This window comes from Sus scrofa, chromosome 4, assembly GCF_000003025.6.
Source record: "Sus scrofa isolate TJ Tabasco breed Duroc chromosome 4, Sscrofa11.1, whole genome shotgun sequence".
NCBI classification, from domain to species: Eukaryota; Metazoa; Chordata; class Mammalia; order Artiodactyla; family Suidae; genus Sus; species Sus scrofa.
Window position 1 is genome coordinate 110,519,942 of NC_010446.5, and position 72,089 is coordinate 110,592,030.

The following is a 72,089-nucleotide window of genomic DNA, read 5'->3' on the forward strand; positions in this document are numbered from 1 at the left end:
GAGCCCCGGCTGAGTTACTCCTGCGTCTCCCCATTTCCTCTCCATTCCCATCTTACTGCCAACTGCCCCCATAGCGGCCACCTCTCTGGGGTACACACCAAGGGCATATGGGTCATACGTTGGGCGTACGTTTGAGAACAGCTGTTTCTTCTCTCAGGATGTTTGATGTGGGTGGGCAGAGATCAGAGAGAAAGAAGTGGATCCACTGCTTTGAGGGCGTCACCTGCATCATCTTCTGTGCAGCCCTCAGTGCCTACGATATGGTGCTGGTGGAAGACGACGAAGTGGTGAGTGGCCTTTGCACCAAGCAGCTTTGATAGCACGTTCCCCACAACCCAGCCACTAAGCTTTGTGTCACTACAGCGCCTCCACTTGGGGGCATTGGTTTCAGCTCATGTTAATAATCTAGCAGTCTTCTGGCAGACCAATCAGTGTTTCAGGCAAGTAATTCTTGAAAAATCTCCTCTTCTGTAGGTTCTAGGTTAGCACTTTAGAGCTCCAGATTTACTAAGAGCTTGGTCTCAGGTTAGATATCCAAGTATCATATCACAGAGCTCATAAGAGAAATTGAGTATTAAAGGGATAAGTAATCATTAACTTGGCCAAGCAAAGACGTTATACTTAGTCCTCTCCCAGGCTGCCAATGGGAGTAAAGGCTAAGAGATGAAAATGACAGAGCAGAAAAAAGTGTATGATGTCTATCTTTATGCAACGCGATAAGGGGGCGGAGCTACTAACATCATATGGAAACCTAAATATATACTCAGTGTCAACAGGACAAAGGGGAGACCAGCAAACCAGGTTTCTCACATGCCACTTAAATTGGCGGCTGGTGAACCACCTGAGGGTGGTCTCCTGAGTGTGTAGAGTTTTACAAGACAGGGGCTCAGCAGGACAAGTGTCAGCTCAGCCAGGTACCTTCCAAGTGAAGACAGAGGATGTCAAAGGTATGGAAAATGCCAATTTCACATAAGCATCGGCTCTATAAACAGAGGACCACAGCTTACTGATAAAAGACAAGGCTCCTATCCTCTTATCCCCTGCTCCAGTTCTCCCTTCTCCTTCAGGGTCAGGTTCAAGTTCACATTAGAGCATTCTGAATATCTTCTAACCAAAATGTCTTACAGGGCCATTCATTTTCCAAGATCTTTCATTTTTAACCTTGAAGTCTACAAGGTCTTAAAAGGTTTTTGCAGGAGTATTAGCTATTAGAAATGGCTCCAAATTAGTTTCCTTTTTTAGGTGAAAAGATTGAGCCCAGGTCAGCAAAGAGCACACTTAGAGAGCCTCAAGTCCTGCTCCTCAGCAACAGGCTGGCTTGGGGCACTGGGTAACCTCAGGACCCTGCAGATTATTGCATTACTGCTCACTCACTCAAAGTGGCAATCGGAGAAGGAAATGAGGCCGAAGTACTTGTGATGTGGCACTGGGAAATTCTTTAGCCCTTACCATGTGGCAGCAGTGCCGAAGAATCCATACCATGTTTCTGCCCAAACTGAAATCTGGGCCTCTAAACAAGAGGCTAGCAAAACCATCCTGGAGATGTACATGGACTGGGGTTAACTCAGGCGCAGTTTCAGCCCTCAATCAGCAGCCCTTATGGATAGCAAAGTCCTGAGTTGTGCCCTGGCCACCAAAGACCTGCATAACACTTACTGCATACCTATATGCCAGTTACTACCCTGGACATGATACATACATGATCTCATTTAACTTCATAATAATCCTGTGAGATAGGAAAACAGACTCAGAAAAGCTCAACACCTGCCCCCGAATCACACAGCTGTGAGATAAAAAAGCTTAGAAGGAAGTCAGAGCTCTTTGGCTCTACTCCACCACACGAAAAAGAGATAAGCTGTGCTCTACCTTTCCGTTTACATTTGGAACACTAGTCCCTGCAGGGGGAATGAAACAGCAAGTAGACATATATCCCATCAGCCCAACCTGATCTCTCTGATGGTATTTCCTCTTACTAGAATCGTATGCATGAGTCATTGCACCTGTTCAACAGCATTTGCAACCACAAGTTCTTTGCGGCTACTTCCATTGTCCTCTTTCTCAACAAGAAGGACCTCTTTGAGGAAAAAATCAAGAAAGTCCATCTCAGCATTTGTTTTCCTGAGTATGATGGTAAGTGCCAAGGGTTAGAGACAATTCTTTCATAGTAATGACAGGTGATTTCCTCATTTCCGGTACCAAGGAGTCATGAAGGAACTTGTCTTTAGGGAGTAGTGAAGTGTAATCTCCTTTGCTTTGCTGAGTTGATGATCCCTTATTCCTTCCTTTACTTTTATGTTTTTGCTTTTTTTTTTTTTTTTTTAGGGCCACACCCATGGCATATGTAAGTTCCCAGGCTAGGGGCTGAATCAGAGCTAAGCTGCCAGCCTACACCACAGCCACAGCCATTAGGATCTAAGCCGCATCTGTGACCTACACCACACCTCATGGCAATGCCAGATCCTTGACCCACTGATAGAGGCCAGGGATCAAACCCAAGTCCTCGTGGATACTAGTTAGGTTTGTTACTGCTGAGCCACAACAGGAACTCCCCCCTATTTCTTTAATAGTCAGTTCCATTTATAAGCTTTGTGATGTCCAAGTGATATTTGGATGTCTAAGTGAGAAACTTGGGCATTTAGTTAGAGATTTACATTCAGATGTCTCTGGAATAGAGCAGACATTAACTGCAGGAGAGCCACCGAGTGTTCAAATGATACCTGCCAGAAATCAAGAATGGAGAAAAAGAGACACCTCTTTCTTCAATTTCTTTGCTCAAGTGGGAAACACTAGAGTACAATAGAGAAGACCCTCCCTCCAAAAACAGGCCCCCAACCACAGCTGTCTCACACATTTTGAGGATCAAGTCAGTTACTTAAAAATTAAGTGAGCAACTAAGGGTTAATTTATCCCACTTCTTTACTGTTTTTCTGGAAAACCAGGGAACAACTCTTATGAGGATGCAGGGAATTATATCAAGAGTCAGTTCCTTGACCTCAACATGAGAAAAGACGTCAAAGAAATCTATAGTCACATGACCTGTGCTACAGATACACAGAATGTCAAATTTGTATTTGATGCAGTTACCGATATTATCATCAAAGAAAACCTCAAGGACTGTGGACTCTTCTAATGCTCGCCATTCCTCAAGTACACCTTCTATAAACAGGCTTGGAATCTGGGTAATTTCAAGCAGAAAAATTTAGGTCAATATATCATGACATGAAGAATGAATCCATTCTCCCTTGGAGATGGAGTATGTATGACTGCAATTGTGTCTCATATGTTCTTTTACAAGTGGGATGGCTAGTGCAGTTTTAAAGAACACAAGGCCCGGAGTCTGAAGACCCAAGTTCCAGTACTAGTTCTGCAACTTACTATAAAAATGTAAATATTTCATTTCTTTGAACCTTGAGTCCCTCATCTATAAAATGAAAATAACGTCTCCACTACTTCAGAACTTTTTATTATTCTAATAATTATTCTAATGATTTATCAATTATTCTAATGATCACAAACATAATAAAGTGAAGGCACATAAAACCTGTGTGGTTAGTCACAGAAAAAATCCTATATAAAAGCTCTAACTTAAGAAATTCAACACGAGGTTTTTAGATGAATTATCCTAAACAAAAGAGCAAACCTTCCCTGAAGCCTGCAAAAAGTAATTAAAAACAAAACCTCAATAAACCTACCACTTCTTTTTACTAACAGACCTTTATGTGCCTTAGCTCAGAGATCTGAATCACTAGATAGATGTGAGTTCGTTAGTTTTCTAAGGCACATCCAAAAATTGATTTTTATTAAGCATAGAGTATCTATCCCTTTGCTCCCAAACTGCCAAAAGACTCTGTTCCCTATATCTCTGTAAGCGCAGGGATACTTGCCACTGTAAGTAGCTTTCTTAGCTCTACAAGACACTTTCTGAATAAACTTAGAGGACGTAACATACTCCCACTTGGAGTATTAATGATTTTATTGTTGCCACTTCCATATCACAGAATTAAAAATAAGTGAGCGATCCTAAAATCCTCATCTCAATTGCTACATGTTTCAGAACTAAAAAAGGCAGTGATTTTGCTTTAGGCGCTGAAAATCTTTGCAGCTGGGTCCATGTGATGCCTGGCTGAAAACAACATCCCCCCAAACAGGCCAACAATTAAATTTATTCTTTAAGCTCCTGTGAGGGGAACAAAGCTTGTATTTATCTTGACAGGAGGTGGTGACGTCAAGTATAGATTTAGCATTTACAACTACTAGGAAAGAAAGCTCTTGGCATCCAAGATTTGGTATATAAAAGAAAGTGTCAATTAAAATGAAAATCTGCTCCTTGCCAGGAATACACATTCACACTTAGGCTACTACTAGCAATATTGATACTACAGAGCCATATGAGCTTGAAATACACCGAAGAATAAATTTGCAGCTGTTAAAATTGGATTCATTTAATAGTCTTCCTGATTACTTGAAAAGGAACCAACTTTGGAAAATTACCAGAGAAGAAAAAAACACAATTCTGCCTACTGACGATCAAAAAAAGTAAGCCAGGAGTTCCCACTATGTCTTAGTGGGTTAAAATTCCAACTGCAGCAGCTTGAGCCACTTGCAGAGATGCAGGTTCAATCCCAGCTCAGTGCAGTGGATTAAAGGATTCTGATGCTGCCACAGCAGCTGCAGTTCAATTCAATCCCTGGTCTAGAACTTCCATATGCTGTAAGTGGGGACATTAAAAAAAAAAAAAAAAGTGCTTGTTGAGGGACTATTCTAAAGGGCACACTCCAATGATCACTACCTTCTTGGCTTTAACTCAACTTGTAGGGATTCTGAGTCTTTTTGATATCATGGATCTCTCTGGCAGTCTGATGAAACCTATGGATCTCTTCTCAAAATAGTTAAAAGTGCATAAAATAGAATTCAGAATTACAAAGGAAGCAGACATACTGAATTCAGCTCTATCTTTGGTGTTCTGAAGCCCCAGGTTAACAATCTTTGCTACAGCCATGATCTTATCTATACAGGGCCCAAGCGTAATTGTTCCCATTTATTCCACTTTCAAGTAGGATAGCCCCACCCACCCCCAAATCATGCCAGATTGTTTATTTTTTTCTTTCTTTTTTTTTCCTTTTCTTTTTAGGGCTGCATCTGTGGCATATAGAGGTTCCCAAGCTAGGGGTTGAATCGGAGCTATGGCTACCAGACTATGCCACAGCCACAGCCACACAGGATCCGAGCTGCATCTGGGACCTATGCCACAGCTCCCGGCAACACCAGATCCTTAACCCACTGAGCAAGGCCAGGGATCAAACCCACAACCTCATAGTTCCTAGTTGGATTCATTTGCACTGCGCCACGACAGGAAATCCTGTTCCTTTAAGTTTTCCTTAATCTTTGGCTCTAGGCAGGAATTGGTTATGGGCCAAACTATAAAAGATTGACGTTCATACAGAACCTGTCCTATAGAACTAGTATGAAAACAGAGCCAGTGGGACAGGTCTTCTGGTAGAACGATCTCTAGCAGAATAAAACATGTTTTATTTCTTTTGCTTCGGCAGACATCCCAACACTTTTAACTAGTTTATAAACAAATTCACACAAGCCACCCTATATGCACTTTGCAATAGGTTTATTTTGGAGGCTGGATGAAGTACCAGTACTGAAAAGCAACACATTCTACAGCTGATTTACTGAAGTTAGGATCTGGCTAATCATTTCATGTTTTCAAACTAAAACTCTTCTAGTGAGTCTATAAAGAATAAAATTTGGGGCCTTGGTCATCCATTCACCTGTTTCTTAGAACAAAGTCAAAACAATCTTCTGAAGCTCTTAGCCAACACTGGGCTCTTCTCTGAAAAGGTAAGAGAATTTTACCTGTGAAATTTACTTTGAAATGTTCTGGATAGGCTTCCAAAAAAGGCATTAATCCTTACCCTAGCTCAACTGTCAGGCCCAGAGATGGTTCCCAAACCTTACACTACCAGAGACAACCACATCAGGACTTCTCCCACACAACTGGCTTATTTTATCTCATGGACATTTTGATTGTGTGCATGAAAAGGTCTTTTTGTATAAAATGGCTCTTAGAAAGCTTAAAATCAAAATTAAGCCATACACTCACTCTGGTCTCTACATGTCTTTTTTTTTTTGCTTCGCTTTACATTTACACTATACTACTGAATTGTATGTCATTACAAATTCCTTTTTGTAACAAGACAGGTTAGAAACTAATACCATCGTGGCTCAGCAGTTAACAAACCCGACTAGTATCCATGAGGACATGGGTTGGAGCTCTGGCCTCGCTTAGTGGGGTAAAGATCCGGCATTGCTGTGAGCTGTGGTGTAGGTCACAGAAGTGGCTTGGATCCTGAGTTGCTGTGGCTGTGGCATAGGCCAGCAGGTGCAGCTCCCATTTGACCCCTAGCCTCGGAACTTCCATATGCCACGGGTGTGTCCCTAAAAAAAAGGAAAGAAAAAAAAACAAGTAACTAATACTCAATTCTATATTAATATACTGCAATCTTAATTCTTAGAATGATAAAATCAGAAGAAACTTAAAATATTACAGGTCCATGTCTAGTAATTTATAGACAAGACACGGAGGCTAAGGGAAGTGTTCATCAAGATCACACTACTAGGAAGTAGCAGTACTAGAAAACTCAAGCAGGTCTTCTAAATCCAGAGTCAGTGGTCTTTCTCTATGTGCCATGCTACCAACAGCCCACCATACATTATGACATTAAAGTCATCTTCTCTTTTTCCTAAATTCCTGCTATTTCCAACCAAATCCTTGGTTATTTTAAAATTATGCCACCTCTAAATCATAGATACTTAAAAGCATCTCCAAACTAAATACAAAGTGGTCTCAAGATGGAATTCAAAATTAGCATAAAATTAGAAAAATATAAATATCTTTGTCAAAGGTATAATTTCCTGTTCTTATCCTTGGAGGGGAGAGACTGTAATACATTTCCCTTGCTTTGCATGGTTAGACACTGATGACGGCAAGCCGAATGTAAATTAGATTCCATTTCATGTAAATCTGATGACGGCTGTTTTTTCTTTACAAAAATATGACTGACATAAAGGGACAAATACAGTATGATTCCACTTATATGAGATACCTAAATTAGTCATGAAGTAAATATGGAAAGTAGAATGATGGTTACCAGGGGCCGGGAGAAGGAGATGGGGAGTTACTGTTTAACTGGCACGGAGTTCCAGTTTGGGAAGATGAAAAAATTTCTGGAGATGGATGTTGGTGATAATGTGAATGCACTTAATACTATGAACTATACACTTAAAAATGAGTAAAATGGCAAATTTCCACAATAAAAAAGTGGAAAAATATCATTGAAATGCTTTTATGTTTCTGTGGATTAATGGATAAAAGAAGCACAAAAATTCAGTCTAAAAATTCAGGCTAAAAGCAATATAAAAGACACATTTACTTCAAACAGTTCCTACTATGATTAAAAAATCCACTAACACATACCCCAAATAAGTCCAAATCAGTGTGGCCTATCCCCAAGGTGAAAAATTAACTGCACTCAAAACCCATTCTAGGAGTTCCCATTGTGGTGCAGTGGAAGTGAATCCGACTAGGAACCACGAGGTTGCGATCTCTGGCCTCGCTCAGTGGGTAGGATCCAGCGTTGCCATGAGCTGTGGTGTAAGTCGAAGACACAGCTCAGATCTGGTGTTGCTGTGGCTGTGGTGTAGGCAGGCAGCTATAGCTCCAATTGGACCCCTAGCCTAGGAACGTCCATATGCTTTGAGTGTGGCCCTAAAAAGACAAAACACACACACACACATAAAACCATTTTACCCTTGGAGATGTGCCATAGACCAAAGTGTCCCGGCCATGCTGGGTGGAGAAGGTGGTGAGGGGTGAAAAGCTCTTATCTCCCGTGGCCCTCTCTACCCGGCACAGCCCCTGGAGCTCGGATTCCAGCAGGACTTCAGTGTTGGGCCAGGGACTGCAAGGCAGAACTTCTGGTGACCCTGCTAGGTAAAAGCATGAAGACATCTCTCTGAGGTCACACAGATATACTGCAGATTACATAAGGGAACTTTTCTGCCCTTTGACCATGGAAAAGCAAGCACTAGTTTGAATGGAAAATAAAGAACTGGATTTAAATGCAAAACAAAGACCTTTTTGCCTTGCTTCACAAAATACAGACCAATCTAGCAGGTTTTAAAAATGAATGTGGCAAAAGTGATGCAGAGAAAAGACAACCAGCTACAATGAATACATTTGTTGGTATTGTCTTAGGAGGTAAACTTTTTTGCAGCAGAGTACAATCTTGAATATCCTAACGAATATTTACAAAATACTTTAAGATAGGTTATTTCTATGTGATCAGAATCATAGAACACCATAGCTGGACAGACTAACTGAGTCCATCTTTAGATGAGGGATGTAAAGAGTGAAAGATTTCACAGCCAGCTGAAAGCAGGGAAAAGACCAGGACCCAGCACACCAAACAACTCTTCAGCCTCTAAGACTGTGAGAGGTCTCAGGACCTTTATCTTACATGAACAAGGATGAACAGTTAGAAAAAAAACAGGTCATTTCTTATGACTTGTTACGTCTACTGGGAATCTCTCTTACTAACAAGCCTTTAGGTAAAAATGTTTGGATACCCAAAGGATGAGGGCAGGGAGCAGGGGGAGTGAGTAGAGGAGAGGAGACAAACCAGGGTGTAGAGAATTCAATACTCCCGCTGTCAAAGCCCTTACAGCTTAGTGAATGCTGATACACTGAGATGGTGTATCGCAGCAGTATATTTACTAGTATTTCATTATTTCTGCTACCATCTTGATTCCCATTAGATTTCAGGAAGGGAAAACATATATCACTAGGCATGTGAATCCTTTCATATTATATTTGACTCCTTAATTATTCCCCTTAGCTACTGCTTTCCAAGCCCTGCAAAAAGCCCTTCCCAACCCCAAGCCCAACAAAATCTACCACCAGTAAATGAATGTTCATGTTATTACACATGCAGTTACCTTTGTTATAGGATTTTATCTTACTTTACTGTGTGTATCTTTCAATTTTCACTGAATAAACAAATGGAATGAAATACATGAAATAAATGTTTGGAAACCCCAAATACCTTGTTTTGTCTTAATTCTGTATAAAAACAAAATACTCTGTGTCTAAAATGTAGGAACGGTGTTTGACCACACAGTCCTCATTCCAATTTTCCGAGTGAAAGGCACTTTTAAGTCAAGTACAAAAGGTGCTTTGTAACTACTGGCATATAAAAAAATAATTCAGTCATTCACTACTGATTTTGAAGTTGTTGACTATTTGTGTTGAACTTTAATATAAGGTCTGTTCAGTTGTCCCCAAATGTTAGCCCAGGTTAGCTGCATCAGAACCACCTGAGAAGTTTATTTAAAAAATACGTATTTCCAGGAAGTGGCTCAGACACTTTATTGAGTGGAGTTTTGCCAGAGAATTTGCATATGTTAATCTTGTACCTTGGGTAGCTATTGCTGCATAATATTCCACATTATCTCTTATTCCTGAGAAGACCTGGGTAAAGCCAGGTGTAACCCTGACATGGTATCAGAAAAAAACTGTCCTGCCCTGATTTGTTCTGAAATATGTTCTCCTCAGCAGAAATAACTCATAAAAGGTTATGAGAAAATTGGGGGGTAGGAGTGGAGGTTTAAAACCTAAACAAAGGTAAAGAAACGATACTGACCATCCTGGAAGTCAGTTCTCCAGTAGGCCTCACTTATATCTTTTACTTCGTGTTAGTTGACAGCAAGAGCAACTTTCAATTTCAAGCATCTAAGCACCCCGTTTTTTTCTTGTGCTTGGATGGCCATAAAGTTATATAGAGATCTGTGGCTGGTCCAAGTCAGGTATCTGATTTGTACTATGAAACAGAAATTTTGTTCTTTTGTTGTTTGCTTGCTATTTTTGACCAAGCCCAAGGGATGTGGAAGTTCCCGGGCCAGGGATCGAACCCAAGCCAAAGGAGTGACCTAACACAGCAGTGACAACACTAGATCTTTAACCTACTGAGCCACCAGTGTTTCTGAGACCGTTCTTAAAGATTTTCCCAGTAATACAGTAAAAGGAATTAATACTATTTTAGGTTTATATAAATGAGTAGAGGACTGTTGTTTTTTGAATATCTGGAAGGGGAAAAAAAAAATCAATCAGAGGCAGGTATTTAATTGGATGAGAGACTAACTTTACCTTATATGTAACTGCCAATGCAGCAAGGAGCTCTGCAAACAGGAAACTCCAGAACTATGCTACGCAAATGGATAAATATATGTCACATCAGGTAAGCAATGTCCCAAGAAAGTCATAGCTACAAATCAGAGAATACTGGCCAGGATATAAGAATATAAGGTGGACAAATACATTAGAAGAACCAGCAGTTATTTTTAAATACTCCAAAATGTGCATATAATAAAACACAAATAGAATACGTAAGAGAATAAAAAGATATACAAGGCAAGAAAACAGTTTCTGAAAATTTGGTCCATCTATTCTTAGAATGCAGCACCTTGTGAAAAATAACAATCCATCAGTATGATACACTGAACTAGAGGTATAGAAGTCAAACTATCCAAGATGAAAATGACATCTCAAGACCCACTCATGAATAACTGTAAAAGTTCTTGGAATCCTCATGCCAAGAGGTGAAATCTGTTGCAAAGCTGAAATTATAAGGTTAGGGAAGACTGGCCATGAAGGAGCAGAATATCTCCTCTTTACAGAGAGCCTAATGGATGGCAATTCTACAGCCCAGGATTTAAACAGGTAGAGAAGATGTGACTGTCAAAAAAATAAAGCTGTTGTTATAGTCCTTCCTGCTAGGATCTATTTACCGTTCTTTATTTGTTAAATTTTTTTAGATGTGTTGATTTCTCAGATGGTCCAAAGCCTGGCCGCCTGAATTTTGAAACACGATCCATCACAATCTCCAGTATTTTCCACCAAAAAGACACAAGGCAACTTTTCATTTCTTTGATTACAAATATCAATCCTTTTTCTCCAGGCTGGTAGATATGATGTTTCACCCCCACATTCTGGCCCTGCTGATAAGAAAAGATCTTTTATTTCAATACACAATAGCGATCTGTATGGCTGAGGATCAAAATCACCGTTCTAAAATTACAGAATGCCAGCCCACCAACCAAGAGTCTATCTCTGAGATAGATCTAGGTGATTTTTGACTTAAGGCATATTTGAAAACCACTGACTGAAACTGTGTCCCTATGTCCTCAAGCATTGTGCATTGAGATAAATTATTTGGGATGGTGGGGTAAGAGGTGATCTTCACATAAACATAATGACAAATGTAAATGGTGTAGAGGAGAACTACTATTTTTCATTAACAGAGGGCTAAAAAAATTAACATATCAGGCAGACGTATCCAAACTAAAATGCAAAATGCATTTCAAAGTAAAATTAAATTTCGGGATTATCTCTTATTTTGGGTCATCAACAGTACCATCCCATTAGCCTGGACTATAGAAAGACTACAGTTAAAACAACACTCCAGCAGTTCTCATTTTTCCAGATGATCCTGTATTAGAGAACATACTAAGGAAAACATATTCAAAATGAACAAGTATCAACCCTATTTACATTGTGGACATAAGTCAGTTACCAAATGAAGCTGATCATTTTCCTTCTTTCAGTTTTTTTTTAGACAATACCATCTGCAGAGTTATACTTTTCCCAAAAAAGAAAGAAAGAAAGAAAAGAAAAGAAAAAAGAAAACTACCAATAAAGGCACTGAAGTGCTGTGGCTAACTTTCTGATTTGATGACCACCAACCTTAAAAAAAAAAAAAAAAAAAAAGTGGAAGGTCACATCAAAAGATGAAATAGAATCCAATCCAAAAAGACTGGACCCCAAAAGGCACTGCTCAAACTATTGATTTGGAATGCTCAAAATGCATTCTCTTCATTTGCCTTCCCCCAGTGGACCACTCAACACTTAAAGACATTTGCTGTACATTGTACACAAACGGCCTGCAGGCTGAGGTGAACAGAGCTCTCCACACAACCAAAATGTAAACCTTGAAAATGGGTTTTGACTGCATACCACTTACATGGATATGACATGGCCCTCAGTCAGGCCAAGACTCAACAATACTATTACACCAAAAGACTAGGACCTTCAGGGAACCCTCCTACCTAAACCCATTCTCAGACAAAAGCCAAAGCACACTCAGCCGGGGCAAAAAACAGAAGAAGATATTTCCGAAAAGGACTAGTTACAAACAGGAACAAACCTGGACTCTTTACTCACCATTTTAATACTGCTGCCAACTATAACAGATTAAAATCTGTACACACAACACAGTGGGGAAAAGTCCTAAAATCAATGGTTTCAGCAAAGGAAGGTACTGACTAAGGATTACTACAATTAACATTGCTACAACAAAAACAGTGGCAAACAGGGATTTGGCACCACATTTGCAAAGTAAAAGCATGCACTATTAATACACTTTAGATGTTTCTCAACAGAAAAAGGCCATGGTAGATGGAAAACAGGGGGCATCTTTTACAGAACTCCCTATGACTGAGACAAACAAGCAAGAATCAAAGTGGCCAATTTAGCAGATATGTAGCAGCAAAGTCACTGGTTCTGTTTGGAATTTAGCAATTTGCATTTCTAATTGGCAGCTGCCCTTGGTATGTCTGTATCCAAGAAGCTGACTTTATCATACCATATCAGCATTTATCTCGTAATTTGGTAATCAGCATAAACCATGTTAACCTTCAACCATAAGCTTAAAAAAAAAGAGAGAGCTAGAATCTTATTACAGAGCTCTTCAATGTTAATTACCGTTTAGAAACCATAATGGTACTCTGAACAGGACAGTAACATAAATTGCATCCAAAAAGCTATAATTACAGTCCCAATAACTACAAAGAATTAAAGAATTATGCAAATATTATATTCTGATCATACTGAGAGTTAAAAACAAAGAGTTCCTACTAAGAAGAGTATTTTCAAGATGATCTTGTCACATCATGTGCATAGTTAAGATTGTTTGTGTTTTAATAAAGATTCTTTTGCAAAGAACTAAAATTTAGTGAAGTTATTCTTCCTTTGATGGAAAAACAAAAACAAAACAAAAACACCTAAAACACTGAACTACTGATGGTTTGTCAAGAAGAAAAAAGAGTACGCTACATATTGAAGTTCTAGAATGCAGCACCTCAACTTCACATCTGCCCTAAACATTTGAGACTGTGAACTCCAAGTGATGTCTTGATGATCAAATCATACTTTACAGTTATTTCGATTCCAATATCTGACTTTAGCATCTGTGTCAATTAAGAGTTCCTTAATACAAAAGATTGTGCTAAAGAGTGCTAAGATTCTGCATGCCGCTGCCATTCCCTGGTCCCGTTCATGCTTGCAACTGCCCAATGAGACAGCAAAAGAAGTCTGGTCTCGAAACTCCACACCGTAATAACTAGAAAAGAAAAACACTGGTAATCAGATAAAGTTTACAAAGTCAACAGACATCATTACAGCACTATAAATAAATTATTCAAAGTTTTACCTTTTATTAACATCCACCCTCTTCAATAGAGTCCACATTCTTTTAAGTTGTTTTTAATGATGACATCTGTAACAGCATCAAAAACAAACTGCACGTTCTTGGTGTCTGTGGCACAGGTGAAGTGGGTATAGATCTCCTTGGTATCTTTTCTTCTGTTCAGATCTTCAAACTGGCACTGAATGTAAGCAGCTGCTTCTTCATATGTATTGGAACCTGAAGCAGACACCCAATACTCTCAGTTCAAATTATAAAGTTTCCCTTTCCCTTTCATTTAGATTTTTCAGCTAAAAAAACCTAGACAGTATAAAAGGAAACTAGGAAGTAGAAGGATGTACTTCTAGAAAAACAGTTGTTTAAAAGGTAAGAGAGTTTGTGCTCATTGGAGTGATGTTGAAATAAACCATTCAAAGGGGTAAGTGAGGCTTCTTTTCAAAATCATTTCAGTTTTCACACAGTTTAGCCTCAGAGCCTAATGGCAATAATTTAAATAAGCAAAGGTAAACTAGTTGATGCAAAAGGGAGAGGGGTCTAAATTGCACACTTTTAAATGGTGAATTTTATTATATGTGAACTATATCTCAATAAATCTGTTTTTTCAAAAAGGGGGAACTAAAAAGTAAACCCTACTTAAATGACATCTGTAATTAACAACCTTTTTTTCTGGTCACACCCATGCCATGAGGAAGTTCTCAGAAACCCATGCCACAGAGGTAACCTGAGCCACAGCAGTGACAACACTGAGTTCTTAACAGCTAGGCCACTGGGAATGCCAATCCTACTTTAGATTCTTGATTCCTTCTTTTCCCATCTGCTTACAAATCTGTTCCATCAATTATTTCTACTTTTTTTTATTTTTTAATTGAAATATAGGGAGTTCCCGCTGTGGCTCAGCAGTAATGAATCTGACTAGTATCCATGAAGATTCAGGTTTGATCCCTGGCCTGGCTCAGTGGGTTAAGAATCTGGTGTTGCTGTGAGCTGTGGCACAGGTCTCAGACGATACTTGGATCTGGCATGGCTGTGGCATAGGCTGGCAGGTGAAGCTCCAATTCGACCCTTAGCCTGGGAACTTCCATATGCCATGGGTGTGGCTCTAATAAAAAAATAAAAAATAAAAAAGTAAAACTGAAGTATAGCTAATTTACAGTGTTGTGTTACTTTCAAGTGTAAAGTGATTCAGTTACATATAAACACACATATCTATCTATCTATATATTCTTTTTCAGATTCTTTTCCATTATAGGTTATTACAAGATAATGAGGATTTCTCTTTTGCAGTTCAGCAGTAACAAACCCAACTATTCATGAGCACTTGGGTTGGATCCCTGGCCTCACTCAGTCGGCTGCGGATCCGGCATTGCCGTGAGCTGTGGTTTTGGTCACAGACATGGCTCAGATCCCATGTTGCTATAGCTGTGGCAGCTGCAGCTCCGATTAGACCCCCAGCCTGGGAACTTACAAATGTCGCAGGTGCGACCCTAAAAAGAAAAAGTAAGATAATGAATATAGTTCCCCGTGCTGTATCAGCATACAGCATATAGTAGGTTCTTGTGTTTATCTGTTTCATATATAGTAGTGTGTATATGTTGATCCCAAACTCCTAGTTTATGCCCCCTCAAATCCCCTTTGGTAACCATCAGTTTGTTATCTATGCCTGTGAATCTGTTTCTGTTTTGTAAAGAAGTTCATTTCTATCTTTTTTTTTCAGATTCCACATATAAGTGACAGCACATGACATTTGTCTTTCTGACTTACTTTACTCGGTATGATAATCTCTAGGTCCATCCATGTTGCTGCAATTGGCATTATTTCATTCTTTTTTATGGCTGAGTAATGGTCCATTTTGTGTGTGTTCGCACATTTTTCTAATAATTAGCATGTTGAGCATGTTTTCGTGTGCCATCTGAATGTTTTCTTTGGAGAAATGTCTACTTAGGTGTTCTGTCCATCTTTTGATGGGTTGTTTTGTTTTTTGATATTAAGCTATATGAGCTATTTATATATTTTGGAAATTAATCCCTTGTAGCATCGTTTGTAAGTATTTTGTATCATTTGTAATCCCAGCCCACAGGTTGTCTTTTCATTTTGTTTATGGTTTCCACTGCTGCACAAAAGCTTTTAAGCAGGAGTTCCCATCATGGCTCAGCAGTAACAAACCCAACTAGTATCCATGAGGACACAGGTTCAATCCCTGGTCTCGGTCAGTGAGTTAAAGACCTGGTGTTGCTGTGAGCCGTGGTGCAGATCGCAGACACAGGTCGGATCTGGCATCACTGTCTATGGTGTAGGCTGGCAGCTACAGCTCTGATTTGACACCCAGCCTGGGAACTTCCATATGCTGTGGGCACAGCCCTTAAAATACCAAGAAAAAGATAAGGATTTAAGCTTAATTAGGTTTCATTGCTATTACTCTAGGAGATAGACCCCCCCCCCCAAAATTGCTGTGACTTACGTCAAAGAGTGTTCTATGTTTCCCTCTAAAATGTTTATGGTATCCAGTCTTACATTTAGATCTTTAATCCATTTTGATTTTATTTTTGTATATGATGTTAGAGTAGGTTTTAATTTCATTCTTATATACGTAGCTGTCCAGTTTGCCCAGCATCATTTATTGAAAAGACTATCTATTCTGCATTGTATAGCCTTGCCTCTTTTGATTAATTGACCATAGGTGTGTGGGTTTATTTCTGGGTTTTCTATCCTGTTCCATTGATCTGTATGTCTGGTTTTGCACAGTGCCATACTGTTTTTTGGGGTTTTTTTTTTTTTTTTTTTTTTTTTGTCTTTTTGCCATTTTCTTGGGCCACTCTCATGGCACATGGAGGTTCCCAGGCTAGGGGTTGAATCAACAGCAACGCGGGATCCGAGCCGCGTCTGCGACCTACACCACAGCTCATGGCAATGCCGGATCCTTAACTCACTGAGCAAGGCCAGGGATTGAACCCGAAACCTCATGGTTCCTAGTCGGGTTCGTTAACCACTGTGCCACAATGGGAACTCCAGTGCCATACTGTTTTGATGACTGTAGCTTTGTAGTATACTCTGAAGACAGGGAGCCTGATCCCTCTACCTCTGTTTTCTTTCTCAGAATTGCTTTGGCTATTTTGTGTCATCTGTGTTTCCATACAAATTTTATAATATTTTTGGTTCTAATTTCTGAAAAATGCCATTGGTAATTTGAAAGGGATTACATTGAATCTGTAGACTGCCCTGTAGTGTGGTCATTTTGCCAATATTCATTCTTCCAATCCAAGAACATGGTGTATTTTTCTACCTATTTGTGTCATTTTCAATTTCTTTCATTAGCATCTTCTAGTTTTCTGAGTACAGGTCTTTTGCCTCCTTAAGTCAGGTTTATTCCTAGGTATTTTATTTTTTGATGCAATGATAAATGGGCTTATTTCATTATCTTTCTGATATTTTGTTGTTAGTGTATATAAACAAAACAGATTTCTGTATATTAAGTTTGTATCCAGCAACTTTACTGAAATCATTGATGAGCTCTAGTGGTTTTCTGGTATAACTTCTCATCTGCTTTAGGATCTCACCTCTAATCCTATAAACATCTCTCCTTCCTTTGTAATCTAAGCTGCTCAAGAGTAGGCTAAACTTGTCTTCTTCACTTAGCACTCAACTCAGTGGTCCTGACTCACTGTTAATGCTCACTGTTAACAGTCAATGATCTCCTGGATGCTATCTCCAGAGGCCATTTTCAAAAGGTATTCACTGTATTCATTTGCACATGACATTTTTAAGCATGCCACTTTTTAAACTCTCCTCTAGTTCTTGATACTTTGCCTTTCCATATTCTTCTCTATCTTCTCTTTGTGTCCTACACAAATCTTTCTCTCCTGCCAACAGAGGCTGGTATTCCCTCTCATTCTAATGTCTTCTCTCCTCATTCTATCATCATCTAGGCCATCTCATCTAATTCCATATTGTATTTACACATGGTCCCAAATCAGTATCTGTTATTAACCTGTAGCCTTGCCCCAAGCTGCAAAGCCACATAAACAATTACTTATTAGATATCTACACTGGGATGTTCAACAGATACTTCAAAACCAACATTCCTAAATATGAATTCAGACCACAGTAACAGGACCCAATCAAGACAAAATCCTGAGAGTACCTCTGACTCTTTCCACTTCCTCAGCCTAGATACACTCTTCACCTTATTATACAAAGCATTTACAGTGTCTGCTCAGCTAAAAAGAGTACCCCTTTCCTAGAAATAATAAACTCTGATCTAAAGGTCATAGTGGTACAGCCCTGGCACTCATGTTTGTGTCCTCAACCTTAGATTGAGCTAAGGGTTTTTGCCTGACTTAACCTTAGGAACATGAACCTTGGGCCAACCAATCTTGGCCTTTTAAATGGAGGAGACATAGAAATTGTGGCAGGACCATCTTTTGTCACATTAACTGAGTAGCAGAGAAAGTTGATAAGGAGAGAGAACAGAGAAGACACAGAGAGGAGAGAAAAGAGATGTGGAAAAAAGTGTTTCCAGGGTTTTTGACAGCGATTTTCTAATTCTCATGGAATTCTTAAGAACTGACGGCATTCTCATCTCTGACATCAATGATATATCCCCGTACTTCCACCAAAAGTTTTTTTGTAGAGTCCCTGCTGTGGCACAAGAAGACTGGCAGCATCTCTTGAGTGCTGGGTTGCAGGTTCGAGCCCAGGCCTGGCACAGCGGGTTAAGGATCTGGCATTGCTGTAGCTGTGGTATAGGTCACAACTGCAGCTCAGATCTGATCCCCACCCCAGGAATTTCATATGCCGGGGCAGCCAAAAAAGAAAAAAGTTAAGTTTCTTTTGCATCATGAGAGTCCTTACTATTTCAGCTCCCCTACTATCTGTTTTTATTGCCATCAATTGCATAATCTTTCTAAAGGACAGTTTCTACTACATCACGTACCCCCAATGAAAATCCTTCAATAGCTCCCCACTGTCTCAGCATGGGATCTAATGCCATCCACGAGCATCCCTGCCCATTTCTTCAGTCACTCCTCCTCACCACTTTAAGCTCCTGCAATACTGAACTCCTCCTAGGTTCTAGAGCAAATCTTTTTTGTTTTATTTCTGTGGCCACCCCTGCAGCATATGGAAGTTCCCGGGCTAGGGGTTGAAACCAAGCTGCAGCTGTGGCCTATGCCACAGCCATGTCAACACTGGATCCAAGCTGCCATCTGCAACCTATGCCACAGCTTGAAGCAACACCAGATCCTTAACCCACTAAGCAAAGTCAGGGATCAAACTCACATCCTCACAGAGAAAATGCTGGGTCCTTAACCAGGTGAGCCACAACGGGAACTCCATCAAGTCTTTTTATTTTCCTATTTAGGGCCATACCCTAAAAAAATTTTTTTTTTACTTTATTTTTTTTACTTTTTTTTTTTACTTTCTGTGGCCACCCCTGCAGCATATGGAAATTCCCAGGCTAGGGGTCAAATCAGAGCTACAGCTGCTAGCCTACACCACAGCCACAGCAACGCCAGATCCAAGCCACATCTGCGACCTACACCACAGCTCACGGCAACACCAGATCCTTAACCCACTGTGCGAGGCCAGGGATCTAACCCACATCCTCATGGATCCTAGCTGGGTTTGCTAACCCCTGAGCCATGAAGGAAACTCCCCATCAAGTCTTTTTTAACTCTATACATTCATATATGCTATTCCCTCTTCCTAAAATGTTTTTATTCCCCCATCAGCCTGATGATTTCTAGTTCATCTTTTTGCTATCTCACTCCAAGTGTCATTTCCTTTAGAAAAAGACTACATTGATCCCACTAATGTAATCACTTCTGCTTTTCTATTAATGACCATTTTACACTAAAATGAAATTCTTTATGTGTCTCCCTCTTTCTACAACTTATGTCAGTTTCTTGAGTGTAATAACTGCACCTTACCCTTATATTTTGTGAATATGTTTACACCAAATTTTGATTTTTATCTTTCTCTATTTGCCTCAAAAAATGAAGAGGACTGAAATAAAAAATAAACATGATTAACTCAATTATGTCTGGAATAGCACTTTAGACCAAAGGGGCCTTAATCACATGCTTAATGTTAATCCTACTCATCCCTCTCCATAAGGAGATACATACATTGTTCAAAACAAAAGACAACTGTAGGAAGGTCACTAAAGTATTGATCTAAGATGTGTCAGTGAGATTACTCCAACAAAATTTTTCATGATCCCTTACCTGTGTATTCTGGATAACAGATAGTTAATGGACTCCTCTTTATTTTCTCCTCAAAAAGATCTTTCTTGTTGAGGAACAGAATGATGGAAGTGTCTGTAAACCATTTATTGTTACAAATGCTGTCGAACAGTTTCATGCTTTCATGCATTCGGTTCTGAAAAAGAAACAAAGGATGATAGGTCAGTAGCAAAAAATAAAAGTGGATTAACTCTTCATGAAAAAACAGACCAGCAAGTCTGGGAAATCATGGACACAAATCAGACAATGACAACACAAAAGCTAAGTCAGTCCTCATTTTTCTAATTCTTGGAGGTTTAGAGGTGGCTAACAAGAGGACTTACTCCTGCCTATATACTCAACATGTTGTCTTATCAGTGAAGGGTTAAAAGGGCATGGATCAGTATTTGGAAAATCTAATCTCACTGACATAGAGAAAATTTAAAGACATTAAATTTTTGTCCTGTCTGCATTAGACAGGCCTTTTATTTACCAGAAGCTACAACATACCATCTCCTCATCCTCAGCCAGTACAAGGTCATAATCACTGAGGGCCACACAGAAGATAATTGCTGTAACTCCCTCAAAACAGTGAATCCACTTCTTTCGTTCTGATCTTTGGCCACCTACATCAAACATCCTGAGTAAAGGGAAAAAAGCACAATTTCAGCAAAGGTCACACACACATATCTCCCTAAACTGAAATAGTTACGGAACTTCTCACTACTGAATATTCAAAACTCCATTTATAATAAAAAGACAAAGAAAGCAGATAAAATGTAGTCAAAATCATTATCTGTGATTAAATGTAAAAGAGAACAATATGAGAATATAAAATTTAGGAATAATAAAAATTCTCATTTTAGGGAGTTCCCTTGTGGCTCAGCAGGTTAAGGATCCACCATTGTCACTGTTGTGGCTCAGGTCCCTGCTGCAGCACAGGTTCAATCCCTGGCCTGGGAACTTCCACAAGTCACAGGTGCAACCCAAATGAAAAAAAAAAAAAAATTCTCATTTTAGATAAACAGTTGAGCTTCCTCATTACCAAAAACTTGTATCATACATACCAAAAGTCAGTAGAGTAAGCACTGAAATGGATTAATGAAAGGAGGGAAAAAAGACCAGAAAAATAAAGAGATGAATGATAAAACTCGAGGTAGTAACCATAATAACTACTGTTTGAGTGTTTACTGGTGCCAGACACTATCCTAAACATCCTGAAGTACATTAACTCATTTAACCCTCATAACACTCCCGTTAGTACTGTTACTATCCCAGATGAAGAAACTGAGGCACAAAGATGTTAAATAATTTACCTAAGAGCACACTACTAACAAATGGGGACTGGAACTCTAACTCCAGTAACCAACTCTTACCCATCACACCACTCTGCCTTTCAAAATGGTTTATCTCTCTAATAAAAAAAAAGAACAATGAAAAAATATAAATCCCCAACTTGCTTTCTGCTTCCAGATTCAAAAGTTTGTTTTCCCTTTTTTTTTTAATTGAGATATAATTGAAATACATTTTTCTTACTTTAAGGAAAACGTTTTAGAGATTATGGAAAAAAGTAAATTATATTTTAGGATAAGACTCTAAGAACCTAATATCTAAACCCAAAACTTAAACCGTATTTTCTAACTCCAAGTTTTATTTTAACCTAATCAATAACAACAAAGCTTCAATTGTTCACGCACTTTATGTTCCACTCGAGGTTAGTGTTAGTCCACTATTCCCTTCAGGGTGGGGGGCGCTTACTTGCTATTAGGAATCAGCTGCTGAACTTCTGTCAGCAGTGTCCTCATCTACCATCTAGAGTAAGAGGAGGACCTGCACTGCTTTGTCTTTTAACTAGTACTAGGAGGTATGCATACAAATGATTAGCTACTCTTAAGACATATGTTTGATGACAATCATAAAATGTTTTAAGTGTAAACTCTGCCAAGCTGGTTCATTGTACCAGATCTATAGTGACTAGGAGTCTATTGCCAGAGAATTTTCTCCTTAGAGAGTGAGAGAAATAAGACACTGTTGAATAATTTCTCAATGTATGTTTGAAAAAGAATAGTCATCTCATCTCTCCATGACCCAACTTTTTCTTTTGGCTGATCTTACGCAGTTCTTTTCAACCTTTAGTCCTGACACCCGGAATGAGGCACTCATAAACTGGTTCTAATACAAGGTCATACCATATATAGGTTTTAGGAAAGCTAAGATTATATATTTCGCCACGGATCTTTCAAGGGGAGACACATACTGGTACACCATTAATTTCATTTTGCTTCTCCATTTTTTTCTATAAAGTCCATAAAACTGAACCCTGTGAAGTTCCCAAGGTGGGCTTTCCACACATATTAACATTTACAGTATCATTCACTAACAGATCAACATTTTATAAACATTACCTCATAACTGAGAGGCAAGTAAGCAATTACACAATGCCTTGCATATAGGAGATGCTCAATAAATGTTTGAATAAATGGATAGTGGTTTTGCCTAGAGAGAAGAGGAAAAGGAAGAAATGATAGTACTTCATAACAGATATCTATATGCCAGCAATAAAGTGGGTGCAGCACCTTAATTAGATCTGGCTATTTATCCTGACATAAAAAGACCAACAGGATTTACCTACCTAAAGATCAATCTATGACATCAACAAAAAAGTTTCCCACACTAAATAAATAAAAGTCACAACATATAATTATAAATGGATTACTAACCTTATAGCACACAAAGAGATATCTCATTCTTTCAGTTTCTTGGGTGATGATTTATGGAGCCTTTGCTACTTTTATTAAATAAATTCATCAGTATAAGCGGTTCCTCTATTCTAAAAATATTCAGCTGAACTGCTATTTTCCTGTATCAATTTTCAAATCTGTTTTGGTGTATTAAGATTTTAAGACCTCAACTAGTATTTAATAATACCTAAAGTCTGTGTGAATTTTGCAAATCCCACGAAGCAATTTTTTTCAAGAGAAAATAGAGAATCTGAGCTAGAAGTTACATTTGCATGCAACAGTGCTGAATATCGCATTCTACATACAAGCATAATGAAGCAGCTAAAAAGGACATCATACACTGAAGGGGAAAAGTTTACTCCTAACCTCAAAGGTCACAAAAGCAGAAGACAGGAACCATAAAGACAGTTCTATTATTTACATAAGACTGTTGACGCAGAGACAAGCTGAAGCTAGAATTACTAATGCTGATGAGAAAATCCACTGCATTAGAATACAAGAATTTTCTCTCTCTATAACAATAATTGTTTACATGTCATCATGCCTCTCCAAAATACCTCTAGCCCCAGATCAATATTCATTCTGCACTGTATTAGGAAGCTGGTTGTGCATAATACTTACTGTGTACAAACCAAAGGCCACGACAATATTAGCACCGTCCCATTAAACTTAAAGTGTGATCCAAGAAATGACTGACCCTGATAAAAAGCACTTCTACTTTAACATCAAAATGCCAGAACAAAGCCACATAATTAAACCAAAACACTGGTTTTCTATCTTTTTAGTATTGTTGTTACCCTTCTAAACAACAAACATTCAATACCTGTTTTGGTGATTCCAACAAAAAAGCAGCTGAAAAGAATAAAATTAAAAATAAAATAAATTGGTAACCATGTGATTACTTTTATTGACATGTAAGTTACAGTTTCATTTTGAATTTAAATTCCTGCAAATGGACAAAAATATTTGATGCTATTTAAAGAAAGAAGAAATGTTTACATTGACACTTAAAATAGTCAAATACTGGCTGATGAACATAAGTTTCTAAATCAAGGAATACTGCCTAGAAAAATGTTACCCTGATGAAGAGACTAACTAGAGCAAAGATACATCTAGGAAGAGGCTAAGGACTTACTTGAAGTACAGGTCTTTGAAAGTGAAGTGTGTCTCCACAATGCCTGTGGTCTTCACTCTTGTCCGCAGGACATCTTGCTGAGTTGGAATGTAGTTGGTTTGGGATATTCTATCCAAATCATTTAGGTAACTAAATAAGTAAAATACAAATTTATTTTATTTAGTAAAGCCAACCATACACACAGCAAGTCCATAGACTAAACTCATTCCTTGCCAAAAGTGAATTCCGAATCTGTCACTAAAGTGGCAGAACAAATCAGATCTTCAATATCATAGAAATAATGAGGAAAAAGTGAACCAAACATAGGACAATTAAAGTAGTTTTTATATACACTACAATAAAGTGGTTTTAATTTTACCAAAATTAAACTGTGAAAGCCAATTTAAAACAACATGGAAATGCTATTCTTATTAAAGATCCCTGAAATTTAATATTAAGTCAACTAGGCACAGCCTACTTATAAAACCCTAACCAAAACAAAAGCCTTCAGACATTTAAAGTTAATGGGTCATTCGTATGTTTAAACATTTGCTAGGACATTAGAAAATAGCTATCTGGATTACTAGAATTAAAAAGAACTAAGCTCAATAAGAATGAGTATCTCCTGTTTTCACTCAAGAAAAAAAAAAAGCTGTAGGTTTAATTTTTTAAAAACCTATGCCGGAGTTCCCGTCGTGGCGCAGTGGTTAACGAACCCGACTAGGAACCATGAGGTTGCGGGTTCGGTCCCTGCCCTTGCTCAGTGGGTTAATGATCCGGCGTTGCCGGGAGCTGTGGTGTAGGTTGCAGACGCGGCTCGGATCCTGCGTTGCTGTGGCTCTGGCGTAGGCCGGTGGCTACAGCTCCGATTCAATCCCTAGCCTGGGAACCTCCATATGCCGCGGGAGCGGCCCAAGAAATAGCAACAATAACAAAAGACAAAAAAAAAAAAAAAAAAAAAAAAAAAAAAAACCTATGCCAAAAACTAATTGTAAATACCTCCAAAGAAACTTCACTTGATCAGTAAAATAGTTTAAAAACTGCTTCAAAGCTAAACTAAATTTTTCACGATTTCAGGGTTCCTAAAGATTTTTTTTAAGAATAGGTGATAGCATTATAAGTGAATCATTAATGATCTTCTATAAAATTAAGAACAATCATTAATGTTAAGGAACTGATCAAGCTTAGATAAACAATTATAAAAAAAAAAAAAACCTCTATAAATCATGTGTCTTCAGGTGTAGTTAGAAGATTCGGAGCTTACTGAATGCATGATGTAAAAAATTACAATCTAGCTTTGATTACTACTGGGAGGATTGTTTAAACTGCCAATATCTTCAACTAAAAAAATATTATTAAGAGATGGGCAAGAATCTTGAAATATTTCTAAAGTCAAATTTTCATTTAAAGAATAAACTAGAGGAGTTCCTGTCATGGCACAGCAGAAACGAATCTGACTAGGAACCATGAGGTTGTGGGTTCGATCCCAGGCCTCGCTCCGTGGGTTAAGGATTCAGCGTTGCCATGACCTATGGTGTAGGTTGCCAACGTGGCTCAGATCCCACGTTGCTGTGGCTCTGGCATTGGCTGGCAGCTGTAGCTCCAATTCGACCCCTAACCTGGGAACATACATATGCTGCAGGTGCAGCCCCAAAAAGACAAAAGACAAAAGGAAAAAAACACACATTCTGAATATAGGTCTTAGAAATAAACATATTTTAAAAGTGCTCTACAAAATACATTTTTAAAAATGCACTTCGCTTCTTTAACAAAGAAGCAATATAGGACAGCATGTAAAAGCTTAACAGAAAAGAATTAACTACAAATTCTCTAAAACTATGTAACTAACACTCAAGATTTTGCATCAGCTTCATTCAAAGACTCAACATTCTCTTTCTACACAAAGTCTGCTACTGCAATTTGGTGAAAGATTTAGAAGTGGTGACTAGTACCATAGTGCAGTCCAGCCATAGAGAGTTGTGCACCTAACAAATCACAATTTTAATTTCCCTTACTAGACGGCAATCAACAGAAAGCTCTTATGCAGATGGAACTGAGGTGGAAGAGATCCAGGACTCAGCTGCAATAGATTTCTCTCCTCTTCCACCTGCTTGCTATAAATGACCATAGAGCTACTTTCATGATGCCAAGTCTCCCATTTACATTCCAAGAGGAAATATTTTTCTCCAAGTCATACAAAATGACAGAGGGCTCTATAACATTAAACTGAAACAATATTTATAAAGGGATCCTACAGACTTCTAAGGGTTCCTTAAACATTTCCTTAAGAATGGGCACTGAACTTTCTCTAGCAACAACAAATTATTTCCTGTTTTAGTTTCACAGAGAAAAATTACTTACTATGAAGCAGAATCATTGAGCTGATATTCCCTGGATCTGCTGAAGCAAGCTTGCACCCCACCATCTCGCCATAACCGTTTAATTACTCCTGCTAATTCTGGAGTCATAACCCCTTCTTCAGCACTGCCAGCCAAAACAAATAACTGCCGAGCATCGTCCTGAAGAAAGCAGTTAACAGAGAAAGAAAGCAGTTAACAGAGACAGATGATTCTCCATTTCTTAAAGACTTGACAAGAGTCTCTTTAACACACACACCACACTCATCACATGCATGCATGCACATTCTTGCACGTGCACGCACACACGCACGCGCACACACACACACACACTATATGATACATTGTTTCTTGGGGTTTTTTTTCTAGGGCCACTCCCACGGCATATGGAGGTTCTCCAGGCTAGGGGTCTAATTGGAGCTGTAACCACAGCAACGCCAGATCCAAGCCACGTCTGCAACCTACACCACAGCTCACGGCAACGCCAGATCGTTAACCCACTGAGCAAGGCCAGGGATAGAACCCACAACCTCATTGTTCCTAGTCGGATTCGTTAACCACCGCACGACGGGAAGTCCTGATACACTGTTTTAAAAGAGGTATTGAAGAGACCTTTCCTGGTAGCCAGTCTGAGAATTTACAATGAAGTGTGTCCCCCCTCTTACTCCACCACAGTTAGAAGTGCAGAGCTGAGCTCAGGAATGAATTCACTCCACTCCCACTTCACCACCACCATCCCCTGAAAAGATCTCTTATGACTGGCCTACAAATTTCAATCCTAGTTAGTCATGAGTTTTATGTGTTTTTTTTTTTTTTTTTTTTTGACTGAAAAAAACTGATCTGTGAGATAGATACTTCCCCATTCTGTTAAAGAAAGCCTACAATATGGAGTTCCCGTCGTGGCGCAGTGGTTAACGAATCCGACTAGAAACCATGAGGTTGCGGGTTCGGTCCCTGCCCTTGCTCAGTGGGTTAACGATCCGGCGCTGCGGTGAGCTGTGGTGTAGGTTGCAGATGCGGCTCGGATCCCGCGTTGCTGTGGCTCTGGCGTAGGCCGGTGGCTACAGCTCCGATTCAACCCCTAGCCTGGGAACCTCCATATGCCGCGGGAGTGGCCCAAGAAATAGCAACAACAACAACAAAAGACAAAAAAAAAAAAGAAAAAAAAAAAGAAAGCCTACAATAAAAACAGAAATGAAGAGGAGTTCCCGCTGTAGCAGAGTGGGTTAAGAACCTGAATGAAGTGGCTTGGGTTGCTGTGGAGGTGCCAGTTCAATCCCCTGCCCCCGTGCCCAGTATGGTGAGTTAAGGAGCTGGTGTTGCCGCACAGCTGTGGCTTGGATGCAATCCCTGACCTGGCAGGTGCAGCCATTTAAAAAAAAAAAAAAAAAAAAGGAAATGAAAAGACTAGCGCATAAAAGGTAAAGTCTAAACACGTCAAAGGGAGTAAAACATTAATCAGGTAAAGGAGACAACAGTAATCTCTTTTTTCCTCTTAAGCTCAGAGAGGAACGGGAGGATGAGACTAAAACATTTTAAAAAGTCTAGAAGTCCAGTGAAAGAAATATATCCCTCTGGGAAAAATCTGTGTCTCCAGGTTCCCCGAAGGAATAATACTCCTCTAAATAAGAGAGAGGAAGAAAGGCAGAAGGAGAAAAAAAGAAAGTTACAGAGATTGATCAAAACTTCCTGCTTCACAGTTACAGCTTCGTAGGTGGTTAAGAGTTTTTAAACTTAAAACACTTGAGAGGTAGAGAGGGCAGAAAGGGCTAAGAGAAACGTGACTGCTTTGCTTTCTTCTACCCAGCTGTTTGCCGGATACTTAAACCCACATACTGAGTAAAGAAAAAGGGGGAGGAGAGTAATCAGTCGTATTACAAGGAGTCACTAGGACAACGGACCAGCAAGCAAACAGCAGTTCTGACTGCAAGTGAAATCATAAGCAAAAACTTTGAAGACTTGTGTATTCCCAAACTTGGGTGTTCACAAAACCAAAGCCAACAATATTGCACTCCGACTAATTTTGCTGACCTCAGGATCTTCAGCCATAATGGCTTTTGCTAAGTAATACTCTTTCTTCGAGATCCTCTCCTCTAATCTTTCTTAGTGATACTTTTTTTCTTTTTTTCTTTTTATTTTTTGGCATGCCCATGGCATGTGAAAGTTCCCAAACCACGGCTTGAACCTGAGCCACAGCAGTGACCTGAGCTGCTTCCATGACAATGCCAGGTCCTAAACCCACAGTGTCACAAGGAAACTTCTCTTGTAATACTTTAGACCCAACACTCTCTAGGAAAGTGTACCTAAATTCCCTCTTCTCTTTACAGAGATAACAATTTTAAATAAAGAAACAAATGAGGAGTTCCCATTGTGGCACAGCAGAAACGAACCCAACTAGGAACCATGAGGTTCGGGTTCGATCCCTGACTTGCTCAGTGAGTTAAGGATCCGGTGTTGCCGTGAGCTGTGGAGTAGGTCGCAAATGCAGCTCAGATCCCATGTTGTTGTGGCTCTGGTGTAGGCCGGTGGCTACAACTCCGATTAGACCCCTAGCCTGGGAACCTCCATATGCCACAGGAGCAGCCCTAGAAAAGGCAAAAAGACAAAAAAAAAAAAAAAGAATACAGTATTACTGACCAGTTATTGCATAGAGCAAATAAGTGATACAAAGAAATGAAAAAATAAAGAAAGAACACAAGAGCAAGCTGATAGGGGCGGGGGGGGGGGGGGGCGAAGCAGGTGAGAGAAGGGAGAGAAGGTATAGAAAGAAATAAGATAGAAATAAAGACTGGAGTTCCCTCATGGCTCAGCAGTTAACAAATCCAACTAGAATCCATGAGGATGCAGGTTTGATCCCTGGCCTCGCTCAGTGGGTTAAGGATGTGATGTTGCCATGAGCTGTTGTGTAGGTTGCAGATGCAGGTCAGATCCTGCGTTGCTGTGGCTGTGGTATAGGCTGGAGCTGCAGCTCCGATTTGACCCCTAGCCTGGGAACTTCCACATGCCTTGGGTGCGGCCCTAAAAAAAAGAAAGGAAAAAAAAAGGCAGTTTATCCTCTTGCCTTAGCCATCACATATTCCCTGCTCAGAGGCTTAGAAAAATCAAGTCTCTAATTTTTGTGATACGGAATCTTTTTATAAAAACATAGAAGTCACGTCTCACACACCCCTCTTCTGTTCTTGTTTTGCTCCTCTTCGCTCCAACATTTCACATTCCTTACTCTAGCTCCCCTTCCTTACGGCACCTCTAGGCTTCCTGGTCTAATTCCATCCAATTATAACCCTCCTTTTATTCTTCTTCCCTCCAACAATTTCCTCACTTCTTTACTGAATATCTGAGAAGTTGAGAGTTGCTTAGCAGAGTTCCTAAGCTACTTCACAGACACATAGGCTTTGCCTTTCCAGGGAGTCTCCCAAGTCACTTCCTTTCACTGCCCATAGCACCTAAGTATGACACTGAACATAGCTGATGATTACTTTAGTTCTAGGAAAGCATTCTATACATTCTCAGACTTCTCTTGGAATTTAGCTTATGATGACATAAAAGATCCCCTGCCTTCATTCTGGCCCTCTCCCCACTGCATCAAACATCCTAATTAACTAACTAGACCTTCAGGGCCCACCAAGTATTATAATCCGTCAACACAACTTCTGGATACCTGACATGCGCAAGAATTATACTAGGACATGGTATAATCTAATTCCATAGTCTATAGTTCAATGTAGTACAGGGATATACTATTCTTGAATACTGGAAAATTGCCTCTAAAATCGAGACTTAGTGTTTATGTTCTTACCAAGTTTATCCTAGGAGAATGATACTGGCCTTTAATCTCTCTGCACCTCAGAAAGCAGAGCCACATATCATGTCAACCTCTTTTAGATTATTTCAATTTACTGTCATTTACTATTATAGAAGTCAACAGTGCTATAAAAGAAGCAAGTGAATCAAACAGCTATCACAAAAACCTACAGTATGTCCACAGAATCCCATTTCCTAGACTCATCTTGTGGTAGTAATCTAATATTTCCTAAAGCAGATTTGCTAACACGTCTCAAATGAGCAAGCAGTACTTTGCTGCACCTTACCTTGTTGCTTAACTTCATTTCCCTAAAGCATGAAGCAAATTTTGCTTAACTGCATCTACTGAAAAAGAGTAAGTAAAGAGGAAATGAGAAACACTTACTGCTCTGGCAGCTTCCCCAAAGTCGATCTTTAGCCGTCCCATGGCTCTAATGATTGCAATGATGGACTGTATAGTATTGCTGTAGACAACCACTTTATATTGTTTACATTCTTCCTCTGAATAGCCATCCTCATGAATGATTCTTTAAAAAGAAGAAAACCACAAATCATTACCCTGGACCTAAAATGAAAAAATATTATGGACTTTTATGCATTATGAGGAAATACAGTCTTACAAAAGGCCATGTTCCAACTTACTTCATCTGTTTCACGATGGTGCTTTTACCAGATTCTCCAGCACCTGAAAGAAAAGAAAACCAGACTTTGAACTCCTCTGTAATCCAACTCAAAAGTATGAAATCAACATGAGTGATAATTCTAGATCAATGGAAATCACAGGTCCTAGAGAAAACTTTAGTGAGGTTTTCTATCTATCAGGAAAAACTACAGTTTCTTCCTTAGAGATTTTACTTTCTTTACACAACTCAGCAACCAAATATAATTCACCGAAAGTGTCCCACCATGCATGATATAGATACTGAACACAGGCAGAAATGAAATGATTATTTTTTTGGCTTATTCACTTTTATTAATTCTTCTGTCAACATCCATGGACCTGAGGAAAGCTTAATCCTCTCAGCCATGACACTAGAGTTCTGAACAGAAGTAAAGAGGTCTTGCCCCTCCTACCACTTTTCCACTGTATACCCCCCTCAAGACCACACGTCCCTCCTCAGCCAGCTGGAATCACCTTCATAACCACAAACATCAGATGCGCCCTCTGAACCCCTTGACATTCCACCTGCATTTCCCTAGTCAACGCCTTCTCCCACCTACCAAGGTGCCTATGTGACATCACCTCCTCTCGCACTTTACATTCCCCTTCCCACTTCCGACGCTCAGCTAATGATCCCACCTCCCTTACCAGAAAAAGAAAAGCACTCTGAAAAAGTTATCTCATTTTCCCATAACCAAACCCACACATCTATCAGCACCTCCATTAATCTCCTCTACCTCCAACAACGGATAAACTATCTCTGCCAAAGTCTCAGACTAACCCCTCCAACTGCGCAGTTATGCACCTCATTTTATCTACTCAAGGTCTCAGCTGCTGCAATTATCCCATGTCACTCAAATATCATCAAGTTTTTCTCTTCCCACTGGGTCACTCTCATGAGTATACATACTACTATCTTCCACCTGAAAATCCACACACACGCCCCACTTCTAACCTTTCCTTGACTCCACAAATCTTCCTCTGGATACCACTCCATTTCCTCTCTCCTCTTCATAGCAAACCCCCCTGAGCTATCTACACACTTGTTCTCCAATTCTGTACCCCCAATTCTCTTCTTAACCCACTCTAATCAAGTGTTCACACTCACTACTCTACACTTGCTACTCTACTGAACCCACTTCTCAAGGTCCTCAACAACTTCCATCTTAACAAATTCAACGGTCAATTCTCAGTCCTCATCTTACTCAAACTCTCAAGCAGAATTTGTCCAAGCTGATGACTTACCTTGAAATATTTTCTTCATGAGGCAAGCTCCTAGATCCCACATCTACTGGTTTGACTCCTACCCTACTCCTTCTCAGTATCTTCCCTCCTGTCTCTGAATTCTAAAGCCTGTATTCCTTCAGGGCTCCTTTCCTGGACCCTGGCCTCACTCAGTGGGTTAAGAATCTGGCATTGCCGTGAGCTGTGGTATAGGTTGCAGGCGGCTCAAATCCTGCATTGCTGTGGCTGCAGCATAGGTCAAAGGCTGCAGCTCTGATTCCAGCCCTAGTCTAGGAACTTCCACATGCCGTGGGTATGGTCCTAATAAAAAACCAAAAAGTAACCTTTTCTCTATCTACATTCATTCTCTAGGTCATCTCATCTAACCTCACGGTTTTAAACACACATATAAACCCACAGCAACAATTAACGTCTAGCAAATACTACAAAGCCAGACACTGTTCTAAATACTTTGCTTGTGTTAACTCATTTAATCCTCTCAACAACCCAGTAAAGGAGATACTACTACCATCCCCATTTTATAGCGAGATCCAATTTCTCTACCCTTACACAGTTAGTAAGTGGCAGAGCTGAAATTTGCACTCACATAGTTTGGCTTCTAAGTTCTTGTACACTGCCTCTATGTCAATGATTCCTAAATTCAGATCTCTAATCTAAACCCTGGCTTCTAACCTTGGCTCCAGGCTCATAAAACTAAACTACTTACCTGATAAATCTCATTAGATTTCTAGCAGGCAGCTCAACCTTACAAGGCCCCAAACTGAGGTACTGCTTCCCCATCCTTACCCTCACACAAACCCTGCTCCACTATGTTTTCTCATCTCAGTAAATGACATCAGCATTCACCTTGTTGCTCAGGTCAAAACTGGTTAAGTGATATGTAGCTAACACACAGATGGAATGTGGGTGCCAGGACCAATGTGTATATTGAATATCAGTAAAGTTTAATTTTTTAAAATAAATACATAGTTCTAACAGTTTCTTCTTGCACCACAATGGATAATCAAGAGCACACTGAAAACCACAGGCCTAGATCACTGTAAAAGCTTCCTAAATGGTCCAATGATTCAGAACTCACCTTTCCTATGGTCAGTTTTCCAGTTGGTAGCTGGAATGGTCTTCGTAAATTGCAAATCGGACAGTGTCAGGACTCTGCCTGAAAAACTGCACTTGGGTGTCCAATTACACTCAAACTAAAATTCAGGGGCAATAAGGCCCAATATACCTTCACCCTCAACTCCTATTATTCTCCACTTGTTCTCTGCCCTTGGCAGACCAGCCTTCTTGCCTTTCCTCCAACTTACCAAACTGGTTCTCAATGAGCTAGATCCTGACTCACAGTCTTTGCATTTACTATTCCCTCTTGCCTGGGATAAGTTTTTGCAAGATCTTCTTCGCCTGGGTTTCTGCTTCCCTCAGAAGAGCCTTCCCTGACGGATCTATCTAAAGCCCCCATTCGGTCACATTCTTTCCCCTTACTCTACTTTTCAAAGCACATATCACTCCTTCACCTTACAGATTTGTTCATTTCCTCTCTTCTCCACAAAAATCCAAGCTCCATACATTTTTGCTTTTTTTTTTTTCCTTTTTAGGGCCGCACTCGCGGCATATGGAGGTTCCCAGGCTAGGGATCAAATCAGAGCTACAGCTGCCAGCCTACACCACAGCCACAGCAATGCAGGATCCGAGCCGCATCTGCAGCCTACGCAACAGCTCATGGCAACGCCGGATCCTTAACCCACTGAGCAAGGCCAGGGATCAAACCCACAACCTCATGGTTCCTAGTCGGATTCGTTAACCACTGAGCCACGATGGGAACTGCAATATTTATTCACCCTTGTGTTCCCAGGGCCTAGGACTGGGCCTGACATAAATTGGTTACATAGATAAACTGAAGAGATGAATGACCAGGATTTAATACCATGATCCTTTATTAATATTCCTCAACTCTATCAACCAAAAATGTTAAAGTTCAAATTAAAAAATTCCAGACTTCTACATTTTTACAGAATCAAGAGGGACATTTATATGTTATTTTATCTCTATTTTTATCACTTGATAATCAACAGTAGTACTAAAACAGCTAATACTCAAGTAGCACATAAAGAACTTCCTAATGACAGAAAGAAGTGATTTCGCCCATCATTCATAGCTATACAAATTTTTAAAAAAGCAAATGATTCAATTCTGAGGAAGAGAATACAAAAGCACACCAGTTATATTTTAAGTAGTTTACACAGAGAATTCACCGAATATGCCATGTTAGCAACATTTACAAAATTAATTATGAAAAGTAGAGATTAATGAAGTAATGTACACCATTCCTTTTTTTCTTTTTTCTTTTTTAATGGCCATGCCCAGAAGTTGAACAGTTCCTAGTTCCCGGCTAGGAGTTGAATCAGAGTTGCAGTGGCCAGCCTACAGCACAACCACAGCAATGCCAGATCCAGGCTGCATCTGCAACCTACACTGAAGCTTGCTGCAACACTGCATCTTTAACCCAACGAGTGAGGCGAAGGATCAAACTAGCATGGATACTAGTTAGGTCCTCAACCCACTGAGGTACAAAGGAAATTCCAACACCATTACCATTCTTTTATACGCTGAAAATAGCATTTCTGGAGAGGGACTGGAGAAAAGGAAACCCTCCTACACTGCTGGTGGGAATGTATTTTGGCGCAGTCACTATGGAAAACAGTATGGAGGTTCCTCAGAAAACTACGTACAGAACTACCAGGAGCTCCCATCGTGGCTCAGTGGTTAATGAATCCGACTAGGAACCCTGAGGCTGCGGGTTCAATCCCTGGCCTTGCTCAGTGGGTTAAGGATCTGCATTGCCGTGAGCTGTGGTGTAGGTTGCAGACTCGGCTCGGATCCCGCGTTGCTGTGGCTCTGGCGTAGGCCGGTGGCTACAACTCCGATCAGACCCCTAGCCTGGGAACCTCCATATGCCGCAGGAGTGGCTCTAGAAAAGGCAAAAAGACAAAAAAATAAAAAATAAAAAATAAAACAACTATCATATGATCCAGCAATCCCACTCCTGGGCATAAATCCAAACAAAACTACAATTCAAAAAGATACATGCGTCTCTATGTTCATAGCGGTGCTATTTACAATAGCCAAGACATGGAAACAACCTAAATGTCCATCAACAGATGAATGGATAAAGAAGATGTGGTACATACATACAACGGAATACTACCTAGACATAAAAAAGGATGAAATAATGCCATCTGCAACAACATGAATACAACTAGAGATTATCATACTAAGTGAAGAAAATCAGAAAGAGAAAGACAAATACCATATAATATCACTTACGTGTGGAATCTAAAATGACACAAATGAACCTATCTATGAAACAGAAACAGATTCAAGGACAGAGACTAGATTTGCAGTTGCCAAGGAGGGAGAGGTTGGAGGAAGGGATCGAGTGGGAGGTTGAGATTAACATATGGAAGCTATTATATGCAGAACAGAAAAACATCAAGGTCCTACTGTATAGCACAGAGAACTATATCAATATCTTATGATGGAAAAGAGTATTAAAAAAGAATGCGTATGTATATCCACATACACACATACAGATATGCATAAATGTACATAGATATACATAATCTTTTTACACATACATATATAACTGAATCACTGCTGTACAGTAGAAATTAACACATTATAAATCAACTATACCGCAATTAAAAAATAAATTTAAAAAATGCCACTAGCCAACTTAACGGCACGGACAAAAAAAGAAAACAGTGTTCTACCATTGATGTTGGATTAGTCTGAATGAAATAATGAATTTATCTCAAAATCATCTCATTAAGTTCTACCCTAAGAAGGTGTTGATTTTTTTTTTTTTTAATGTTACGTGCTGTCTCTCTCATGTTTTTTCCAAGGCTCCCTGATAAAAGGTCAGTTTGTCCTCTTTATTATCAACAGTCACCCACATTTTTACCAGGCATCTAGTTCCATCTATTAAAAGAAGGCACCTCTTACTGACCACAGAACCAAATACAGAATTTGTTTTAGTGGGTGTTCCATGGCATTTCATTTAAATAAAGAACAAACTGTTTTGTACCAAGCCTCTGACCAAACCATTCAGCTTCTAGATCATTATGAAAAGTGCCACCATCTTACCTTTCTTCCAAGTAAGAAATCTAAGAGTCATCTGGAACCCATTCACTCTTCTCACCTTACATCAAGCGGTAACAAAATCTTCTTATGCATTTCTCAAATTAATCCTTTCTACTCCTCACATGTCTGAGCCTCACCTTACACCTTACAGTCATGCTATAATTTTCTCAAACTTCTAGCTCACAGCCCCACTTCCTTCTCATCATCTCCAAATAGCACTATTAAAAATACCAATTTATCTAATAAGTCTCCAAATTCTTCTAACATTCTTTTAACCTGTTCTTATTAGGTCTGAACTCCATTTTTTTTTTTTAAACTCTTGTTTTTTAAATTTTTAGCTGCCCACAGCATATATAGTTCCCAGAACAGGGATCAGATCTGAGTCACAACTGAAATCGATGCCACAAATGCTGCAATGCCGGATCCTTTAACCCACTGCTCCGGGCAGGGATCAAACCTGCGTCCTGGTGCTGTAGAGAAGCAGCCAATCCCGATGCACCACAGCAGGAACTCCTGAGCTCTATTTTTACCTCAATCCTCTGTGTTCCATTGCTTCAGCAGTAAGCTCTCTCTCTAGTAACATCTCACACTTGGGTTTTCCCCAAACTGCTTCTCTCGTCTGACCTCTCTTCCCCAACACACACACGGTGTTTGAAACTTCCTAACTTTATCTACATCTTTTAACCCATCTTGCTTAAAGTTCGTCGCAAGTTTAAGGAGAGATTCATTTAGCCATCTCCAATATTCAATAGTAAGGATATAAAGAATGGGACAGATATAAAAGAAATTGCAGAGACAGAATCTACGGCTTGAAGAGAAAGGAAACGAAAATGACCATAAGCAGAAGGGATGGAAGTGGGCAGTGAACAGAAAATATAGGGGAGAAAAGTCTGAAAGGTTCCAGAGATAGGAGGGAATGGGATCAGTTCAACTTAAAAGATTTATCCTTAAAAACAATATATATCTAGGAGCTCCCATTGTGGCACAGTGGAAACAAATCCAACTAGGAACCATAAGGTTGCAGGTTCAATCCCTGGCCTCGCTCAGTGGGTTAAGGATCCAGCAGTGTAGGTTGTAAATGCGGCTCAGATCTGGTGTTGCTGTGGCTGTGGTGCAGGCCAGCAGCTGTAGCTCCGATTAGACCTCTAGCCTGGGAACCTCCATATGCCATGGGTGCAGCCCTAAAAAGCAAAAAAGATATGTATCTAAAGAATATCCTATATATAGAGGGAGAAAGGATGAAGACTGAAGCTATGGAGATTTTTGAGAGAAGAGGAAGACAAGTAGCTAAGGTAGATGATCTCGTGCCCAATAAAAGAAGGCACTCTGCAGGGAATAAAAAAATAGAATTAATTTAGAAAATCATGTTATAAACAATCAAAAAGAACGTGAAAGAAGTGTGTGTACAGGTTAGCACACATAATCAGCAACACTGTTACACAAAAAACAACTTATCAGTATATACACTACTGTAGAATGACTGTATTTACCTAAATATATTCCAAATTTTATTTTTAAGGAGCTCCATGAGAGCAGGTACCATACCCCATACCCACCTATTTCTGCCCATAACTTATACTGCACTATGAGTGTGAGAAATAAAAGATGGTGATGATTCCTTTGCAAGATATTTTCAAAGGCCAGTGAATTGCTAATATAAATAAACACATTCAGCTCATATATACATTGATCTTAATTATTTCTGCTTTTTTTTTTTTTTTTTTTTTAGGGCTGCACCTGCAGCATATGGAAGTTTCCAGGGTGAGGGTTGAATTGGAGCTGGAGCTGCTAGCCTACGCCACAGCAACTTGGGATCCAAGCCACACCTGCAACCCACATCACAGCTCAGGGCAATGGTGGATCCCTAACCCACTGAGCAAGGCCAGGGATTCAACCTGCACTCATGGATGCTAGTCGGGTTCTTAACCCACTGAGCCAAGACAGGCATTCCAGAAATGTCTGTTTAGGTCTTCTGCCTGTTTTTGATTGGGTTGCTTTTTTTTTTGATATTAAGCTATATGTGCTGTTTATATATTTTGAAAATTAATCCCTTGTTGGTAGCAACATTTGCAAATATTTTCTCCCAGTCCATAGGTTGTTACATTTTGTTCATGGTTTCCTTTGCTGGGCAAAAACTTTAAAAAGGGGCAGGGGGAAATTACTCTCACCCAGTGCAGGAATTCTCTTAAACATGTTCTCAGCAGATGGACATTCAGCCAATGGCTATGTAAGATTGTTTCCAATGATAAGGATGATTATAGCTTAGTGAAAATACATGAACTTTAAAGTCAGTAAACATTTATCTTTTACTTCCTAGTTGTGTGAACTGTGCCAAGTTTTTATTGGCCATCTGATTTATTCACATATAAAATGAGGATAACAGTATCAACTTTACAAGGTGCCAACCTCTGTAGCTGGCACCCAGTGAGCCCCTAACAGTGGATGGACCTCCTTAAAAGGCTTCTGGTGGAGCTCCTATTGTGGCGCAGTGGTTAACGAATCCGACTAGGAGCCATGAGGTTGAGGGTTTGATCCCTGCCCTTGCTCAGTGGGTCAAGGTTCCGGCGTTGCCGTGAGCTGTGGTGTAGGTTGCAGGCGTGGTTCGGATCCTGCGTTGCTGTGGCCCTGGTGTAGGCTGGTGGCTACAGCTTCCAATTCGACTCCTAGCCTGGGAACCTCCACATGCCGCAGGAACGGCCCTAGAAAAGGCAAAAAGAGAAAAAAAATATATATATATTTCTGGTGACGATTCTGAGCAACATAAGTAGCAGAAATTTCTTTTTTATATTTGGGCTTTAGTTGGCCTCCCTGTAACTTCAATTCGTTTAATCTGAAGCCACATAATCTTTTCTCCCTGACAACTGATAATTTATTGCTCAAAGACTGGGTAGCAGCTATCATGCTTCGTTGGCATCTTCATTACCATCTGAAGATTATGTACAAAAGTCCCTGTCATCACGAAGTTTAAAGTTTAGATGGGGAGGTAGCTTCTCCTTGTCTTTTTTCGGTTGAAGACATCCAAGTCCAAAGCCATTTCAAGGACAATGTCCACCACAGAGCACACAATGGACTTCAATACCTGGACGTTGTTACCATTCTCATTATCACCAGACATGGTTTTGAGACCCTCGACCACTGCAGTGATTTTGTCCTATGGCTGGTATTACCTCCCTGAAATGACATATACCAAATTAACCCAAATGCCACAGCTACTGCCTCAGCTGAGGAACATATAGAAAGCAATTATTAGCACCATTGATTAGAACATTTATGGATACATTTTTTTCCTAAGACAGCTCATTCTCCTGGCTCTTATTAAGCTTGCAGTTCATTAAAAGGCTGGTTTTTTAAAAATCATATGTACTTATAACAATAAAAAGTCAGATCTTTTCTATTTCTCATTTTAATGCTTATTTGGGGGCTAAAGGTAGAACTTCATATTTAAGTTAGTTTCTGATTAGTTTCTTTTATACTTTAGCTCATGCTTCTAACCTTTCTGATACTTAAAAAATTTTTATTTTGTCACTGGTATTTCTTTCTTTCTTTCTTTCTTTTCTTTTCTTTTTTTTTTTGTCTTTTTGCCATTTCTTGGGCCACTCCTGTGGCAAATGGAGGTTCCCGGGCTAGGGGTCGAATCGGAGCTGCAGCTGCCAGCCTACACCAGAGCCACAGCAACACAGGATCCGAGCCACATCTGCAACCTACACCACAGGTCACGGCAACGCTGGAACCTTGACCCACTGAGCAAGGGCAGGGATCGAACCCTCAACCTCATGGTTCCTAGTCGGATTTGTTAACCACTACGCCACGACGGGAACTCCTGTCACTGGTATTTCAAAGCGCCGTCCCAGTTTCTCATCATGAGAGGCTCATATGGGAAATGAACTCTCTACAATGCTAGATAACCAGAGACATAGAGACTACTAGAAATACATGAACTCTAAATCTGCCTTTTTCCTGGATGAGGATGAGTTTGGCTCCACCATAAAGAGTCTATAAGTCCTTTAAAAGAAGACATTAGGGACAGGGATAATTTGTAGAAGTTCTTCAAAAATAATGATTTAACCCCCAGGTATAAAAACTGTGATGTGGCACACAATTGAATGTCTTAGTTTCAGCAAGATTTTAGCCTCCAAGAACAGAAACCCTGGCTCCTTCCTCCGAGACTCCCTCTAATAGAAGTCCTAAGGACAATCTGGCAAAGATGCACTTTTCCAGGATGCAATAAAGAGGGATGCAGAGATGATGCTTAGGGTCGGGAGTGCACTGGCAGGGTTCTGGAGGTCTGTCAGTGTTTCCTATTGTGAAAGTTCTTACTGGTTGAGGATATAAGCCCTGACTACGGAAAAGGATGTGGTGAGCAATGAAGTTTTGGCGTTTCAGATATAGCAGTACACTACCTCACAAAGACAATGCAAGTGGCAACCATGGGATCCATAATAGATCCTGGAATCCAAAGAAGATGGAGCTGAGACATGCTGTGCAGGCTCTTGCTCTGTTTACCCACCTTGCTTAAAATAAATTTCTTTGTCCTGGCCCAATAAACCATGAACTTATTTAATTCAATTAAAAAGAAAAAATTCACCCAGAAGGATGGCTGATACTCAAATACACTGTGTCACCTGATGCCTCCTCTTTTTCTCTTTCATTTTGACTAAAAGAAAACTTAAAGCCAGCCCAAAGAAGGTACATGAGTCTATTATGCTCTCTTATAGTTCAGTGCTTTTGGGCACAATGAATTTCCTCATCTATAAAACAGGGGTCAACAGGAATGCTCAGGACGGTGCCTGGCACATACTAGGTATTCAGTAAATGTTTGTTGACTAGCCATTATTTGTGAATGCTGTTTCCTCTGCTCCAAATACCACCAAGTGATGTTAAGGCCCAAAGGATTTAACAAAAAATTCTTGGGTATTGATGTTGGTTCAAAATCTCAGTAGAAATGGTTTCACTACTTAGCTGCTGTCTCACGATAATACCACAGACAGAACCTGGATTCACAAACTTATAACCTGAAAGTGACTTATAACCTGACAGCTACTGCAAACTACATCAAAGCATTAGAGATTTTCTCTGCCCCACCCTGAGGAACAAAAACACTTTCTTCCTTAAACCTATTTTCAGCCTTAGCCACTCCTGTCTACTACCTCTTCTCCAGCACGTCTCACCATCTGTACTCTACAGCTTTTCTTTGACGTTCCCTCACAGGTCTTTGTACCACTACCACGTGTACTAGCAGTTATTTCAGTGGCACCTGAAATAGCTCCTTTTCCTTTTAAATACTTATTTCTGTGGGAAAATGGTGAGATTTCTAAAACCCCAGGTTTATAACTAGAGCACACCCATTTTCTAGAAGTCTGCACAGCTAAGTCCCAATATGGCACTATTTTTGGATAACCCTCTAGCCAGGGCTAGACCAGGAGACTCTCCTGGTCTCTCTACAGGCCTCCATGATCAGATACATGGGAACATATGATTGGAAAAAGCAGAAAGAGCCTCTCTCCCACAGCAGATTGAAAGTTTAGTCAGTAAATTTGATTTTCTTTCTAATGTATTCTCACTTTTCATTTTAAACTCAGGTATTTAAAAAGATTTTTTTTAAGAATAAAACACAATAATAAACTCTATGGAAGAGCAGATTTTAGTCCTAGCTCTATCCTGACTAGCGACATGACCCTGGGCAAGTTACCTAATTTAATGCCTATCTCCTTATATGCAAAATGTTAAGGACTGGAATTTCCATTATAGCTCAGCAGTAACAAATGTGACTAGTATCCATGAGGATGCAGGTTCGATCCCTGACCTTGCTCAGTGGGTTAAGGATCCAGTGTTGCCATAAGCTCTGGTGTAGTTCATAGACGTAGCTCGGATCCTGCATGGCTGTGGCTGTGGCCAGCAGCTGCAGCTCCAATACGACCCCTAGCCTGGTAACTTCCACATGCTGTGGGTGCAGCCCTAAAAAGACAAAAAAAAAAAAAAAAAAAAAAGTGAAGGATTTTGGCCTAGATGTGCTTTATGGCTGCACTCTAATATTCTACATAATGCTAAAGGCAGACTAAATTTCTAATTCTGACTTAAAAGAGGCTTCAAATCAAACCATGGATCCACATCTTTCTATTAACCCAACAATTCACAATACTGCCATAATACAGTTATCAGCATGTTCTCTGATAACACACTCCTGATCAAGAAGAGACAAAGAGCAGAGTTCCCACTGCAGCTCAGTGGTAACAAACCGTCTAGTATCCACGGGGATGCAGGTCAATCCCTGGCCTCACTCAGTGGGTTAAGAATCTGGCATTGCCAGGAGTTCCCATCGTGGCTCAGTGGTTAACGAATCCGACTAGGAACCACAAGGTTGCAGGTTCGATCCCTGGCCTTGCTCAGTGGGTTAAGGATCTGGCGTTGCCGTGAGCTGTGGTATAGGTCGCAGACGCAGCTCGGATCCCGTGTTGCTGTGGCTCTGGCGTAGGCCGGCGGCTACAGCGCCAATTGGACCCCTAGCCTGGGAACCTCCATATGCCATGGGAGCAGCCCAAGAAATGTCAAAAAGACAAAAGAGACCAAAAAAAAAAAAAAATCTGGCGTTGCCATGAGCTATGCTGTAGGCCAGCAGGTGCAGCTTCATTTCATCCTCTAGCCTGGGAACCTCCATATGCTGCAGATGTGGCCCTAAAAAGCAAAAAGAAGAGACAAAGAGCAGAAAGAAAGAGTGCAGCACAGTAAGGAAATGAGAGTTGTCTGGCAGCCCACCTCCTATATTCATGTTCAAGGATATTCTATAATTATATAGTCTCAAACTAGGAGAATATACAAGTTAGATTGCTAGTCTTAAAAAAAAAGTAAACATCTATAACTAAAAATCAAAGGAGCACAGTTCAGGCTATTCCCAATAATAAGATTATCTACTGCTCCCATTGATTCCTTCCTGTTGAGGCATAAGTAGCTAACAGATAAAAATTCAGATTATGGTTAAAAATTAATGACATGCTTTTTTAAAAAATGACATGCTTTTTTGTTTCAAAGCACGAAACAAAATGCTTTTCAAGGTACCATACTTACAAAAACTAGTTCCCAGATTCCTAATTTAGTAAAAGAAATGCTTAGCTGAATTATAGATGGGAAAAAGGTCACAGAGCAAATAAAAATTGTTATTCAGCCGTTTTTAAAAAACAAACATATGCATGTGCCTGGAACTGCTAGACACTGAACTTTGAATACAAATAAGCTTAGGAATTTATGGTCTCATGAGAGAAGTCAGATGTATTTTTCTTGTGAAATTACCAAGTTTCCTTAACCTAAAATATCAGAATAATTTTCTTCACCCAGCCCACTGTCCTTCTAAGCATGCCAAGCCTCTGCAGTGAAACATTCTTGAAAATCCTATTCAAGCCAAACTTCAACCCTTTGCTGAAGCCCTCTGAACACAGTTCATTCTTACTCCCGCTCCCTTGGCTGCCATGGACTATTTCCTTTTAGCATTAGTCCCAGAGGTAGTCCCAAAATGTTCTTCCCAGTCACATCACCTCATTTCATCTCTAGCCAGCTCTGGCTGCTCAAAAAAAAATTAGACTATTTGCAATGCCTGATCTCATAAGCTGATAGCTGGTTTCCTTGATTTTGATTAAAATGGTTTCTTTTGGTGACAACCCTTGCACATCTATGTAATGCTCCCTCCAGGTGACTCTGCCCAAGCGCAACCTGACCCTACAGGCTAATGTCAAAAACCTTAACACTAATACCTGATCAAATTATTTACTTATTTCAGTCGGTGCCTATTTACAATTCCATTAGTCCTAAACTCAAAAGTACACTCCTCGAAAACACAGAACAGTGCCTTCTTTTTTGTGTCTCTACCCCCAGTCTACAGCACAATTTAGGACAGAGTAGACACATAGTAACTGTGGGATGAATGGTTTGAGTTTCTGCGAGATTCAGTGGTTGCTTAATCACATTTTGCAAATGCCAGCTGCAATTGATGGAATTTTCGATGTGGGCAGTTAACAGAAACAGATTTCCATTCCTCTGCTATCTTTAGTCAGCCCCACACCCATTCCTGGCTATGCCTTCAGCTCTCACCCCACAACTAAACCTGACCAGAAATTTGGACTCACCCACAAGCTTCTATTCTCCTTATTCTCCTCTAAGCCTTCCCTGCAAACTCTGTCCCAGTTCCCTTGCATCCACCACCTGCTTCAGTGAAATTAATTACTATCAATCTGTCCTGTCCACCCTGTATCTCAATACCTGAAAGAATGCAAGGAACACTGTTGAGTGCTCATTAATTATTTGTTCAGTGAATGAATGAATGAATATCTTAAGAATAAAAGATAAGGAGTTCCCTTCTGGCACAATGAGTTAAGAATCTAACTGTAGTGGCTCGGGTCACTGTGGAGGCATGGGTTCAATCCTTGGCCTGCACGTTGCAACAGCTGCACCCTAGGTCGCAGCTGTGGCTCAGATTCAATCCCTGGCCCAGGAACTTCCATGTGCTGTGGGTATGGCGACTTAAAAAAGAAAAGAAAAAGAATAAAAGATGGCAGTGAGTTGTTATAGGAGCAGAGATAAGAGGTCACTTCTTAAGGAAAATATTTTTCTAAGAAGCAATCACATACCAATCACTAGAGAGGTTTCAAGTGCATTAAGAAAGTTCAATAAAACTTATTACATGTGTTAGAATTTTAGAGTATCTGCCTGCTCATAACTCCTTCTGAAGAAACCCTTATTTTGCTTCCTTGGGTGGGGGTGGGGAAAACGGTCCACAGAACCTGAGCAATGAATGCCCTGCTCTGTGACTGGCTCTTGGACTCCTGACCCAAGCGTCACCATACTCACAGGCTGACAGAGGGCCTACACCCCAAAAGATAAGTAGAACAAATCAGATTATCTGAGGACTCTGCACTAGAAAATACAGAAAAAGTCATCCTAAACTACAAGATCACAATGTGTAAAAACCTAGGCTACCATTATAGGGCTTCATGCACATCAATACCATGAAGGAAAGGATTCAGAGGAAGGTGGTCTGGAGAGAAAAGACAATAGACAAATGCACAGAGGACTTAGAGAGGTCCTAACAGAAGAGACGCTACACAAAAGAGACAGAAAAGGAGTGAGGAAACAGAACAGGTGGGACCAAGGAGAGGAAGAAGAGACAAAGGAGAATAAGTAAAGACAAGAAAGTAAAAAAGGGAGAAACAGTAAATAATGAAGAAAATAAGACAGAAACAGAAGAAAAGCAGAGACAATGGTCTGGCCAATTTCAGAGCTGCCTGTTTCTACAGTCTGATTCTTTAGCTCTTCCTGCATTTTCATAAAACCTACCTATATTCAAACAATAAGTCCCCTCTCCAACTCTCTGAGCTAGTTTGACTTTTCTATCCCTTATGACAAGACAAAACAGGCAAAAACAGGAGTTCCCTTTGTGGCGCAGCAGGAACGAATCCAACTAGTATCCATAAGGATGCAGGTTAAATTCCTGGCTTCGCTCATTGCGTCAGGGATCCGGTGTTGCTGTGAGCTGTGGTGTAGGTCACAGACACGGCTCAGACCCCATGTTGCTCTGGCTGTGGTGTAGGCTGGCAGCTGTAGCTCTGATTTGACCCCTAGCCTAGGAATTTCCATATGCCACGGGTGCAGCCCTAAAAAGCAAAAACAAACCAAAAAAAACAAAACACCAAAAAAAAAAAACACCTTGAATGGAACTGGCTTTAAGTTAATTAGAATCAATTACCCCTTTTTCGTCCTTTAAAACTTTTTTTTTTGGCCATGTCCATGGCATGCAGAAGTTCTTGGGTCAGGGATCTAACCCTGGCCACAGAGGTGACAATGCCAGATCCTTAACTGCTAGGCCACCAGAGAACTCCTAAAAACTTTTAAAGCTGTTTCTATTAAATACTGAATCAAAAAGGGATATTTATGACCTATATATAACAAAATATCTATGTACCTATCACCCAATGTAAAAAAGTAAACATTACCAGTTACTTCTGAAGTCACCTATGTAACCCTCCCCAATATCAATTACTTTTTCATTTAATATTTCTAAAAAGTAAATATGCAATGAGGGAAGGGGAGATACGTTTTTAAAAAGCCCTAACAACCAAAACACATCCAGCTTACACAGAAGTGCATGCTTTGTTCAGTTTCACATCTTTCATGGGCATGATCCTTTCGTTTTACAAGCCTTATAAAGCATAAAGTGGAAAGCTAGCGAAGTTCCCATTGTGGCTCAGCTGGTTAAGAACCCGACTAGTATCCATGAGGACGTGGGTTCAACCCCTAGCCCCGCTCAATGGGCTAAGGATTCAGTGTTGCTGTGAGCTCCGGTGTAGTTCAGAGACACGGCTCGAATCTTGCACTGCTGTGGCTGTGGCTGTGGCTGTGGCCGGCAGCTACAGCTCCAATTCGACCCCTAGCCTAGGAACGTCCATATGCCACAGGTACAGCCCTAAAAATCAAAAAAAAAAAAAAAAAAAAAAAAAGAGTGGAAAGCTAATAACCATTTTAACATTCATAGATTACCTAAAAAGGATGCTGGTTTGATTAAATGGTGGGGGGGGAAGGAGTCAGCTCACTTAGCCAAGCATCTGTCCACAAAATCTTTTCACTTGAGAATATGAACAAGGTAACTTGAGGGCTGCTTAAGATTATGTGTTCTCTTTGGGCAAGTGGCTAATTAAGAGGGAGAAGTGGAATTTCTTCCTCGCTTTTGTGGAACATAAAAAGAATGTTTAAGGGATCAGTCATTTGTTAGCAAGAAGGGGGATTATCCTCTGGCTGCTGCAATGTTCTAATTTTGGCTTCTGGTGAGTAATTCTAATTTTTACTTCTTTGAAAGCAGTGCAACAAAAAGTCACTGTGGTACTAACACTAAATTATATGGTACGTACATGTGACCTAACTGAACACTATTTTTGGATAGGTACATTTCTTACTAGCTCTGCCTCAAAATTTTCTGAGATAGAAATGTAAAATACACATTTAACCCCTATAAATAACTCTTCATATGTAGTAACTGTAATGTGCTACAAAGTTAACTGTAATGTGAAATCCACTCATCAAATCCCATACAGCCCAAAATTTAACATTTAAAAATGTTAGAATCATATCCTTACCTGAGTCTCAAATATTGGTGGCAGCATAGAGAATTTTTCTACAGGCCTATTTAACTGAATGTAAATTAATACCAACTTCAAAAACTCACCAATAACAAAATATAAATTCAACTGCCGACAACTTCAGTTTCAATTCAAACTCAGTTCCTACATCCACAAGGATGCCCACAATTTCAATTTCCTTTACCATATAAATACTCACTAATGTTGTAAGTAAAAACCCAAAAAAGTCTGGGTTTCACACATGTATTTCCTTCTACTAATCTTTGTTACAGCATCAATTAGCAGTGGAATGGCAAAATAGGCAGGTAATAAAAGGGAGGGGAATAAAGAGTCTCTAGATGATTTCCCCCAAATTAAATCTCTCTCTCGATCTCACTATGTAATAAACTGTGGCTTAAATACAGCTACTAAAAATTCAAATCGACACTCTCCAAATCCCTTGCATACCTTTCTAGCCACACCTCCTACAATCTGGAATAAATCATGCAACACATTATTCCAGAGCAAATCTATTTCCTCACTCATATTTCTGAGTCTGTGTACATACTATTCCCTCTGTCCAGATATGCTTCTTGCCAGTCACTACCTTAAGCGTTCCTATTTATCCTTTAAGGTCCATCTCAAATATCACCTCCTGTGGGAGAACTTATTTCCCTGATATGTCTCTTTCTCTCTCCCTCCTTGTAAAACTGGCTACTCTTTCTGTAACCATATTCCACATAAACTACCATTGTTTGTCAGTCTCTGTACTTGAACTGTCTAAGAGCTTTGTCTATTTTTCATTTACACCTCCCGGCTAGGAAAGTACGTGTGTGCATATAAGACAATCAGATACCTAATTGTAAATAAGCTAATAAATGATCCTCCTTCTGAACATTTTATTAAGCTTTTGGTTAATAAAAAGTAGCCTTGACTAGGAGTTTCTGTTGAGCCTCAGCAGGTCAAAACCCCAACTAGTATCCATGAGGATGCAGGCTCGATCCCTAGCCTGGCTCAGTGGGTCAAGGATCTGGCATGGCCTCAAGCTTCAGCACAGGTCACAGATGCAACTCAGATCCCAAGTTGCTGTGGCTGTGGTGTAGGCCGGCAGCTACAGCTCCAATTAGACCCCTAGCCTGGGAATTTCCACATGCTGCAGATATGGCCCTAAAATGAAAAAAAAGAAAAGTAGCCTTGACTAAATGCAATGCAGTGTCCTGGATTAGGCCCTGGAGCAGGAAAAGAACATCAGTGGAAAAACTGCTGAAATCCAAATAAAGTGTTAAGTTTAGTTAACATTAATGCACTAATATTAATCCCTTAGAATTAACAAATATACCACAGCTATGCAAGCTGTCATCATTAAGGGAAATCAGGTGAACTGTAGGCAGGAACTCCATGCATTACCTCTGTGGCTTTCCTACAAATCTAAAATTATTCCAAAACAAAAAGTTTACTAAAAAAACTTTTTAAGTTGTCTAGAAAAAGTTGAAAGAACTACAAATACCAGCGAGACTATAAATGCGGATTTTAAATGCAACCATATAACAAAAATAAAAGAACAAGGAGTTCCCGTCGTGGCGCAGTGGTTAATGAATCCGACTAGGAACCATGAGGTTGCGGGTTTGATCCCTGCCCTTGCTCAGTGGGTTAACGATCCGGCATTGCCGTGAGCTGTGGTGTAGGTCGCAGACGTGGCTCGGTTCCTGCGTTGCTGTGGCTCTGGTGTAGGCTGGCAGCTACAGCTCTGATTCGACCCCTAGCCTGGGAACCTCCATATGCCGCAAGAACGGCCCAAGAAATAGCAAAAAGACAAAAAATAAATAAATAAAAAATTAAAAAAATAAAAGAACAAGAAATAGACTTCTCAAAAAGAGAGTAAGGAAGGAAATTATTTAATAACCTGAAATGAACCAAAATATGAGGATTTATTAAATGCTGCAAAATGGTGAAAATGATTTACATCATTAAACTGAAATAGTTCAACTTTTATTTTCGGAAATACATAACAACACCAAAATAACTTGCATAGAAAAGTTAACTGTGCCATCATATCATATACATCAGAAATGGACTAATCTATATTAATCATTAGAGTTTTACTTCAAAGAGAGCCCTGTTTTGGAGTTAATGATTCTCACGTTTTAACTTCAGGAAATAGAGGGGGAAGCGTTCTGCTAAAGGTATGTCACTCTAAAACAATCCTTCTATAACTTAGAGGAATTTGTAAAGTGTAACTTCCAAGGTCCTGGGCAAAATTCGTTTCCACATTATCTCAGGAGCAGTGACTAAAGAGGAGCTTTGCCGTTTCTCAACTGATTTTAAAATATTTTTTAACCTCATCATTCTAAAGTCATATTAGTAAGTTCCCAGGTCATATCATAACATACAACACTACACATTAAGTTAAAAAATATAAAAACTAGGGATATCAATACACAACTAAAACAGAAATCCAAATACAATGTAACACTTGTATAAGTTCTTAGAATTCAATGGAATACTATTCTAGTTTTAAAATCCAACTTGAAAGGCAAAAGGGAGTATTTGACTCAGGGTAAATAGGTTGCACAATCAACCATTATAAGACGATTAATTATAACATGTCAATTGCTAATTTTAAAAAGGTCTGATTTAAATGGTCCCTATATCACCACTGTAATAAGTGTAACAACAGGCCAGATGAATAACAGCAAAAGATATGTGAACAATTTAAATACACAAAGAGTGTATATTTTAATCATGGTGTGACGTGCCTGACGCTACAGGGGTAGATTTGCATGAGCACCTAGAAAAAATTTAGAATACTATCCACTTTTAAGTTAAGCAACAAAAACTTTTTGAGATTTAAAACACTAACATCATTAAAAAAACTGAAAGACTTTTGTATGAATATTAAAACACTGGGAGTTCCTGTTGTGGTGCAGTGGAAATGAATTTGACTAGTATCCATGAGGATGCGGGTTTGATCCCTGGCCTCACTCAGTGAGTTAAGGATTCCACCTTGCTGTGGCTGTGGCATACCGTAGGCCAGCAGCTGTAGCTCCCACTCGACCCTTAGCCTGGGAACCTCCATGTGCATGGGTGAGGCCCTTAAAAAGAAAAAAGAAAAAAAAAAAAAATACTTATTTGAGAATTAGAGCTGACAACGAAAAAGAGGGCCATAGTAGCAAAACAGTAATAGAACAGTGTACACAATAACATCCAACTATCCTTACCAGTCTTAAATTTTAAGTATCTTCCAAGTTTAAATTAGAAATCAAAGGAAAATTCATGTCTAAAGACTATATCATCCTAAAAATTGTTTCTAAGATCACCTAGGCCATTATTCAGGTACAAGTCAAATAAATTTAGTCTTTTTGGTATGCTTCTTCGCTTGGTTATCACATATATTCATTTCTGTCACCATTTAATAGCAGGACATAGAAAAGAGTATACTTCATTTACATACAGCACTATGTCAAAACTAGAACAATTAAACAGTGATCTTAACACAATGTTATTCAGTTCAAGCAGCTTGAATTACAGAAAAGATACCCATGATTGCTAAGCAGGTAACAGGATAGCCTGGATAGATAAAGACTTAAAGATAACTCCAACTTGCTCAACACTGATAAAGAATTATACCAAAATGAAGACAACTAAAATTGGTGGGGAAATCAAATACTAGAATAATTTTATTAGTCTCTTGAACATCCATTTACAGATGGGCATTTTATGAATTTGTCTTTCAGGTTTTTAACTATCTTCCTAAACAGCTTTATTATGTTAAACTACTTTCAATCAAATTCAAGACCAAGGGAAATACACAAAAGTAGCCCTCTTTATAAATTGCTAAAATATTCTATCTAGTTGATAATATTAACTTCACAGACAAGGGACTCCTGAGATTGGACCTCATTGTACAGAAAAAGGAAGATGAAGCTCAGAGATTAGGGCCGCCCTTCCAGTTTTCAGTCTCTGCTCTTTGCCCTCCATCACACAGTATCTCCTATTTCAGACTTGAGTTACTCGTTCAAACACACAGATTTTATTAGTGCTAGCCTACTGAATTCTGCTGACAACAAAACAAATTTTAAAACAAACTTCAGATATCTGAACAAATTTAGTGCCCAGTGCTCTAGACCCACATTTTAATTTTTGGGCTTCACTGCTAATATTCTAGCTGCTAAATACTTAAAGCATCTCTTCCTCTCTGTTTCCCCCGACAAGCCCCACCCTCCAATAAAACAAAACTAAAACAGAAGGAGAAGACATGGCATAGATAATGAAAATCCATGAGCAATCTCTTTGCCAAATGTTTTGACCTGCTCCCTAAGAAAAATCTCTAGGCAAGGTTATTAACAAGGTGCAAAATAGTCCATTTTACCTCTTCCCTTAGCTTTGGACAATTTTCTGGTGCTCATACAAATAACAGGTGAAAAAATTAGCCAAAACAACACAGGGACAGGAGTTCCTGCCGTGGCTCAGAGGAAACAAATCTGACTAGCATCCACAAGGACGCAGGTTTGATCCCTGGCCTCGCTCAGTGGGTTAAGGATCCGGCGTTGCCATGAGCTGTGGTGTAGGTCGCAGATGAGCCTTGGATCTGGCATTGCTGTGGCTCTGGCGTAGGTCGGCAGCTATAGCTCCGATTGGACCCCCTAGCCTGGGAACCTCCATATGCCTCGGATGTGGCTCTAAAAAGACAATAATAATAATAATAATAATAAAAGTAGGGACAATGAAATATAGACTCGGGACTGATTATAATGCATTTAAGAAAATTCCTGAATTAAAATAAAAAATAATTAAATTCAGGAGACATTAACTGTACTGCGATGGGTGTGTTGATAATGGGAGTTTAAAATATTGCACCCACCTTAAGTTGAACTTAATTACATTTCCCAACCATACAAAATGACAACATTGAGAATGAGCACAAGCATGCTCTTATGAATTAAAGAAAAACTAAAGCAACGTGTTTAGTTCCTCAATATTCCCACCTCATTCCATTAAGTTCAACTTATACTTAATGAGTGTCTAATAGGTAGTAGGCTTTGTCATCTATCAATCATTAACTCTCTAGCCCTGCCCTTTTAATAGAGACCTTGACCCACCTAGTCCCTAAAAGGGTCAGTCTTAAGAAACTCACAAACTCCACCACCCCGCCTTAATACTCCCAGCATGGAAGACTAGACTGTGGTCGGCACCTGACGAGGATGGGTCAATCTGATATTCTTTCCCAGGAACCTGAGTCCGATGACATGAACTACTTGAACTACCAGGTTAGGCAGTGTGTGAGCCAGAGGCGTCAGAGTAAGTCAGTGTTAAAGACTGGGGGAGGGGGAGTAGGGACAAAGAAGTCCTTAAGTGAACAGAGACAGCTGAGGAGGTGACTTACCAACAAAGCAGAGCAAGTGAGCAGCCTACTCTAGGAGAAATGGCGGAGGAAGGGGCCTGTATTACACGCCATGCACACTCGACCTGGTGGTCTTTCATTTCTTATCTATCCTTGGATGTCTGATGCCTATGAGGTTGCCTACTACGTCCTTTCAACAGAGCCCTCCTCGACTGGAACAAGTATACATGAATGAGTTTCTATTCCTTACAGGAAAAACATCTTAGTGTTACATTAGGTGTTGCAGCAGATACAAAGATGAGAAATACCTAGTTCTTGGCTGTCAAGGACTATATATAGTTAGGGACAGCTAAATATACAAATAACCATAATATAAGGCAGGCTATAAGCAGAAAAAGTACTATAAAATTTCAAAGAGAGAGACGGATCATATCCAATTCAGAACATCAAAAAGGTTTCATGGAGCAAAGGGAACTAAAATAGTAACCATAACAGATGGGAGTTTGGGATGTTTTCAAAATGTATTTACTAAGAAAAATAAAATGTTGGACTCCTAAGTCAGTAAACAACAAAACAAGTTAACTTTACTGGTCCATGAAGTCCAAAAATCTAGTAACAACTGAGTCACACAACTTGCCAATTGATTGGTTACAAGATGCAGGCAAGCAAGGAGTTCAAAACACAAGTTCAGTTTTCAGCATAGATATTTTGAGAATGACAATGCTGGAACAGAAAAGTTTACAACAGGTGGATCTGGGAAGCAAAGTGAAGAGGGGAGGCAAGTTCAGTACTGGATATATTGACTCCACGTTAAGTGGCAGTGAGCAGTCCATTAATTCACTGGGGGAACTAGAGAAAGAAGAGCCATCTCAAGTAAAGAAAACAGACTGCTCCAAAATTCCAAGTTAAAAAACTGTCCCCAAAAGAGGGAATAAAAGACTTTTCGTGCAAACTATTACATTTAGAATGGATAAGCAAGATCCTACTGTATAGCACAAAGAACTATATCCAATCTCTTCGTATAGAACATGAAGGAAGATAACATGAGAAAAAGAATCAGAGTTTCAGTCATGGCGCAGCGGAAACAAATCCGACTAGGAACCATGAGGTTTCGGGTTCAACCCCTGGCCTCACTCAGTGGGTTAAAGATCCAGCGTTGCAGTGGCTGTGGCATAGGCCGGCAGCTACAGCTTCGATTAGACCCCTAGCCTGGGAACCTCCATATGCCAAGGGTGCGGCCCTAAAAGGACAAAAGACCAAAAAAAAAAAAAGAAAGAAAGAAAAAAAAAAGTGTATATACATACATATATACATGCATGTCTGGGCCACTTAGCTGTACAGCAGAAATTGGCACAACATTGTAAATCGACAATACTTTAATTTAAAAAAAAGAAAGAAAGAAAAAGAAATCTGAAAAAGAATGCATAGAAATTCCTGTTGTGGCCCAGAGGTAACAAACCAGACTAATAATATCCATTAGGATGTGGGTTCAATCCCTGGCCTTGCTCAGTGGGTTAAGGATCTGGCATTGCCATGAGCTGTGGTGTAGGTTGCAGCTGGAATCTGGCATTGCTGTGGCTGTGGTGTAGGCGGTGGCTACAGCTCTGATTTGACCTCTAGCCTGGGAACCTCCATATGCTGGAGTGCAGCCCTAAAAAGAAAAAAAAAAAAATCTTATGACAGTATAACATAACAGCATATTTATCAAAGGACAAATATCAGTATTAATTCATCAAAGTCTGATTTTCAATAATAACCTATTCAGCCAGGAACATGCAGATATTTAACTGAAAATAATCAACTATAAAACACAGGGTTTAAGTGGCTTAGATGGTTCCAATTCTCCACATGCAACTTCGTTTTTGCCATTCCACTACCAGCAAAATCCTGAAGAACAAAGCATTAATCTCATCTTGCATAATAATGTTCTCTCAAGATCTGCTAAGGGAAACTATCAAGAAATGGAAATCTTGAAGTCCTCTTGCGGCCCAACAGGTTAAGAATCCAGTGTGGTCACTGAAGCAGCTTGGGTTGTTGCTATGGCTCAGGTTTGATCCCTGGCCCAGGAACTTCCACATGCCACTGAAGTAAGCTGGAGGGACTTGGTGAAAATAATATATATTTTTTTTATATTACAAAATTATGACTTGAAAAATAAGATACAAAATATTGCAGATGACATTAAATACCAATTGATATAAATCTTCCAAATCAATTTTTTTTTTTTAGGGCTGCACCTGCAGCATATGGAAGTTCCCAGGCCAGAGATCAAATGTGAGCTATAGCTACTGGCCTAAACCACAAGCACAGCAAGGTGGGATCTGAGCCACATCTGTGACCTAGACCACAGCTCACAGCCACGCTGGATCCTTAACCCACTGAGGCCAGGGATGGAACCCACATTCTCATGGATACTACTCAGATTTTTACTGCTGAGCCATAATGGGAATTCCCCAAATCAAACATTTTTCAACTGCCAAATTTAGAAAGTTTACCAGTGGAATCATACCAGAAATGTTCAAATATCATTCTAACTGCTGTAAAATTTTGAAAAATCATAAAAATGATTTAAAATTTCAAAACCATAAAACATTTGCAGAGTTCCCGTCATGGCACAGTGGTTAACAAATCCAACTAGGAACCTTGAGGTTGCAGGTTCCATCCCTGGCCTTGCTCAGTGGGTTAAGGATCCGGCGTGGCCATGAGCTGTGGTGTAGGTTGCAGACGCGGCTTGGATCCCGCGTTGCTGTGGCTCTGGCGTAGCCTGGAGGCTACAGCTCCGATTTGACCCCTGGCCTCCTGGGAACCTCCAGGTGCCGCGGGAAGTGGCCCTAGAAAAGGCAAAGAGGCAAAAAAATAAATAAATAAAAATAAAAACAAAACATTTGCAAACAGTGCACTGTATGCCTTTCTATGCACTACACTGTGGTTAGGAAACCCCACATAACACAATTTTGTCTTTCTATAGAATATTATGATTAAACAGCAATGTGATATATCAAGAGCTTTCAATAACACATCTAAAAGAAATTTAAACCAAAGGTAACTGAAGAATTATAATACTGCATTCTTCCAAATTAATCTGAATTTCTATAATATCTTTAATCTGTAACACTCATTTCGATATAACAATGATAGCTAATATGCACTACACTAAAACTGTGCGCCAAGCTGTGTTCTACTTCACATTATTATCATATTTAATCCTCACAGCAAGGATTCTTATGAAGTCCCTCTATTTTCTCCCTTTTAAAGATTAAGAGGAGGGAGTTCCCGTCGTGGCACAGTGGTTAATGAATCCAACTAGGAACCTTGAGGTTGCAGGTTCAATCCCTGGCCTTGCTCAGTGGGTTAAAGATCTGGCATGGCCGTGAGCTGTGGTGTAGGTTGCAGACGCGGCTTGGATCCCGCGTTGCTGTGGCTCTGGCGTAGCCCAGCAGCTACAGCTCCAATTCGACCCCTGGCCTCCTGGGAACCTCCAGGTGGCGCGGGAAGCAGCCCTAGAAAAAGGCAAAAAAACAAACAAAAAAAGATTAAGAGGAGTACCCTCTGTGGTGCAATGGGATTTGGTGGCATCTCTGCAGCGCCAGGATGCAGGTTCAATCCTGGGCCCAGCACAGGGGTTAAAGGATCCCGCTGCTGCCATCGCCACATAGGCCACAACTGGAGCTCGGATCCTATCCCTGGCCCAGGAGCTCCATATGCCGTGGGGCAGCCAAAAATAGGAGGAAAAAAATTAGGAAACTGAGGCAGAGAGAAAATGAGTAAATAACTTTCCCAAAGTTATAGCTGGTAAGTGGAAATTACCACTTGAAACAGTCTAACTTCAGACCCCATGTTATTTATTAATCACTACCCTAAACCGCTTCCCAGCAAGGAAGGAAAAGACAGTCATCTTTAACGAACACCTATTATGTGCCAGGAGAGACAAGAGTATGTAAACAGATTTCAACTTAGACTAAGTTTAACAGTCTTGCCGTGTTGAAATAAAAATGACTTGCATGTACATCAAAGGAGTTATTCTACAGCAAAAAGAAAATTATTTGTACGCTGTGATGGGTGCATCATGCTTACAGAAATAGCAAGGAAGATATTTAATTTCACAGGTGGGTTATGTTATGGTTCAAGCAAGAGCATCTGTCTCTGTAACCTATTTGAATCTGTTGATTTAACTTGCTCAAGAATATTTTTAAACTCTTACTTAAAACAATAAAATTGATAAAAAGTAAAAGCATGAGTTCCCGTCATGGCTTAGTGGTTAACGAATCTGACTAGGAGCCATGAGGCTGCGGGCTGGATCCCTGGCCTTGCTCAGTGGGTTGCTGTGAACTGTGGTGTGGGTTGTAGACGCGGCTCGGATCTGGTGTTGCTGCAGCTCTGGCGTAGGCGGGCGGCTACAGCTCCAATTAGACCCCTAGCCTGGGAACTTCCATATGCTGAAGGAGCAGCCCTAGAAAAGGCAAAAAGACAAAAAAAAAAATAAAGTAAAAGCAAATGCTTTAATACTTTAATTTTACTTACTGCTTTTGAAGTTCCCTAAGTGATCATCTGTTTAATTTTGTTTTTAATTAAATGTACTATTTATGAAGTCTTGAATAAAGATTTTTCTAGACATTTGAACAAGTTCTGCTTGCCTAAGTTCTGCCTGCCAAATCCTGTCATTTGAAAGAAAGACTCACAGTTTACCTTTACTTTCATAACCAATCAGTCAATAGAGACAACCCCAACGTCTTAAGTATTATGGTTTATATCAAACATCTGAAAAGCCCCAAGGAGCAATGTCCAACATTAGCTGGTTAACAGTATGTATTTTAAAAGCACCCACTACATACCAGCGACCCCACTCATTCACAAATGCTGTTAATAGAGAGTGGCAGACTGGAACTTCAATTTGAATTCATACATTCTATAGGCTTGGTATTCAAACTGAAAGCTCAAGCTCCAATGCCTAACTTTCCCTCTTTATTCAAAAAGCTGTTACCAGGGTTTCTGCAATCTACAAACCATCAAACATGTTAACATGAAGAGACGAGCATGGGCGCCCAAAACAAACCTCGGGTTATGGTGGTGCATTCTATCCTCTGGAGCTTTATATTATAAAAACTTAGCACTTCTCCTAAATCAACCTCTTTTTCTCAAAAATCAATTGTTTCAAAAAGTAAAGTGATACTGCTTACAGAAATTGTTACTCCCACTTGTTCTTCCCTAACGGATCCCTAGAAAACACTAACAGTGAAGAAATGTGGCTTGATTTATTGGTAAGCTGATGCTAGGGTACTTTATCTGATTCACTGAGCCTCTAGAAATCAGTGTCTCAAAATTCTAAAACAAATCATGCTGAGTAAAATGCATCTGACTGTAAAAGCTGCTTAAAACGAATGTCAACTAAAATAAACAGTAATTCCTGAAGCCAATATTTTTATGTTTTTAAAATTTTTATCTTTTTAGGGCCAGACCTGCGGCATATGGAGGTTCCCAGGCTAGGGGTCCAATCCAAGCTGTTGCTACTGGCCTACGGCCAGAGCCACAGCAACACCAGATCCTTAACCCACTGAGCAAGGCCAGGGATCGAACCCACAACCTTATGGTTCCTAGTCGGATTCCTTTCCACTGCGCTATGGCGGGAACTTCTGAAGCCAATTATTTTTAGTTTGAAAAAAACAAAAAAAGTACAGGTCTGTCGCTGTCACACTTTTAACAGTAAGTATGTCCAATTCCACAATTTATTTTTAGATAACTGCATTCCCACTGCCCATCATTCTTAGTAACTATTCAGAAACTTCCACTGTGTAATCTATTGACACCATTACATCTTATGCCACAAACCTCAAACAAACCAGGACATAAATTTCCTCAGCTCACACCACCTCCCCCTTATGAAAACAAGGCAAGGAGTTATAAAACCTTAAGAGAATAAATATCACAGAAAAAGGTGGATAAGTACACACAGCCTCTGCACCCGAATTCTTTTCCTTTATACCCTAGAACCTGTCATTTACCTCAACTACACATCTTCGTGTTCCTGGATAACCCGGGGTTCCTTCGCCTTCCAGACAGTTCAAAATGCCCACTCTAATAAATGGCAAGGTCCTCCGGAACCGCTGTCTCGGCCCCTCTATTTCTATTAACCACTCAAGCCTCCCAGCTCTATCCTGTCACAAAGTATCACCATGCTGCATGCACACTCGCAAGCCATTATACAAGCCCAACACCCTCTCCCACCCTCCTTGCTACCAACTCATTCCAACCCCTCACTTGCAAAACCTTCCCTAATCTGAGCTCTTCCCATATTCCTAATAAAGTCTCAATGTCCTACTGGACCATATTCCCAAGCTCTCTCCGCTAAACGCAATTACAGCATGGAGTCGCACCCTCTCGCCTAATTTCAAACACCTCAAAACCCCACCTCTCATCAAGCCCGCCCGAGGCCTCAGCCACCAGCCCCACACCCCGCCTTGAGCCCGTCACTGCCTCCAGACCCTTCGGGGTCCTTTCCGAGGGCCCGGTCTGACCCCGGCTCAGGGCTCCCGGCTCAGGGCTCCCGAGTGCCTGGGCCCTCCCGAAACCTCCGCCAGCCCCGCCCCCAGCTCCTCACCAAGTAGCAGCAGCTTCACTTCTTTCGCCGCTTTCTCCCCATCCTCCCGCAAGTTGCGGTCGATCATCTTGCTCCGTTCCACCGCCGCCTTGTCTTCGGCGCTCAACGTGCAGCCCATGGCGGCGGCGGGAGTGGGGACCGGGCCGGGGCTCACTTAACACACCGCGGAGACTGCGGCTCGGCCGGCTGAGACAGCGTCTACTGCTGGGCGGCGGCCCTCTCCGTCAGCCCCCGGAGCGCCCGAAGGAACCGGATATCCGGAGTTTCACGACACTTCCGGCGACGCCCCGCGCCGTTGCTGCGCGGACCTTTCTGGCTGGGGTAGGGGAGGCACAACCGAAAGCGGAAGTACAGAGAGAGGGTTGGGAGGGCGGTCGGCGATTCTGGTGAAGTGGGGAGGCTCTCTCGAGCTCCCCCGGGCTCCGCTCGACCTTAGTCCCCTTTCACCTTTTTTTTCGGCTGCCTTGTTTGGATAAATGCAGAAAAGCCAGGGACTGGTTGCTCCAGCTCAAGGCATCCTCCCGAGGTCACATAGCCAGCTTCAGATTGGCTTGGGGGGGTGGGACTTCCCAAATAATTGCCCACAGCCCGCACGGGAATTTCTGCTGGGAATTTCTCACTGGCCAGAAAGCCCATCTGAACTCTGGCTGTGACGATCTGGGGCCCCTGCCCAAGTGTAGAACACTTTCTCTGCCAGGGTTGTCTCAGCCAGATCGCTAGGGTGAGAATTATGTCTGGACCCTGGCCACGCTCCACATCTGAAATAAGTAAGATCGGCCATGGTTGGGACTTCATGGATCCCTTTCTGCCCTCTGGCCCACCGCCTCCTTCTCTTAGCTGTACCCTGTGGGCTTGAGAGTTGCCCAGCTACTATGTTGGCAAAGGGCCACGTGAAATCGCTAACAGATCTTAAATTACCTGAAAGATAAAGAGTGTAGTTGCTCCAGAAAATTCCCGCGTTACCTTTCCCCAAGGCAAGCCAGTGTTAGCGCTCACAGATCGTCCTGCATTAGGGGTTAGGACGTCTACCAAGATTAGTCAATCAAAGTCCCACACCCAAAACCAGTACATCCTATAAATCTCCTAAAACTTCCTGTTGTGGTAACACAAGAAAAGCGAAGTTCTAGTAAAATTTGTCTCTCGGCTATAGCATCACCTGAAAGTTGATAAATCCCCTGTGAAAGCCCCAGACTTTTTATCCATAATCCTGGATACTACAGTGAAAGTGTCCCTTAATTACCTTCATTTCCAAATAGCCTGCAAATTCTCTCACCGTATAGTCTAGGGAGAGGAATTCTTGTAGCCTCCAAGTCTTTCCCTGAAATTAAAAACTATTTCCTTAATAGAATCTAAACCTTAGAATATTAGGTCCCAACAGAAAGGTCTATATAGTGACTGTTGACCCTCAGAGGGATTTCTTGAGAGCCAACCTAAACAGCCTCATCTACCATCATACATCAAGAACAGATCTTCCAAGTTCTAAGTCTCCTACTCTTTTCTAAGTGACTGCTAGAATAAAAGGGACTGCGTTTCCATATTCAACACTTTAGGGGAAAAAGGGCCAAAGTAAAGGGAAGAAAAATCAATATTTATTGAGTACCTATTTGCCAGGTATGGCCAGGTGCTTCCATGTGTCATGTCCCTTATTCCTCACAACAACCCTGTGAGGTAGGTAATGTTATCCCCATTTTTACAGATGAGGAAATAGGCTCAGAGGAATTACGCATCTTTCCCAAGTTCACACAGCAAGTAGATCTGACTCCAAATTCACCCCTTTTCTACCATGCCACTATAAGATGTTACTTGGGAGACCTGTCAACAGGAGTTTTTTATTTGGAATTGAGAGTTACCCAAACACCACCCGGTGCAGGAAAAATTAACTTGAGAGCACAGTTTTCTCAACCTGTTGATTTCTTCAGTGGATTGAGAGGTCAAATTTCATCCAAGAACAGCTTACACAGCTGAGGATTACATATGGAATTTTATCAAGCAACCCTGGCGACCAGAAAACTCCTGGAAGATGGTCATGACAGAAATTGTTGGGGAAGTTCTCAGCATAATAGAAGAGAAAATTTTATTTCCTTCATGATCCACTCAGGGGAAAAAGTAACGGCAAATGAACCGGCACATGTCAAATTCTGTAATAAATGCCAGTGAAATCACAGTGTCAAGAAATTTCAGCCTGAATTAGCCATATCCTTGGACTTAAAATTTTCTCCTTTGATGTATGTGAAGGAAAGGCTGGAGGGCAAAGTCAAAGGAAAAGCAAAATGAATTAGCAAAATGGCGGCCAGGCTCTGTTGAAGCCCCCTATACCCACCCCACCCCCGCCCCGCATCTGTCCTGTTGCTACTGGACTCACACTGCCACCTGCTGGCAATGCCTGGGGTTTACATCAATGATGTCTGGACGTTTTCCCCTTAGCTAGGAATGCGATTCCTCCCTTATGAATTTATCTTAAAAGAGAGGAGAGAGGAGAAGAACATGCCTTTCAATCACAAAAGACTCTCCCTGGTGTATATACTATCTAATGGATTTCCTCAATGTAATAGGCACTGGAGTAGAATAAAGCTAGTGGTAGGAAGACAGAAACCTGGAAAATTTCCTAGATCTAAAGGGGGAAAGCTGCCCAGTTTCATTTAATAAATGATATTCTTAAAGCAGAGTTTAATCTACAGCCCTTATTCTTTCCAATTTGCAGGAAGCCTCCATGTCGGCCTCTTGCTGCCGTGGGCTGAAATCTCAGGAACATATTCTTCAATACGTTTCTCAAACACATTCTCTGCTTTACCGGCTGTGAATGCTCTGTCAAAATACAAGGTTCCTGATCAAATTAGACTATGAACACCTTGAAGGCAGTGACTTCAAAGCCTCTGTGTGAGTCCCAGAGAATGGGGTATTCAACTATTATGCACAGAGTTGAACTGAAGGAGTCGATGTTGATATCAACATAATTTTTAGAATAAAAATTATTTATTGGCTGTTCAAAGGGGAAGCTATCCCACTCCCACCAGCCCATCTTCCTCTTTGATGCTCAGTAAGCCAGGGATTTGTCAAATACAGGTCAGCCACTCCACCGTCTGGTCCTGTCTTGACTCTTTAATGTTACCTGATTGAATGGAGGAAAGTGGATGGACAGGTAATCCCGGATGGGTGTCCTCTCCAGTTTGCAATTATTCCCCCTCCCTTGAATTTACCACCACCAATACCAACCAACATAGTTCCTACAGTCTCAAACAGAGCAGCTGAGCCCAAGTCCTGTGCCCCCTCTCCAACCCAGGGCTGCAGGTAGGAGAGAGATTTAAGTCTTTGTCACTGAAGCTAACTTTGAGAGCGATGGATAGGAGTAGAGAGGCATTTTAATGGACCAAGGAAACCCCAACTTTCCCATTCCCAACCTTTTCTCTTGTACCCGATTGTCCAGGGGCTGGCGATGGGTCACTGCCATGAGGAGAGAGATCAGGGAGTCCAGTTCTGGAAAAAAAAGATTTACAGTATTGTTGGTCAGGATGATTACAGGCTTCTCTGTAGCCAGTCACCTTAGCAATTCGAATGCTAACCCCCACCTTCAGCATCCAACCCCCAGTCTTTCCCTTCTTCATCCTAAAAGACAGGGAGAAGGAGCATCCTGCTTTATTCTGCCTCTGCCAAAGTCAAGCCCCAAACTTGATCCCATATGCAAGAGAGAGACAGAAAAATACAACGAAAACGCTGTTCCTGGAAGTGGCAGAGAGAGAGCTGCAGTCAGCTTTCCTGTCTTCTACTCTGTGCACCCTGAGTGCTATTTCCCCTTGCTTCTGGCCAAACTCAAGAAAGGGCTGTACCCAGTTGGGGTTCTTACTTTAAGGAAAACTCATGTTTAAAACAAAACAACAACAAAAAAGATCTAGTAAATCAAATGGTAACAATTGGCTATAATTTAGTTCTTTTTTTTTTTGGCCTTTTTAGGCCCACACTCCCAGCACATGGAAGTTCCCAGGCTGGGGGTCGAATGGGAGCCGCAGCGGCGGGCCTACACCACAGCCACAACAACATCAGCTCTGAGCCGTCTCTATGACCTACACCACAGCTCACAGCAACACCAGATCCTTAACCCACTGAGTGAGGCCAGGGATCGAACTCATGTCCTTATGAATCCTAGTCAGGTTCGTTACCACTGAGCCACAATGGCAACTCCCTAGTTCCTTTTAAACTTGGCAAGGAAATTAGAAGACATGGGTCACTACCTTATCTTGCTTGGGTACAGTGTCTGCCCTGGAAGTTACATTGGAAACTGAAATATCCTAAAGGGTCCCCAGAATAACTCCAAGTCTGGCCTGCTGCCCTCCATCCTCCATCCTTTAGAGCTTCCCTGCTTCCTGAGACGTGGAAGGTTGAAAGGCATCATCTCACCTTCATGACCCTTTACTCTCGTCACCATCTCACCAGGTTCCCCTCCCCCAGAAGTCAAGGATCATAGCCAGGTCCAAGCTTTTGCCACACATCCATCCTGTTGGCTCTGTTGCTGACCCAGAAAACACTAAGCAAAAGCTGTGTGCAGAGACCCCAGCCGCAGCCCCAGCTAGCTGGAGAAAGGTGATCCCACAAGGAGTTCCCTGCAGTCATAACCAGCCCCCAGCCCCATCTCCCTCCTCATGTCCAGCAGCCCATCAGGACTCCCGTCGCGGTGAGGGGGCAGGGCGGAGGTAGCCGTCTGACACGACGATGTCGCTGGTGAGGTGTTGCTCCAGGAACTCGGAGGTCTCCTCGGCTATCTGGCCTGGGATTCGAAAGTCAACAGCGGCTGGCTCCTGCTTGGGGCTGGGTACAGGGCGGGAAACCCAGGACTCCGTGGGACAGCCAGTGCCCTGGAGAAACTGCAGGAAGTTCTCCTCAATGGAGCCCTCCCGGCTGGGCAGCCTCAGCTCCTCCTCCGGGGCCTGCTTGAAGAAGCAGACGAACTGCTTGCTGAGCTCCCCGCGGATCTGCCGATTGAGGCAGCCGTAGAAGAAAGGGTTAGACGTGAAGCAGAAGTAGCCAATCCAGGTCACCACGCTCTCCACCTGCCCCGTCGACGTGGGCTGAGCGCTCAGGGCAACGTAGAGGTGAAAAGAAAAGTAGGGCAACCAGCAGAGCAGGAACTGTCCCCCCACGGCCAGGAGGACCACGGCCGCCTTCCCGCCCCCAAACGTCCGGTGCGGGGTGGTCTGGGGGGCCCCCGAGCTGGTGACCATCGTGGAGCGGCTGCTGAGAGACTCGGAGCGTTGCCGGGGCGTCTCCATCCACGTGGGCAGCGGGCCGTGCTGCATGGCAGCCACGCGGGCCACTCGGAACATGCTGCAGTAGACCACGAGGATGAGGAGCAGGGGCAGCAAGAAGTAAAGGACCGCAAAGACCACCACGAAAAGCTGGCAGTAGGCACTGTGGCTCCATTGGAGTGAGCAGCCTAGGGGGACGCTGGGCGCTCCCTCCTCCCGGGAGACCCTTCCCAACACTGGCACAGAAGCCATGGCCAAGGCCTTTACCCACACAGCCACCAGAACGGAGGCCACCAGCCCCAGGGTCATGCGCACCTCGTAGCGCATGGGGTGGACCACGTAGTAGTAGCGCTCCACGTTGATGGCCGACACCGACAGAATGGCCAGGCTGACAAAGCACACACTCAGGAACAGGTAGAGGCGGCAGGCGACCTCCCCAAAGAGGTCCTGGTCAAAGAGGGCGGAGCTGGAGAGCATGGCCAGGGGCATGAGGGTCAGGGCGGCCAGCAGGTCCACCAGGCAGAGGTGGAAGACAAAGACAAATTTTCGAAGGGCGGGCGTCTTGGCGATAACAGCCATCACAGCAGCATTGCCGGCCACGGCGGTCAAGTCCAGCAGGAGCATGAAGAAGAGGGCCACGGATTCCGAAGCCACGTCCCGCAGCCCCACCTCTGGGACCCCACTGGCAGTAGAGGGACCTGGGGTCTGAGGGACCCTCCCTAGAGTGGAAGCATTCCCTGCTGACTGGGGGATGGGTGAGGACTCCATGGGGCCGAAAGAGGACACCCAAGGCACCTCCTGTCACAGGCCCATCCCCCATCCTAGTCCAATGACCCTGGGATGGCAAACCCAGGCCTAGGCTTCCCAACTGTGTGTGTGTGTGTGTGTGTGTGTGTGTGTGTGTGTGTGTTGGCTGCTGGGGAGGAGGCGGGGGAGTGCCTTCTGCTAGAGCCTCTCAAGTAAACTTGTATTGCCAGCCTTCAAGGGGACTTGGCTCAGGAGGCAGCTTGGGTTCCACTTTGGTGACTGCAAAAAAGCAGGGGGTGAGAGACACGGGAACCTCGCCCACCTGCCACTCCAGCTCTGGGTGTCTCTGGCCCCTTCTTTTCTACTTCCTTTCCTCTCTTCTCCACGCCCTTCTCCCCTTCCAAGGACTGTTATCCTGAGAACTCTAAGTCCTCTGTCTCCCTTTCCCACAGTCCGGCTGAGCTCCGGGATAGTGCCCCAGTTTTAAGGGTGCTTATGTAAATTTCCTGATTTCTTGTTTCCTCAGAATGGCAGGCGATCTGGTTTCCCGTCCCAGGTCTGGGACCTATTAACTCTGCGACGCTTCTGAACTTCAGTTTCTTCATAAAGGCAGCTGCAAAATGAAGGGAATATACCTACTTCACCATTGTGTTTGGAAGATGCAAAGAGATTTATTAATAAAAATACAAATAATAAGCAGAGAGTTCCCACTGTGCCACAGTGGGTTAAGAATCCGACTGCAGCAGCTCGGGTCTCTGCAAAGGCACGGGTTTGATCTCTGGCCCAGGAACTTCCATATGCCACAGGTGCGGCCATTAAAAAAACCCAAAAACTATTAATAAGCCGTAATATATATATGGTGCTTTCCGCATGCTGGGCCCTGTTCTAAGCACTCTACATATCTTAACTCATATTAATCCTCATGCGACCCTGTGAGGTAGATATTATCTCAATCCCCTAAAACCAGGGCGACAGAGATAAAGGAACTTACCAAAGGTCACACAGCTAGTAAGTGGCAAGGTCCAGGTGCACACCCAGGAGGCCCAGCTCCGGGGCCAGTTGTCCGGCCCACCGTGCCATGCTGATGGGAGCTCCACAGCGGCTGGAACATAACAGGCATTCAGGAAGGAGCGGCCGCATTTGAACCTTCTCTAAAAATGTCTCTCACTGCCCAGGGGCTACCACTGGGAAGAGGTCACCTGGAATGGGGAAGGATTGTGCTTTAGTTTGCAGTGACATCACCACGCCCAAGACAAAGAGCAGCCCCTTTGGGAGGGTGGAGAAGGGGCAGTGAAAACAAAACGTCCCAGCTGGAAGGCACCTGCGAGGTCAGCTCATCCAGCCTCCACTGCTCCCAAAGCCAGAAGGGCCTAAGTCATGAAAGCGGCCCTTCTCCACCTGCCCATTAACTTCCCAAGGTCACCGTGTCCCTGCAGGTGGGAGGGGAGCTGCCCTGAATCTCCCAGATCTTTGGTCACTGGAACTGACCCTCGCAGGACCCCAGGGCTAAACCCCTCCTGTCCCCAAACAACAAGGGAGGAGTAGGCATCCGTGTAAGAGGTCTGGGGGTGGAAATGGGTGAGCACAAAGCAGAGAGGAAAACCACCGGAAGAAACTTTCAAAGGAAGAAGTCGGGGAGTTCAGCATCTCTCATTTCTCCAAATGGCAGATTGAAACTGTTTTATGTGTCTCATTATCCCTGCCGGCTTTGCATAGACTTGAAATAAGTTATCCAATGTACAGCTGACCCTTGAATGACATAAGTTTAAATTGCAGGAGTTCACGTAATACGCGGATTATTTTCAATAGTAAATACTACAGCACCATAGGATCCCATCAGCAGTTGGTTGAATCCGCAGATGCAAAATTAAGGGTTTGGAGGAACTGGGAAACAGAAGGCCAACTCTAGAGTATACACGGGTTTGCCACTGCTCAGAGGCCCAGCAGCTCTAACCCCTGAGTTGTTCAAGGATCAGTTATAATTTTTTTTTTTTTAATTCTGTGTGCTATCTTTTTTTTTTTTTTTTTTTTTTTTTTTTTTTTTTGCTTTTTAGGGCTGAACCTGCAGTAAATGGAGGTTCCCAGGCTAGGGGTTGAATTGGAGCTGTAGCTGCCAGCCTACACCACAGCCACAGCAACTCAGGATCCAAGCTGCATCTGCAACCTACACCACAGCTCATGGCAACGCCATTTCCTCAGCCCACTGAGCGAGGCCAGGGATCGAGCCTGCAACCTCATGGTTCCTAGTCGGATTCATTTCTGATGCACCAGGACGGGAACTCCGTGTATGCTATCCTTACAGTCCAGATTCCTTCGGCATAGTGTACTCGAGTGTCACATTAGAGGCAAACTATGGACATGCTAAGTCTGATGGGTTTTCTGCAGACAAGTCAGAAGTTTTCCAGATCAGCTTCCTCATCTGTGAAATGGGTAGGTTGGACCAAACAACCTCCAAGTTTCCCATATATGATACATTGGATGGCTCAGAGAGTTCCTGCGCTGCTCAGTTAAAAATCCATAGTTTTCCCGAGGGCAATAAAAAGGCCCACCTGGAGTTCCTGTCGTGGCGCAGTGGTTAACGAATCCAACTAGGAACCATGAGGTTGTGGGTTCGGTCCCTGCCCTTGCTCAGTGGGTTAACAATCCGGCGTTGCGGTGAGTTGTGGTGTAGGTTGCAGATGCGGCTTGGATCCTGCATTGCTGTGGCTCTGGCATAGGCCGGTGGCTACAGCTCCGATTCGACCCCTAGCCTGGGAACCTCCATATGCTGTGGGAGCGGCCCAAAGAAATAGCAAAAAGACAAAAAAAAAAAAAAAAAAAAAAAGGCCCACCTGGGAGACACCTTCCACCTCCACAGCCTCAGCCTTACAGCCACACTGGTTTGGGGCGTTACCGCCAACCTTGAGCTAATTTAACTTCTAGCATGCTATGCATGCAGTAGGTGCTCAATTCAATTTTGTGAGCTGAATCAAACTCAGAATGAGCAGTTGAATCCCCACCCCCAGGACAGCTAAGAACCCTCAGTCCAGCAGTTGTGTGCCAGCCAGGGGCCTCTTTTCTGGAAAGAGTCACCTGGGCACCTAGACTTGAGGCAGCCCTGACTTTGGACAACTTCCTAGAGATCTGCCTCTCCCCAGCTCGTGTCACAGTTAACAGGGCCACACAGGCTCCGGGGCCGCGGAGAAAGTGAAGGGAGGGCCCAGAAGTGGAGACTCTTCTCGTAAGACAATCTGCCCAAAAAAAAAATGCGGGCAGAAATGTGAGGGAGGCGAACATGGCCCTCGCCCTCTGTGCCAGGACTCCCTCATCGCTTCTACCTGGGCATGGGGCCCAGGAGACGTGACTCTGAAGCCCTGGGCACTAAAGGAGTCGAGGCCCACCGTGTCTGCATGGACACCAAGAGTCTACCCGCAGGGCTCGCCCAGGGTCCCAGACTGAGGGCCGAGGTCGTAGTTTCCACGTGGAGGAGGAGGGGAGCTGTCGGCTGTGATGGAGCCCCGGGCAAGAAGGCATGGGCATTCTCTTTTTCACAGGCCCCCTCCGCCTGGCCAGCATTTCCATTCTGACTCCTAAATTCCAGGATTCCTACTTACCTCCTTACAGAAGGGCCAGTATGCCTGCTCCCCAGCCCTTCCTCACCGAGGGCCGGGGGTAAGGACAGGGAGGGCTGGGGGTTAACGGTTCCACAGGGAAACCCAGGGAGCCTCATCCACTCCTACCTCCTATCATCGTGCCTTCTCGGATGCTCTTATCCTCCCACTGCTTCCTTCCAGCAATCCTTCCCTCACCTCCAGGACCTCTCAGTGCCTGGAAGACTTTGCCACCCGGGGGCTGAGGCCTGGGCCTCTAGCAGGGGCATGGTCAGGCTACAGACAGCCTTGTCTCAGGATGCAAGACGTACAGAAGTGCCCGGCCCAAGGCCACCGAGGTATTGGGATCCACATGCACCTGTTTCTTAGATACAGAGCTTCCATCCCAAGGACTCAAGCCTGGCCTTCCTTCAGACAAGAGTGTGCCCCTCCTAAGCCAGGGAAGATGATCAGGGGGCTCCAGCCCTTTTCCCCAGCAGAGTTGCCCATGCCCAGGACACAGAGTTGCCCATCGGCCTGGATGCCAAAGGACCCATTCCTAGGATGCAGGGGCCCATTTCCGTGACATGGAGCAAGATAGGTGGGGAAGCCTGTCTGTCTCTGGGATGTGGGTACTCCAGCTGGCAGGAGATCAACCCCCATCTCTAGGCTTCAGAGAAGCCCACACCCCAATATTGCTTTCGGGATACCTGGCGGCCCATCCTCTGACAAAACTGCCCCCGTAAGGTAGGCTGGGCTGTACCCTTCTGGAGGGTACCTCAGCACTCCCCACCAGGCCTGGGTCTGGCCCCCGTTCCTGGCCTAGTCGGCAACTCCTACCTTTGCTGAGCAGCTCCCGGCTCCCATGTGATAGCTCCTCTCAGCTGATGCTTCTCCAAGGCTGCTGAAGCCTGAACCACTGCAGTGATGGTGAGAGGCAGCCGGCAGAGCAGGTTGCTCTGAGAGCTTCTGGGTCCTAATGGCCTCCTTCTTCCCACCCAGCCCCTTGGAGCCACTTCTGGAGCCTGGCACCAGGCACCAGTTGCCCCCAGGCAAGGCCCCCCAGAATGGACCCAGCCTCTCCCACTCCTCTCAGGTTGTTGGGGTGGTGGCTCAAAAGCCTAGTGGGGCCAGGTGACGGTGGGCAGGGGAGACCCTCCTAGCCAGCCCGATGACGTAAAGACAGCACTTGGACTTAGAAAATCCAGGTTTGGAGTTTACTTGTGGTGCAGCGGGTTAAGGATCACTACAGCAGCTGGGGTTGTTGCTGTGGTACGGGTTCAGTCCCCGGCCCGGGAACTTCCCTATGCCATGGGCACAGCCAAAAAAAGAAAATCCAGGTCTAGGTCCTATCTGGCAGTTTCTAACTATGTGACCTTGAGTAAGTCACTTGCTATCTCTGGCCTTGGTTTCTTACCTGTTCAAAGGGAATGTGGGACAGGTCATCTGTGAGTTTCCTGATGGCCCTGCCATTGCATGGTTCCGTGATATCAGAACCCAGGTGTCTTGCAGCAGGCCAGTCAGCACAGACACACAGCCCAGGGTCAAGTCTGACGGGGCCCAGACTCCAGGGCATGGTCCAAGGTTTGTCTCCTTTGGAAGCTGCCATGTACGTAGAGAGGGCAGGTTCAGAGTGGCGGTCAGGTTTGAAGAGAAGCTAAGGGCCTTGTCCTAACCTTGCACTTGCCCCTCAAAAAGTGCAGTGCTATCGGCTTCTTAGGTTGGATGTTCATGGGGCTGCGAGAGCTGGTGGGGATGGGGGGGATCGAACATCCTCACGAGCCAGCCTGTGGGCCCAGCACCGCACTGCTCCCACGAGGCAGACTGGGAGGCAGGTGTCGGGAAGGCGCTGACTGATCTGGGTCTGCAGAATCTGTGTTCCTGAGCACAGCTGGGGAACATTGTCCACAGAAGGTCCAAGGCCAGGTGATGGGCCTCTGGAGGTGACATGAAAGGACATGGCTTCCTACCAGCTATGACGAAAGCACTTCCCCCGGGGGTCACCCAAGGATAGGATCCTACACTGTAAAGCTGTAAGACATCCTACAGGCCAAAGCATCCAGGTTTCTGAGGTCCAGGGAGGTGAAGAGATGGCCCAAAGCCACACATGGCAGAGTCATGAGCCCAGACAAAGAATTCAGGCATGACACCCAGAGCCCTCTGCCCGAAGACTCCTGTATTTGGAACTCCGTCTGTCTCTAAAAGGGAAGAAAGGAAATTCTGGAATTGTTTACCAGCCACAACCCAAAGAGCCATAACATCAGTGAATTACCCAGGGAACGCAGAGGGGGCAAAGCGGCTATCCCAGACCCCAGGTCAACAACCAAGAGGCCAGTGACCAGCCCAGACCAACACTCTGATCTCCACTGTCCCTGGCCACCCCTTCTTGGAGCTCTACGAGGGCCAGTCCTTCTATGTACAGAGACTTCAATCCTCACACCAGTTATTTTACCCACGAGGAGATGAGCACTGGGGTAAAGTGACTTTGCCCAGAGCACATGGCTCGTGAAGCACCAGCGCCCATCCTGGAGCCCAGGTCTGTTCAAAGCCAAAGCACGTACTCCTTCCTGCCCTGCCCCCGTGGCTCCTTTGGAGGCCTGACATGAGCGTCTGGGTCAAAGCCCTAAAGCCAGTTCCATAGAAGTGGCCGCTGCCTTCCAGGAAACAGCCTGAAACAAAATCAGATATACCTGAGTACGGGAAAATCAAATTAAAACATCAAGTTAAAACCTGAAGACAGCAAAGTGACTTCTATCAAACCTTTTGCGATCATGTTGGCAAGATCATCCTGGCATCTGTCAAACCCTCCGAGGTCAGGAAAAGCCTGTCTCCCTGATCAGCACCCACATCGTTCCTGCAGGGGCCTGGCCCAGGCTCACGTAGCCCCCCTTCCAAGGATTCACGAAGAACCAGGAAGGACTCGGGCTCACTGGAACGAGTTTATAGGAAGAGCACTGGATCGGTCGGAAATTCTTGGTTCTAACTGGGCTCAACTCTATTGGTTGATAGTTAGACCTTAGCCTATGAATTAGCCATCTGCGCCTTAGCTTTTCTATCTGTAAAATGGACACAATCCTTTACTTCCTAGATTATCTAGTGAGGATAGGAAGCCTCTAATATACAGCCTGCTTCTCAGGCTTGAGGGAGCTAGGATGGTTACCCTGGCTGGCCAGACAACTGGTGTGGGGGCCAGGGGGCTAGTCTCCAGGTCCTGAAGCCCCTTCTAGTAATCTTCACAGTTACTGGAAGTTATCTTGGCTCCAGAGAAGAGGAAAGGAAAGAAAAAGTGCCTATCCTGGCCTAGAGACAGCTGATAGCAATAATAATAAAATAATAACAACAATACTGATGATAGTAGCTCCTTTTTTTTGGGGGGGGAGGTCTTTTTAGGGCCACACCTGCAGCATATGGAGGTTCCCAGGCTAGGCTAGGGGATGAATCAGAGCTACAGCTGCCAGCCTACACCACAGCCACAGCAACGCTGGATCTGAGCCACATCTGAGACCTATACCACACCTCAAGGCAATGCCAGATCCCTAAACCACTGATCAAGGCCAGGGATCAAACCCAAGTCCTCATGGATACCAGTCAGGTTTGTCACTGCTGACCTGGAACGGGAACTCCTGGGGAGGCATTTGTTTTTTAACTTTTTCATTTTATTTTATAGCCATGCCAGGAATTTA

At 42.2% G+C, this 72,089-nt stretch overlaps 2 protein-coding genes across 3 annotated transcripts in view; one reads left to right on the top strand and one right to left on the bottom strand.

The window, feature by feature from the left end:
• The window catches only part of GNAT2 (G protein subunit alpha transducin 2), a 10,874-nt gene extending 7,593 nt beyond the window's left edge, over positions 1 to 3,281 (top strand). Inside the window, exons 6-8 of the mRNA XM_021090070.1 lie at positions 158 to 287; positions 1,977 to 2,130; positions 2,940 to 3,281. Of these exons, the coding sequence (XP_020945729.1) occupies positions 158 to 287; positions 1,977 to 2,130; positions 2,940 to 3,130 (475 nt within the window). The 3' untranslated portion in view covers positions 3,131 to 3,281. The remainder of the gene's footprint in view (positions 1 to 157; positions 288 to 1,976; positions 2,131 to 2,939) is intronic.
• On the bottom strand, positions 7,422 to 59,390 carry GNAI3 (G protein subunit alpha i3). 2 transcript variants are annotated; one of them, XM_005663586.3, is made up of 9 exons: positions 58,854 to 59,390; positions 30,421 to 30,463; positions 30,164 to 30,305; positions 25,982 to 26,139; positions 23,642 to 23,770; positions 20,276 to 20,405; positions 19,769 to 19,922; positions 13,554 to 13,766; positions 7,422 to 13,463 (listed from the first exon to the last, which is right to left on the bottom strand). In XM_005663586.3, exons 1-8 carry the CDS (start codon positions 58,969 to 58,971, stop codon positions 13,576 to 13,578), a joined length of 1,065 nt encoding a protein of 354 aa, XP_005663643.1. In that variant the 5' UTR covers positions 58,972 to 59,390; the 3' UTR covers positions 7,422 to 13,463; positions 13,554 to 13,575. The 2 variants fall into 2 exon arrangements, with proteins under 2 accessions (XP_005663643.1, NP_001116589.1); NM_001123117.1 differs by lacking the exon at positions 7,422 to 13,463 and having other exon boundaries at positions 13,576 to 13,766; positions 58,854 to 58,971.

Bases quoted from the DNA above. Each gene is read 5' to 3' on its own strand.
- GNAI3 (XM_005663586.3), bottom strand. From the start codon at position 58,971: ATGGGCTGCACGTTGAGCGCCGAAGACAAGGCGGCGGTGGAACGGAGC. The intron at 23,771-25,981 runs GTAAGTAATTTT...TTACTTATTTAG, and splicing joins CTCAATGATTCTGCTTCATA to TTACCTAAATGATTTGGATA. The intron at 20,406-23,641 runs GTAAGTCCTTAG...CCCTTTACTCAG, and splicing joins TTCAAAGACCTGTACTTCAA to GATGTTTGATGTAGGTGGCC.